General features: G+C 38.7%; 2 protein-coding genes, 1 non-coding gene and 2 pseudogenes across 3 annotated transcripts; 1 reads left to right on the top strand and 4 right to left on the bottom strand.

Moving 5' to 3' along the window:
• Positions 1-36,686: 36,686 nt before the first annotated feature.
• On the bottom strand, positions 36,687-47,491 carry LOC147933191 (uncharacterized; annotated as a pseudogene).
• LOC147933192 (small nucleolar RNA R71) lies at positions 41,406-41,512 on the bottom strand. The gene has a single exon (XR_015576860.1). It is a non-coding gene; the product is annotated as a small nucleolar RNA R71 (small nucleolar RNA).
• A 7,125-nt stretch (positions 47,492-54,616) lies between the features above and the next one.
• LOC104729712 (heat shock 70 kDa protein BIP2-like) lies at positions 54,617-58,075 on the bottom strand. Its single transcript, XM_010448705.3, has 6 exons — positions 57,607-58,075; positions 57,004-57,271; positions 56,701-56,915; positions 56,371-56,613; positions 55,448-56,165; positions 54,617-55,360 (listed from the first exon to the last, which is right to left on the bottom strand). Exons 1-6 carry the CDS (start codon positions 57,659-57,661, stop codon positions 54,853-54,855), a joined length of 2,007 nt encoding a protein of 668 aa, XP_010447007.1. The 5' UTR covers positions 57,662-58,075; the 3' UTR covers positions 54,617-54,852.
• Positions 58,076-67,502: 9,427 nt separating this feature from the next.
• Positions 67,503-69,108, bottom strand: LOC109126952 (E3 ubiquitin-protein ligase SINA-like 7). Its single transcript, XM_019230939.2, has 2 exons — positions 68,789-69,108; positions 67,503-68,333 (listed from the first exon to the last, which is right to left on the bottom strand). The coding sequence occupies exons 1-2, from the start codon at positions 68,927-68,929 to the stop codon at positions 67,653-67,655; spliced, it is 822 nt and encodes a 273-aa protein (XP_019086484.1). The 5' UTR covers positions 68,930-69,108; the 3' UTR covers positions 67,503-67,652.
• Positions 69,109-70,229: 1,121 nt separating this feature from the next.
• LOC147933190 (CBL-interacting serine/threonine-protein kinase 9-like) lies at positions 70,230-72,001 on the top strand (annotated as a pseudogene).
• Positions 72,002-72,089: the final 88 nt, after the last annotated feature.

Genomic DNA, 72,089 nt, shown 5'->3' with positions numbered 1-72,089 from the left:
AAAACTTAGTAGGGTAAGTAATTAAGAAATAATATATTTTTAATATATCAAAATTTAGTAAGTATCAATCTAGTAAGTAAGGGTAAGTAAGTATTATTTTAGTATATTTTAAATAGAACAAAATTTAGTAATTTATACATCCAGTAATAATAAATTTATTCCTCCTGTAATATATATTTTAAATATGTCAAAATATCACATTTGTTTTTATACTTGGTAACCAAGTTTGTTTGTTATTTGATAAATCTCATAATTATATGATAGAATTTTATACCAATTAACACCATAATTATAGGACATGCAATCAAATAATTTGCTTTAAAAATCCAGTTTAAAATTTGATATAATCTAATATAACATGAAGATTTATATTACAGTTTACATTTTTCATTTTGTTTTTCAAAAAGATAGAGAAATAATAGAAAACATTAAATTAATGTATAATATCTTCTCAATATTACCGTAATTTATAGCAGAATAATAAAAAAGAAAAAAATTGGACGTTATAGTGGCTCTAACTTGAGACATTACAACATTTTTTATCTTGAAAAGAAAAGACAAACAGTTCATCTTAAAAGTATCACAAACAAATCTAACTTAGCTTTTCAAAATTATAGAAAACCGATGAGAATTTTTTTTTCCATGTAAAAATAAAGTATTAAAAGAAATCAACTTCCATATATTTGGTCGAATGAAACCTTAACTAAAACTCAAAACAGAGATGGTTGTAAAAAGAAGAAACACACATAGCATTTTTTAGTTTTATATTGGACAAAAACAAATCAGAAAAAATTTAGGACTATATAGATTAAGAAAAAGAAGAGAAAACAATCATCATAATTCAGAACAAACAAAAATATGAAGTAATCGGATGTGTATAGTATTATATTTATAGGGAATATTGTGTTATCTAAATTCAGTTCTGGAAATTAAATAGTTTGTTATTCTTTACTAAAATTCTGAAATAATAAAATTCAGAAAATATTAAATTGATTATGGTTTTTGAAAAGGAAAACAGATATATGCCGATATTCTCTCCATTTAAACATTAAATGCTCACGATTTTATACTTTTTTGATCAGGATCATATATTTTTTATATTTGACGGCCAAGATCAAAGTGAAGCAATGGTCAAGATTAAAGAAGAACATCCGAAATATTATAACCGGGTTATTTTGATCCGCGTATTTATCCGTTTTTGAGTGGGAAAAAATTTCATTTTTACCTTTAAATTTTTTTTGTCATAACTCCAATGGCATTTAGATGTAATCATATACATAAAAGTAAAGTTTTGGTCTCTCCTTATTGGTTAATTTTCATTTAATATTTTCTAAACTTTTTTTTTTTTAATTGTTTAATTGCTTTAAACAATATTTAAGACTCAATTAATACAAAACATTTAACTCACACATTAAAATAAAATTATAACTGAAAATAAAATAAATTATGCATTAATCATATTCCATCACTCAATTTTATTCAAACACAATAAATTATAATTGTAACTTCCATCAATTCTTATCATATAAATAAGCATTCTCTCATTCTCTCATATTGACATTCTTTTACTTTCTCATTTTCATATTCTCTCATTTTCTTCCACTTTTCTCATTCTCTTCCACAATACCTCAAATCATTTTTTATTTTCTTTTTTTGTTTTCGATTTCTTCTTTTTGTTGTATGGGTTACAAAAAACAAAATGAAGTATCTATATATACATTTTTGGAGACATTTAGCAAATAAATCCTAAAGTTGGAACCTATTTACAATCATGCCATTGATATTAAATAATTAATTTAATAAACATATTAATTTTAATTATTTTTGACTTTTTTTATAGAAACTAACTGTTTTAAAAGGTAACAAACATAATTGCAAATGTATAGATTTTATTTCTTTATTTTTATAAGAATGTGAATGAAGAGGTTCACCTCTAAGTATTGTTTTTTACTTGATAACAATTTGAAAAATTGATTTGAGAAAAAGTGACTTCTAGCCTCACATACTATATTTTGCTTTCATGGGTTTTGTATGATGAGTTTTTGCGGGTTAAAAATCTTTGAACATGTTGCGTAATCCGTCTAGCATGGCGGGTTTGGACTACAAAACCAAAACTAAAACTATTAGTTTATTTCATAATTCATATACTATAGATTTGTAGTCATAGTTTAGAAAATTAACTTATAAATTATTTAGTATATGAACTACAAAATATTACACATACTACAACGTACTCTTAATATTCCAAAAAAAAAAAAATTGTATACACATAAAAATATACACTAATATACCATATAAGCATATACCTCTATTTAATTATAGAAAACAAAACTAAGTGTTTTAAAGTTTTATATTCTATCTAGTAACAAATTTAATGTAATTAGGTTCTAAACTGTATAAAACGTAAAAAGAAGAAAAAACATTCTAAACAAAATTATAAATTACTTAGATAAAAGTTAATTAATTAGAAATTTGAAAACTAAATAAATTTAAAATTATTATTTAAAATACAATAATTTTTAATTTAGTCCCGCGGTGTACCGCAGGTGAAAACCTAGTCATTGTAAAATTTAATGCTAAATTTTAATTTTAGAGACTACATGAGATAAATTTATATTGTTCTTTTTTTTAAAGATTCATCTCCATTATCTAATTTAGATTATCATCTTATAAATAAATCATTCTCTCCTCCTCTCCCACCAATATCACATGTTGTTATATCTTATATGTGTTGTAAAAGTTTGATTCTACATGTTAATTTAGAAAGTATTATATATATTTATCATTGTTTTCAATTCTTATTTTATTTATATAAAAATAAAATATTTATTTTATATTTCTTACCTTTCTAATCTATTCTTATTTATTTTTTAAATTTCCATAGTTAAATTTAAATTCATATATGTTGGTTTTAACAAAAAAATCAAGTTTATTTGAGAATTAGATGTTCTTATTCCTTTTAAACGATCAATGTGTAACATATTATACTTTGAATCAAATTATAGATCCACCAACACTCATTTTTAATTACTTCATCTGTCTCACATAGATTGATGTTTCAATAGTTTCACATATATTAAGAAAAAGTTAAGCTTTTTATTTTTAAACTAATTTATAATTATTTTATGGTAGAAAGAGAAAACATAACCCACTAAATATTATGCCACTTGGAATAAAATATAAAGTAAAAAGATCATTTTAGTTTTTAATATAGAAAATCAATCTTTTAGAGACAAGAAATATTCTCTAAAACATTAATCTATGTGAGACAGAGGGAGTATATGGGTTTTAGTTTTAGGAGATGGAAAATTATAAAAATTTGTTTGTAACTCCCATAATAATATCATAGTAGTGTTCTCAATTAATTTAATTTAATATAATAGAACATGTTAAAATATATTAATATGCACTGAATTGCACTTTTGTAACTCTCAAATAGTTATCTTTGATACATCGATTTCAGTATTATCTACTAAAAGAAAGACACATATCTCACTATAACTTAGTAATCATCATGGTCTCATATTTCAAATGTTTCACTCTCTTCTTATTGGTCCATTTGAAATTTAATTTTTTAAAATTTAAAATTTATTTTTAATTAAACAACACATTTAATTATATTCATTAATACATTAAATTCATTCTTTACTACTAAATTGTAAGTACAATTACATAAATTGTGAATTGACTTTTTATCCTCCATTCATTTTCATTTAAACCCGCTATTAATTATAATTGTAACTCTACTAATTTAATTATTTTAGAAATGTAACTTCCATCACTTTTTATCTTATAAATAATCATTCTCACATCCTCCTCCACCATATCCCAAATCCCAAATATTTTCTTTGTTTTTTTAATAATGTTTTTGCATAGGTTGAAAACCCAAATAAGAGTTTGATTATATTTTTTGTTTACTATATATTTTACATTGTTTTAAATTTTATTGTTTCTTTGTTTTATGTACTTCTTCTTTTCTTCTTTGTTTTTAATATCATTTTGATTTAAAATACATATGTATTCTAGTATGTATAATAAAATTTGGATGACCATAATAATATTTTGTTTATAACCATCTTATAATAAGGAAATCAAGCTAAAGAAAACATCTTAATTCTTTACTTTAAATGTTTGATTAGTTCTTACAAATTCATGTATATTTATTTTATTCTTAAAATTTGAAATGTTCTCATGAAGGAAATTTTTGTAATATAATTATCAAATCAATTTTTTTTACCTCTCACTTACATGATGTAAGTTACATCCAACAAAATTGTAATGCACTTATTTTAGAATAATAATCATTATATTCAGTTTATGATTCAACATATAATGATATAAAAATCCCTATTTTTTTATTTAATTCAAATATGTACTTTAAATATTTTTCTATATATAAAAACAAATTGATATATATATATTTTTTTTGGAGATTTGGATTTGCTTGTGAGTGTCTCTTCTTCTTCTTCTTCTTCTTCTTCTTCTTCTTCTTCTTCTTCTTAGAGGATGTAATTCTTCTTCTTCTTAGAGGATGTAACTGAAATTGTTTGGTTTGCTTCCTTTGTTTCTTTTGTTGGTTTCTCAATAGTTATGTTTCTTGGAGATTTTGCTTCCTTTGTTGCTTTTGTTGGTCTCTCAATAGTTAAACAAAGCCTTCGTTTCTCAGAAGTAGATTGTAATTTTCCGACAGTGGAAACTTTTATTTGAGTACTTAAACATCATATGATTCATTTTGTTTATATCCTAGAATCCTCAATCTTTACATTATCGAAGCTTTGATTTTTTCACCTTTATAATGGTGTTCTTGTACTGTTTGCAGTCTTTAAATGATGTTGAAACTATCACATTTGATGCTTAACGTAAGCTCCACTAGTAAATGTTGTTTGTGAAAAGAATTGTTTCATCAAACTTTTGACTAAATCTTCTCTTCACACTCTTCTTTCTGCTGTCTGTTTTCATTTGATCTGAGTTCATGGAGAATGCAATGGCTGGCTCTACTTCATTGTCGACTCTAGAGGGAGAAGTAAACAGGTTGATGCAGCAAGGAGCAGATGATTACGGTCTTGAAGTTTCTGTTGGACTGCCTCAGCCTGCTGGTCATGCCATTCCTACCAAGAAGAGAAAGTGGAGGAGGATGATTTATCCAGGAGACTCGCTGAGCTGAAAGCAAGAAAATAATTTAACGAACCTAACAACAACAAAAATGTTATGATTACTTTTATCAACATGTTGATACTATTAATCCCTGAACGTGATGGGAATGTTTGTGTATATTGCTCACTCTGGAATTCGCTTTTGTTTATAGAAGACCTTGAGTGTGCTTTTAGCCTTTTACAATGATGTTAGAGCATAGCATGTTTTGTTTCTACATTACTCTTTATTTAATTCTGACCACCTCTATATATCAAATATACTACTTCACACATCAGGTTTTCCTGCATTTCTGCTTTTGTTGCAAGAACAGGAGTTACTTCATCGGATATTGAGCACTTGATGGTTTAGCACAAGAAAATTCATTAACTACTTGATGTTTCAGATTGACTGAAGAACCCACAAGTGTTGATTACCTTTGATGATCTTTCTGGTAGTACTGTCACCAATATTTCCAGGTCCATAATTGTTTTTGTATATAAATAATTTAATAAACAATTGTTTATAAATAATCATTTTAATTTCATATGAATAATTTAATATAAATAATTTAAATAATTGTTTTGTCATTTTAGATTATTAAAATTTGATAATTAATAAAAAATAATTTAGTGATTGATATTTTAATGATTTAATTTGTTTAAATCATTAAAATTGTTGATATAAAGAGAAAAATTAGATTATTAAAATTATTTTTAATGTAAAATAAATAATTTAAATAATTGTTTTTTCATTTTACATTAATAGAATTTGATAATTTTAATAATTAAAATTTTTTTTTAATTAATATTTTAATGATTGAGCAATTTTTTTGGGATTCTCTAGTGGAATAATGATTTTATTTAAAGTTCTAAGTAGGTTGCTTTGATTAATTTAGTATTAATTATATTATTAATTCAATTTTGAGCAACTTAATATTGTTGCTGGAGTGGAGATGGTTTTACTCTCTTATTTCAGATATTGATTTTGTCCAAGTTTTTAACGGAGTTCTCAAGTGGCCCCGCCCATTCTTTTATTTTGGTCATATATATATATATTCTTATACTCGATGTACTAAATTGTAATACAAGATTACATCTTTTGTATCTACCGGCTACGAAAGCGGTGGATGATCGGCTTTTGTCTAGCATCGATCGTCTTTTCTAGCGATGATGGCTAGTTTTGTTTTTTACTCTGGTGTTTGTCCAGTTTCTATCACGGTGACTTATGTGTCGTTGATTTTTTTTAGCTTTCAGATCTTTCGATCTGTGTTGGTGGTGGCATGCGGTGTACGGGAACAATCTAAGCAATTTGCAATTTTAGATGAAGATATAAAGCAATTTCCTCAGCTTATTACAACTGCCTTTTAGCCGTCCCTTGTTTACGACAAGTTGTTTCTGAGCTTCGATTGGTTAAGGCAACAGTTTGGATTAATCAGATTTCTCTTTCTCTGACCTGTTTGGCAAACAGTAGAGTTTAACTGATTCTGTATTTTACCCTTATGCTGTTTTGCACTTACCAGTAAAAACAGAAGAATCTATCTATCCTTGATTTCATCTTGGCGATAGCTTCATCCATCGGAAGAATCGGTGGCTCCGATGGCGAAGGATGACGATGGAAACCTTTCAGTTGCTCATCTTACACGTGTTATTGATACGTGTTTTTGAGTGGACTTTTTTTGACTCAATCTTCTTCTTAAGCGGCGCAATAGTAAATTCAAATTGCGCTTTTTTTGTTTTCGTATTTTGTTGGGCTCTGCCTTTGCTTCTGTTTTGTAATGTTTCATATTAATAAAATCTTTTATGAGAAAAAAAGGATTAGAGGAATAGAAATTCAGGAATGTTTAATCGAGGTTTGTTCCATATAAATTATTAACTGTTGGGAGATTGCTCTTGTGAGATAATTGAAAGCTTTTTTTTTTGTGTTTTTTTTTGTTTTTTTTAATTAAAACTGAACAACCAAATAGGACATGGAACGGTCTCGTTCTATCCAAGATCCTCCATCTCATCAACAAGATGTGGGGATGGATAATCCAAGGTGATCTTAAGAACGGGCAAGTCTCGTTCTTAGGCTAACAATGTAATAAAACTCAAAGAAGCAACATCATTGTATATATTAACAAAAAAACAGTGACATACATAAACAAGAAACAAAAATCAAAAGAACATACAAAAGAGACTTAGACATCTTTTAATGCTCCCATACAAGACCTAATCATAGAACCGTTCTTCATTTAGCTTTTCGATATACAAAGCTCCATCGCTAACACTTGACCACGCAAAAAACTGTTAGAAACAAACATGCAATCTTTATCTTGAGGGGTTTGAAAACAAACTCTTTGAATCCTCTTCATCTCCGCCGTTTCGTAGTGACTACAAATGTGTCCTTGAAAAGAGTAGAAGATTCGATATGAGAACTACTCCACTTCTGGAGCCAATGGTGCAATACAATTTACAGCTGTTAGGAGCGCAAAAATCGAATTGAGAAAATATGCGAATTATATTTAAATTAACGAAATCAGAAACGAATTACAACAGCATAATATAAAGCAGTAAATAAATCACGGAGGCAAAATATGATATCTCTTTCCTTAATTCAATAAATCGGCCGTAAGTGCTTTCGGACAATCACGATTTATGAATCCCAGGATACAACCGATCACGAACTATTACAGTAGCACACCAGTAATAGAACTCAAGCGAACAGATCTACGTTATACTCTCGAGACTACTAAACTAAGAACTTACTTGGACTAAGCAAGGGAGAGGGAGAGAGAAATCTTCATAGGAAGGAGTGTTTATGTTTTTGTGTGTGAAAAATAATGAGAGGTTATGCCTCTATATATAGTGGAAGGAGGGAGCTCTCAAGAAAATATTCAGTGAATATTCTTGGAGTGCTGTCCAAGTTTGCTTGGAGTTCACACCAAGTGTTTCCAAAAATTAAATGGGCCTACAGCAGTCTCAAGAGCCAAAAAGCTCAAAAACCCAAAAGCCCAAGAGACCACAGCCCGCGTCCGAGACCAGCCCGGCTGGGCCCGGCCCGCATCCGGCCCGTCCCGCATCCGTGCTCGGCCCGGTTCAGTTCGGGGCGCGTGTGGGAACCTTCCCTCTTCCTTCTACACACTTTTGAAACTAGAAGAGTGTGAAACTATATATATATGAGTGAAAAATCAGTCATATTTCCGATGTGAGATATTTCCCGAAGCATCCCAAGTAGCTCACTTCACACTCTTATTTCTCATTAAGTTCAACTCCGTTTTGGACGTATGAGTATACCATCTTGTAGTACTCGTTACCAGCTTTCCATTGCACTATTGACCAGACAATTCCGATCAGCCATTTGGCCGGAAAGTCGCCGGAAAATCATTGTCCCAAAACCTGCAAATTTTACAGAAAATTGCAGTTCCAACAATCCCCCACATGAATAGAAATAAGTCTAAACATATGACAACATAACTAACCCAATAGACTGACACTACTAGCTAGACTAGACAGACCTTCGAGAGTATATGCGAAAACTAACTGTATCTGAGTTGGTGGCATTTTTTCAACCTTGAACCGACTCATTGTTTTACCTGTCGAGTTTACTCGGCCAGTTGGTGAACATGACGTCTTGAACCATCCGGATTTGTATGTAAACTTAGACAGTAGGCATAACACAGCTTCGTTTTCTTGTAGAACGAGGTTCTCTATTGTGTTCATTGTGGCCTTGAACATGCCTGGTTAATCATGAACTTGGAGAGTATAGCCTCATGTATTCTCCTAGAAACGGCCCCATTTCACACTCACAAGGTGATTTCATAAGCTGCTTGTATTTAAAGAAATATCGTGTAATTATTTCAAATATTTTACAAAGCTACATTTCAAATCATTAAAAGCATATGCTTAACCTCTAACATACAGGAAGCACTTTACATCACTCTAGGAACTGGGAAAAGACAAAAGTCTTCTAGTGCTTGTAGCAGATTCAGCTTGATTTAGTTGTCCCTTTGAACCTAGGTCATGGGGTCTCCAATATGAGTAGGTGGGGTTACCATCAAACATCCTCTTAAGTTGTAGGCTTTAAACCCATTCCTCTTGATGATTTTATAACTTGATCTCGTGCCAAACCTTTTGTAAATGGATCCGCTAGGTTTTCTTTCGTATTGATGTAATCAATCCTAACTACACCAGTTGAGATAAGTTGTCTAACAGTTTTATGTCTCCGTCTGATGTGACGAGATTTGCCATTGTAATGGGTATTCCTTGCCCTGCCCAAAGCCGATTCGCTATCACAGTGTACACGTATTGCGGGCACAGGATTCCCCCACATTGGGATGTCTTCCAAGAAATTACGAAGTGATTCAGCTTCCCACATAGCTATCTCCAAAGCTATGAATTCAGATTCCATAGTTGATTTAGCTGCCAGAGTTTGTTTGGAAGACTTCCAGGACACTGCTGCACCTCCAAGTGTAAAAACATATCCACTTGTGGATTTTGAGTTTCTCGAGTCTGCGATCCAGTTGGCATCACGGTAACTTTCCAAAACTCCGGGTTCTCTACCATAGTGCAAGCCATGATCTTTGGTATAACGTAGATAGTCCAAAACTCTAGCTATAGCCATCCAATGCTTATGTCCTGGATTACTTGTGTAGCGACTAAGTACATTTACAGAGTGCGCTAAATCCGGTCTTGTACAGTTTGTCAAGAACATTAGACTGCCAATTACTCTTGCATACTCCACCTGTTGCACAGGTTCACCAGAATTTTTGGTCAAGTGAATTTGAGGATCCTCTGGAGTTTTTGCAGTCCCATTTGAGTAATGCTTGAATCGATCAAGCACTTTTTCAGCATAGTGGGTTTGAGACAAGATAAGTCCCTCATCAGTTCTGATGATTTTTATCCCCAAAATTACATCTGCTAAACCCAAGTCTTTCATGTCAAAATTTCTTTTGAGCATGTTTTTTCGTTTGAGTTATGATGTCTTTGTTGCTTCCAATGATGAGCATATCATCTACATATAAGCATAACAAAATGTACCCTGATGGAGTAGTTTTGTAGTATATGCATTTGTCACATTCATTAATGCGAAAACCATTAGACATCATCATACTGTCAAACTTCTCATGCCACTACTTAGGAGCCTGTTTGAGTCCATATAATGACTTCACAAGTTTACACACTTTGTGTTCTTGTCCTGGAATAAAAAATCCCTCAGGTTGTTTCATGTAGATTTCCTCTTCTAAATCTCCATGAAGAAAAGCAGTTTTTACATCCATTTGATGGATTTCAAGATTTCTCAAGGCTGCAATACCTATGAGCATCCTGATCGAAGATAGTCTTGTTACCGGTGAATAGGTATCAAAGAAATCTAAGCCTTCTTTTTGCCGAAATCCTTGAACTACAAGCCTAGCCTTGTACCGCTCAATATCGCCATTTGGTTTTCGTTTTATCGTAAAAATCCATTTACATCCCAAAGGCTTAAATCCTTGTGGTAGATTTGCCATCTCGTAAGTATGATGTTGCATGATAGAGTCTATTTCAGTTTTGACTGCTTCCTTCCAATAAGGTGCATCAGGTGTAGACATAGCTTCTGCGTATGTTCTTGGTAGATTTTCAGCTAGAAATGCAATCATCAGAAAATCATCACCAAACGATTTACTTTTGCGAGCTCGTTTGCTTCTACTAGGTTCTATTTCTGTTTCTACAGAAGTAGTACTCAAAGTATTGCCAGCTTCCAAAGTCGCTGCATCTCGTTGTTCACGAGTCCGTTTTTGAGTTTTCTTACAGGGAAAAATGTCTTCAAAAAATGAAGCATTTCTCAACTCCATAACTGTATTCACATGGATATCTGGAATATCTGATTTATGAACCAGAAATCGATATGCACTACTGTTATGTGCATATCCGATGAAGATACAGTCTACGGTCTTAGGCCCAATTGTGACCTTTTTAGGAGGTGGTACAGCCACTTTTGCTAGACACCCCCACACTTTGAGGTATTTGTACGAAGGTACTGTACCTTTCCAAAGCTCATATGGTGACTTACCAGTAACCTTATGCGGTATCCTGTTGAGGATGTAATTAGTGGTAAGCAAAGTTTCCCCCCACATGTTCTGGGCTAACCCAGATAACTGCAACAACGTATTCATCATCTCTTTCAGAGTTTGATTCTTTCGTTCCGCTACTCCGTTAGATTCTGGCGAGTAGGGAGCGGTTGTCTGATGTATAATGCCTTTTTCTCTGCAAAATGAATTGAATGGCTTATTATATTCTCCTCCTCTATCACTTTGAACTACTTTTATAGTTTTCTGAAGCTGATTTTCTACTTCGAGGGTGAACTCTTTGAATTTTTCCAGTGCTTCATCTTTGCTATGCAAGAGATATACATAGCAAAATCTTGTGCAATCATCAATGAAGGTAACAAAGTATTTCTTACCACCTCTAGTTTGCACATACTTTAAATCACATAAGTCTGTGTGAATTAAACCTAGAGGTTCGGTTGTTCTTTCAACGCGTGGTGAGGGAGTTTTAGTGAGTTTGGCCTGTACGCACACTTCACATTTTTCTTGGTTAGTTTTGAATTTCGGAATCAAATTCAAGTTTTGCATTTTTCGCATTGTTTTGTAATTGACATGTCCTAAACGTTCATGCCAAGTAGTAAACGACTCAACCAAGTAAGCAATAGGGGTTTCTTTCATTTCAGCAACAGAAGCAGAAGCTACAATTTTCGGATGGACTGTCGTTACAGACATTTTGATCAGTCCACCCTTAACAAAACCCTTTCCCAAATACATCCCATTTTTCTTAAGAACTAACTTATCAGCCTCAAAATTAATGGAAAAACCATGCTTGTTTAGCACTGTTCCAGAGATGAGATTCTTCCGCATGTCAGGTATGTGCTTCACGTTCTGCAAGGTGAGCTCACGATCAGAAGTTAGCTTTAGAACCACTTTGCCTTTACCTTCAATCTTGGACACCGCCGTGTTGCCCATGAAAAGCTGCTCATTTGACTTGTTCTGCACATAGGTGGTGAACATGGTCCTATCAGAGCATATGTGTGTGGTAGCACCAGTGTCGTAGTACCACTCCACTGGGTTGTCTTCCACCATGTTACATTCAGTAACCACCACAACCATGTCTTCTTCACTTAGGTTTGCTTGCAACTTGAGATCTTTTGCTTTGCTTTTGCAAACATCAGCCTTGTGTCCAATCTTACCACAATGATGACACTTCCCTTTGAACTTCCTCTCAAGGTTGCTCTTCTTGAAGTTTGGTCCAGATGACACCTTCAACGGTTTATGAGGAATATAGATCCCTTTACCCTTGCCTTTAAACTTGGCCTTATGCTCAGCTACATGAGCATCATGCCCCTGGCTTTGAGCATCCGAATGAGCTCCATGATTGTTGTCCTCAACTCTCAACCGACGGATGAGATCATCAAGAGACATTGCCTTACGCTTGAAGTTAAGGTAATGCTTGAAATTCGACCAGCCTGGTGGTAGCTTCTCGATCAAGCAATTCGTTTTGAAGACATTGCAGATCGACATCCCTTCCAAATCGATCTCCTGAAAGATGCGTTGAAGAGCTTCCACTTGTTCCATAATTGGTTTGGAATCCACCATCTTGAAGTTCAGGAACTTCGTAGTTGAGAATTTCTGCATCCCAGACTCATCAGTCTTGTACTTGGTCTCCAAAGCTAGCCACAATGCTTTTGAAGTCTTGTACATACTGTAGAGGTCATACAGATCATTGACCAAACAATTCAGAATCTGACCTTTGCAACAGTAGTCTGCTTGAGCCCAACTATCGATACTTCCAACCACATACACGTCAGTGTCACCTTGTGGAAGTGTTGGTGGATCCTCTGTGAGGTACCTTTCCATGTTCATGCTGGCCAAGTAGTAGCGCATCTTGTTTTGCCACGTTTTGAACCCAGCTTTACCATCGAACTTATCTGGCATCATCCCTTGGGAAGCCGAAGGTGGTATCCCCATGTGGGTTGATCCATTACCGAACAGATTTCGGCGCACGTTTTTCATACCTGAATCGGTAAGCTTCGTCTTTTCAAGTTCTTTAGCAAGGCGTAAAGCCAACTCCGCAGGAGTTTCAACAGGGGTTGCAGGAACCCTATCACCGTCAACGTTGTTGGTGTTGTCTCCAGACATTTTTCTGTTTCACAATAAACAGATCTGATTAATATATTAATCAAACAATTCAAGTAATTAAATTACACTGAATTAGTTTTGCAAACTCGCTTAACAAGCGTTCGCAGAAACTTGTTTCACAAACTCACTCAATTAAGAGCGTTCGTGGAAACCAGAGAGAGTAGAGAAGAAATAATTAAAGTTAAAGCGTTCTTCAAAAACTTTCCGCGTAAGCACCGAAAGATGAAAGCAGAAACAGTTTTTCGGAAGATTTTGAAATCATTTTTAAAATAAATAAAAAATTCGAAAAATTCTCAATCCGTTTAAAGCGATAAGCAGAAAGCGGATTTATTGAATTAAGACTGTTAGGAGCGCAAAAATCGAATTGAGAAAATATGCGAATTATATTTAAATTAACGAAATCAGAAACGAATTACAACAGCATAATATAAAGCAGTAAAAAATCACGGAGGCAAGATATGATATCTCTTTCCTTAATTCAGTAAATCGGCCGTAAGTCCTTTCGGACAATCACGATTTATGAATCCCAGGATACAACCGATCACGAACTATTACAGTAGCACACCAGTAATAGAACTCAAGCGAACAGATCTACGTTATACTCTCGAGACTACTAAACTAAGAACTTACTTGGACTAAGCAAGGGAGAGGGAGAGAGAGATCTTCAGAGGAAGGAGTGTTTATGTTTTTGTGTGTGAAAAATAATGAGAGATTATGCCTCTATATATAGTGGAAGGAGGGAGCTGTCAAGAAAATATTCAGTGAATATTCTCGGAGTGCTGTCCAAGTTTGCTTGGAGTTCACACTAAGTGTTTCCAAAAAATTAAATGGGCCTACAGCAGTCTCAAGAGCCAAAAAACCCAAAAACCCAAAAGCCCAAGAGACCACAGCCCGCGTCCGAGACCAGCCCGGCCGGGCCCGGCCCGCGTCCGGCCCGTCCCGCATCCGTGCTCGGCCCGGTTCGGTTTGGTGCGCTTGTGGGAACCTTCCCTCTTCCTTCTACACACTTTTGAAACTAGAAGAGTGTGAAACTATATATATGAGTGAAAAATCAGTCATATTTCCGATGTGGGATATTTTCCAAACCATCCCAAGTAGCTCACTTCACACTCTTATTTCTCATTCAAATCAACTTCGTTTTGGACGTATGAGTATACCATCTTGTAGTACTCGTTACCAGCTTTCCATTGCACTATCGACCAGACAATTTCGATCAGCCATTTGGCCGGAATTTGGCCGGAAATTCGCCGGAAAATCATTGTCCCAAAACCTGCAAATTTTACAGAAAATTGCAGTTCCAACAACAGCCACATAAACACCCTTTGGCTCTCTAAAACATTGCAGCACAAAGAAAACTTTCTTTTCAATCGTCATAAGAACGAAAATCTTACCGTGTATGGGCATCCGCACATGTCTCGGAGCACCAAAACTGAAGAAACAACCGGGTTTTAACGGGTAGGATATCATATAGGCCATCATTGTATGAGCCAGTGTAATTGCATTCGCTGAATTCAGGGCAAGAACATAGAGAGAATCTGCAATACTTCTTCTCATTGTTTGATACTCTCCTCCCATAAGGAACATGCTTGGTGCAACCTAACTTTGCGTTTGGGCATGGGACAGTGACTGTCACTGATCTAAGAACACCAACTTCTTCTTTGGCTGAGGCATTTAGTTTCAGAGGTTCGTTTCAGAATCATGCCAAGAACATTGATGATCAGATTTTGGTGACGAGAGATTATTCCAGCAACAGTAGTAGTATTGCTGAGGGATTCAGTGAATCTGGTTCGAGTAGGTCTGGTAGATATGGAGATTTTCAGAACTCTCCCATGAGTCGTTATGAAGAATCGCCTAAAAAGGGAGGAGCTAAAGGTTGGTTAAAGAAGTTAGGTGTCTTAACTCATATCCTCGACAAAATTGAAGAGTGCACTGATGGTGAGTCAATGGGATCATCGGTACGGAGGCAACTAACTCGAGTTCAGTCTTTTAAAAAGCAGTTCAAGGAGCTTTCGTCTCTTTGTATCGGACAAGAGTTCTCTGCGCATGACTGTTGGTGCGGGAATTGGCACCTCCAACATACCGGTATAAACCAACAAGGAAACCGATTATTTAAACCGGGAGTTCGGCCTCGAGATGGATTTAGCCTTCGAATGAAGGCCCAACAGTGTCGAGAAGCCCAACTCGGGAACAAGGAACCGACCTCCCAGATCGCTTGGCGGTCGACCTAGCAAGGAATAATAAACTTTTCTAATCTATATCCAATTCATTAGGAAAGTGGCTATATTCTGTGATCTAAGACAGAGTATAAACAAAGGGATTCTCCCTCATTGTAAATCATCCAGCAATTAATACAATAGCCCTAATTCTTCATTGTTCTTGAGCAAAAACCCTAGCTTGTTCTTCAAGAGATTAAAACCCCCTTTCAATTTCTACTTTTGATCTGATTCTTTGAGAGAGTTCTTAAGTGAATTTGTTTCCCCCATCAAACAAATTCATTGTGTGAAACCCAGTTTCTACAATTGGCGCCGTCTGTGGGGACGCCAAGTTCTCAAGTTACTTCTCTCTTAGATTCATTTGAAACTTGTCAAGCAAGCAAAACCATGTCTCCAACATCCGACAACGGTGTCACCAACACGACAGCACGACCACCTGGTCACTGGAGCCACCGGATCGCAGGACGTCACGACGGATCCACCCACCGACTCGCCTGCCTATGTCCGACGTAACCTCAGCACGTCGGAAAACCCATCAGACGACTCGACGACACCTCCCATCGAAGTGGAGGATCTAGAAGCGCCCAATCACGGGACCCAGGGGACCGTTGGAGAGCTACCCGTTGATGGATTTGTCGTTAGATAGACTTCATCCACGCAAACCATGCAACCTCCCTAGCTCGTCTTTATGGACGATCTCAGGCTCGTATTTGGGACGATGTCCAAGGATCTCGTCCAGGCGATCTCCGACACAAACCGGCGGATGGATGCGATAGAACACCGAGCGCCCCCTCCACTACAGCAAAATACCATGCCGCAGCAAGCTGCTTGAAGAAACGGCCCTCTAAGCCGACAGCTATTAACGATCCACCGCCCTCGGCCTACCGATCTCATGATCCGTACGTACCCTCGGTGCTAGCTTCGGGGTGCAACCCCACATCGGACAGTCCTCCCAGGGCGATCCGATTGCTGATCCCTATCCTGGATTGGAGGAAATTCATTCCAAAATTCGGGATATGGGGTCACTCCTCCACCGTGCCGTGAGCTCGGCTCCAGAGAATGATAAGATGTTCGAGGCCATGCAGCAGAGCCCGCTCACCAGACAAATCCTGGAGATGTACGTTCCGGTCGTCAAACTCAAACTTCCGACCTACAAAGGGAACAAGGATCTGGTACAGTACATGACCTCGTTCATGGCTACCATATCTAAAGCAAGATTTACTGAGGAACAGAAGGATACAGGTTACTGCCAGCTGTTCGTTGAGGGTTTAACAGTAAACGCGTTAACCTGGTTCTCTCAGCTCCCGGCGAACTCGATCGATAATTTCGTTCAACTTTCAACATCCTTCCTTCAGAACTACCGGGTCTTCATAGAGCGTGGTATTTCTAACGCTGAGTTGTGGCAGACGACTCAGGAACCCGGCGAACCTTTGCGACAATACCTGACCAAGTTTAAGGAGAAGAACGTCTCGGTCACCGAAGATGTCGCAATCGCCACTTTCAAAAAGGGACTTATTCCCTGATCACCCTTGCAAGTGGACCTCAATATCCAGGAAGCCAAGGACTTGGATGATGAGCTCCACCGAGGATCTGGTTTTGCATACGTCGAAGAAGACGAGGAAAAGCGAATCGCAAAGGCCACTTCTACACATCCGGTTCCGGCAAAAGAAAAAAGTTGGGACGGCTACCAGGAGGCCCGTAAGCATCACGACCCGAGGGATCCTAAGAGTGGCGTAGTCAATGCGATCTACGAAGATGAAGGACAGGACAACACACCTCCAGATGCACAAGCGGAACTGTATAGCGACTTCCATATGTTCCTAGGCCATTCCACAGCCGAGTGTAAACATCTGTCCAATTATTTATTCGAGAAGTATTTATCCAGCAAGATCAAAGCCGTCTATCAGCCTAAAGCCTTCTGCGGTGTTTGTGGAGGAAGAGGTCACGTAGGAAGATCTGGACGATCTAACTCTGGGCGAGGTTAGAAGGGCAACAATCTTCCAAGTAATGCGCCGAACGAGCAGCAGCACCCACCTCCTGTCGTGCAACAGAATAATCCAACACCAGTGGAAGGACTCCTAGGACCGCCGAAACGCCAAAAAGGACAACAAGCTGAGAACGCAAACTCTCCACCTCGAGGCCGCATCTTTATGATCATCGGTCAAACCAAAGAATGTAAGGATTCCGTCCGGGCCTTGAAGAAGCGAGTGCGCCAAATCTGTAGCGTTCAAGCGATTTTCGAGGAAGAACCGCTCAGTGCCGACCCCATCACATTCACAACCGAGGAAGCTAAAGGAATCCATCATCCTCATAATGACCCCCTGGTTGTAGAAGTCACAATGGGCGAATTCGACGTGGAGCGGGTTCTAGTCGACACCGGAAGCACGGTCAACGTCTTTTTCTGGCAGACGTTGGAGAAAATGGGCGTGACACCAGAGCAAATCAAACCGGAGTCCAGAACACTGACCGGATACGACAGAGTAGCCAAGATGTCAATGGGCGATGTTGTGACAACCTATCCCGTGGACCCCACTAGCCTCACTGCTAGCCCACTAGCCTCACTGCTAGCCGCCCAAACGGACCCCAAGCTGGCCCTGCAGGGCATCGATCCTAACCCCTCACTGGGCAAATGGAACTATTCATCCAAATCCACAGTATGTTATTGGTGCACCAGGCGTTCCTCGAACCCTGGTCCCCACCCTTTAACAACCTTCCCACAGGACAAGCTGTCACCAATTGATCTGCAGGTGACACCAATAGGTTATTGGCCTCCTTTAATGTTATTGATCTCATTCCGTCCGTTTTTATCCGTACCGCAAGACGTCCGGCGCTCGCATCAATATGGATCACTATGGGATAAATGAGGCCAAGTACTACATATCCGAGTATGAACCCGAGCCTTTACCCGAGGAGACTGATCGAGTTGATGATAGAGCTATGGTTCGAGAATCAGAAATCAAAGAACCACCCGAGGCAGAACCCGATGACTCACCCTATGATGGTGATCGGATGATACATCGAGTGGATGTTCAGATGACAGATCAACCTCAACTGCCTGTAGCAAAAGAAGGGAAATTGGAGGAAAGGTTAAATGTTGCTCTTGACATCCAATTGGAGGCGCTTGCAGAGCGTATGGCCAAGCGAAAAGCTCCACCTTCTAAACTTTTGCCACCTCACGAAATTCAAGAGGAAATCACCAAGGAGGCAGCTCGGCTGGAGATTGAGGCTAAGGAAGCTGTCAAGGAGATTGGGTATGAAATTCTCAGGAGTGGAGTGTGCTTAGATCCTGAGCTGCGAATCGAGGAGAAATTGGAGGATCCTGGCTCTTTTACTTTGCCATGCTCGATAGGACTTCGGATTTTCAAAAATTGCTAGTGTGATCTGGGAGCTTCAGTCAGCATCATGCCACTGTCAGTTGCCAACAAAATGGGTTTCAGCAGTTTTAAACCGAGTAGTCTGTATTTGGTTCTAACTGATAGAACAATCAGACATCTGATTGGTATCCTAGAAAATTTGCCTCTCAAGATTGGAAGAGTGGAAGTTCCTACTGATTTTATGATCCTTGATATGGATAAGGAGTCGGACGATCCATTGATCCTAGGGAGACCATTCTTGGCAACAGTAGGAGCAGTGATTGAGGTGAAACAAGGAAATATCAGAATTGAGTATGGAGAGCATTTCAAGATGGAGTTTGATGTCAAGAAAGGAATTAAAAGGCCAACCATTGATGGTCAAGCCTTTTCGACTAAGACAAAGCAGAGGAAAGTCAAGCATCTTGAAGAAGTCAACACTACATTTGCTGTTAAACCTGGACAAAACTTAGAAAATCCATTGCATCAGCCTGCTACAGTGGAAATGATTCCAATGCCTTTATCTCCTAAACCCCATGTTTAAAGAGCATGAGGAGTCAAGCTTAGTGACTTAAAACAATCTCACTTGGGAGGAAGTCCCAAAGGTATCCTTTATTTTGTTTTAAGTTTTATTTATTTAGTTTATCTTATTTTCAATTTTTGCATATTTACATTTATAAAAAAAACAAAAAAAATAATAAAATAAAATAAAAGTGAAAAAGGAAATTTTGGGGAACCCGAGGCTCAACCCGAATCCGTACCCGACGCGCGTGATCGTGTTCCTACTCGGATGGCGAGTGGAGTCCAATTTGACAAACTCAAGCCCACTCTCGGTGAAGCGGTTGCTAACCCTATTCTATTTAAAGGGACTAGAACCCCTCTCCCTCAGCAGCACAAACCGATAAGTCTCTCAACCCTAAAAGCTTTTTGTTCTCCTACTTTCTATTTTCTCTCAAGGGAATCGAGACTCTTTGATTTTTATTTTTAGGGAACTAAGCCTATTGATCTCGGCTTAGTCTCTGGTTTACTTTCAAGAATTCGACAATGGCACCCAAGATGAAAACATACCAAATGAAGGGAAGCAGATCAACCTACGCCGCTGCTAGAAGCAGAGGTGATGCCGTAGAACCTCGAGAATTCCAAGGAAGAGGAGACGTTCCGCATCCCCAACCGCTGGCTGGACGTTTCGCTTCTCCAACCCGATGCTCAACCCAATCCGGTGCTCGAGCAACCGATCATGTAGACCTCCGAGTTCACTCACCAAGCCCGGTGGCAAGTGTTGTTTCCCGATCTCTTCGACGTAGGGACCTGTCTACGTCCGAGAGAACTGTTATCAACCCTATGGAGGTCGATTCTGATGCTGGTGGAGGAGAACCAGAGGAGATCCAAACCTCGAGGCTAAAGAGCAGAGCTGCGGTTGCAAGAGGGAAGAGACCAGCCTATGAGAAGGCTGAGAAGGTGGCTGAGAGAACAGCTGAGGAAGAGGATCGAGACACAGAGGAGGAGAACCGTGAGCGAGAGGAGGAGCAGAGAGAACGCACACGCCAGGCTTCGCGGAGGCTGAAGTAGAGAGAGGTGGAGACTCCAGCCAAGCTTTTCAAGGTCCTCCGCAAGATGAGTTTTGTTGGTACCCACTACCCTCACCGTGAAACAATGAAGCAGTTGGGAATCGAAAGAGATGTGGTGTTCCTGTTCGACATGTGTCATCTGGGCCAGATGATGCGAACCAATCTCGAGGCTTATGAGGAGGATACGGTTCACTTCCTTGCAACGCTACGGTTACACTACTTCGAAGACCACCCGACCCTACTACCCGATGGGGGGATCGGGTTCATCACATTCTCAGTGCAAAACAAAGAGTACCGACTTACATTCAAGGAGATGGAGAAGTTGTATGGTTTCAAGGTTGGGAGTAGAGAGAACATGGAGGTGAGTAAGGAGGAGATGAAGTCCCTATGGCTGACAATAGGAGACAAGCTACCCTACAAGTCTACAAGCTCGAAGTCTGCTAAAATAAGGAGCCCTGTTTTGAGATATTTTCACAAGTCCCTCGCCTGCACTCTTTTTGATAGAAAAGAGACTGGGAATGTGAATGATCATGAGCTCCAGCTGCTAGACATTGCCTTGTGTGGAGTTTTTGACAATGCTAGGGATGGTACACCGCTAGTAGGAAATGTTGCGGACACTAGTATGGTCATTGTGCTGCTCGATCAGTTCCTTTACCGAAAGTCTTGAGCGATGAAAACTGAGAGAAGAGAGGGAGCTGGAGAGATCTCCATAGGAGGATTGGCCACACCAATTTTTGTGGCATGCGATGTGCCTTTGAAAGGAGTGCTACATGACCCGAGATGGCTGGACATCGAGTACCTGACACTGGCGAGATTCTTGGCCTATGAGAGGCCAAATGACATGTTGCTCTTCAAATTCGTGCATCCAGCTGCTAAAGCTACTCAGATGATCTTGCCCAACGTAGTGTGCACCAAGGTCCGGCTGGGGGATAACATCGACTTTACACCGACTCTAGAGGAGCTGTACAACCCGGAGGAGGAATCCGAAGCTGAAGAAAGAGAGCCGACTGGGCGAGAACAGGAGGAAAATTCAGAAGATTATGACTTTGAGGAATATGGCTGCAATCAAAAGCAACCTGTTGGGGTGAGAGAAGCTCACAAGAGGATCGGATGGCTGAAGAGGATTAACAAGTTTTTTGTTAGGAAGGTGAAGGATCTTACCGGCTCAGTGAAGGTGATGGGAGGTCAGATAAAGGATCTGCAAGACAAGGAAAGCTAGGCCTCAGCCCCCACTTTGGCATGTGCACCTACATGGATGGGGAGAAGCGGACCAATAGGAGGAGAACTGACACCTCCAGAGCCTCACAGAGGATCGTCTTACGAGCCCTAACCAGAGGAGAATGTCACAAGACCCGACAGATCGTGGAGAAGCTACTCAAATGCCTATCCGACGCCTAACCCGATGGGGTACACGATGCCTTACCCGATGCTCCCATCTAGCACACATTCGGGTGAGTACTCGGGTTCATTCTCACCGACCTATCAGATGCCGTATCCGATGCCGTATTCGATGCACCCTGCGAGTGGCTTAACATATGATCACTCCGGACCTCTCCCGCCATACCTGTCGTACTATCTGATACCCTACCCGATGAGCTACGCGATGCCGTACCCGATTAATCCCTTGGATGCTGGTCCGAGCAAGTCGTCCGTGCATATCACCGAGCTCTCTGATGAGCGAATCCCGGCACCTGCAGAAGCCGGTGACGACCCTGGCTACACGTTGGCGAGTATGGAGGCTGCTAAAACCTTCTTCTTCACCAACCCATGAGGTACCACATTCATCCAACCTTTGTAAATAACATTGCATTTAGTTTCATTTCATTTTGTGTGATTCTTGGTTTCTTTTTAAGACTTTTATTTACACAGAGACTGTGTAATTTAAGTTTAGGGGAGGGTACTAGAATGTATATAACATTGTATTTTATTTTCTTATTTTCTTATTTCAAATTTTTGCATGCTAGTTTTATTTATTTGAGTCTGCATCTATGTGCATTGAAAAAACCCAAAAGAATTTGAATTTTTTTTTAAAAAAAAAAAAAAAAAAAAGTGTTTATGTAGTTGCATTTATATATTAGGATTGAGTCTAGTTTGCTTCATACAGGATTGTTGCATATGCATTTTAGGGGACAATGATTAAAACTACCCTGTTGAAAGTCAAACCTTAGGATTGATGCTATAGCCCTTAATCCCAGTTCATTGTTGCTAGATCAATCTTTGAAAAAAATGAAAAATCTTTGTTTAGAACCTTGTGTCTTTTGAATGCTTCCTCTACTTGCTTAAACATTGAATCATCTCTATATTATTGGACTTAACTTGAACTTAAATTGTCTTTCTTATGGAATTTGAATATTTGCTCATGATAACTCTAAGCTCGGTTTAGTACTCCATTTTTACCAATCTTTTTGTTTAACCCGATTTGTTTTACCTACCCATGAACCCAAACCTTTCTTTCAAACTTTGTTGTGAATTGTTGAGTGAGGCCTTTTAATTATGCTATAGGTTGTGAAACTTTGAGAGTATTGAGAACGACAAAGAACTGGCTCTTGATTTAGCTAAATTAGAATCATTGGGACTAGCTAATAGAATTGATTTTGAAAGATAAGAGGTTAGCATGTTTATTTGGGTTGGGTTGAGAAATTAAAAAAAAAAAAGTCTCTAAGGTTAGAATCAATTAGCGCTAAGTCTCTAAGTAAAAAAAAAAAAGAGAAAAAGATCTTGCTATAGTCTCCTAGAAAAAGAAAAAAAAAAAATATATATATATATATATATATATATATAGGAATATTACTAGGAGCTTAGCAAAGAAAAAAAAACAGAGCTAGATGTTTAAAGTTTAGACCTTAGGGATAATAAAAAAAAAAGAGTTAAAATCAAGGTTGTGGGTAGTTTTATTCTAGGGATTTTGATTAAAAAAGAGATGAATGAGAAAAGGGTAGATTATCAAGAGTTAAGCTTTGTATGCCCAAATTATTCTCAATCTTAGATAGTTTTCACAATTGTCTAGCATTCCTTCTTTTGAGAGAAAACCACCCAAAGAATTTGTTTGAAACATTCTTACCAAAAAGCCTTACCCTTGAAATCGATTGAGCTTGATTCACCTTCTATTTGCAAGAATTCGCCAAACACTTAGATGAATGTGAAAGAGATGTTCTTTTGAATTGCAAGTCTTTACTATTAGTTGAAAGTTGAACTAGATTGATGCATGGTAATAAGCATAGAAAAATATTTGTAAGTATGTTGATTAATCTTAGCACCATTAAACTATCTTTAAGGACTATAGCTTGAAACCTTCGCTTAGCATTAAAAGGTTATGAGTCCCCATTTTTAAACCGTACCCTCCTACTGTCTTGCTAGAGGACTAGCAAGATTTAAGTTTGGGGGTCTGATAACTCTCTAATTTACATGTTTTTAGCACCATTTTTTGTCCATATTTTGCATTGTTTATACCCTTACCTTAGCATTTTTAGATCATTAATTGTAGGATTTTGCATTTAGGCCATTTAGGGTGTTGCATTCTTGCATTTGCATACTTTGAATGAAAACAGGTGCTTTAGAGCCTAAAATGGGGAGAAACAAGGGCAAATCCGAGCATGTACCCGAAGGAGCTATCAAGCTGGAAGAACAGTCTGAACCCCAGCACGATCGAGGAGGATCCGAGAGAAGGAAGAACAACCCAAAGACTTACCCGAGGAGGAACCCGACCTCATCCTCGTGCAACCCATCGAGTAGACCCTCGGGCAGGACTGGGAAGCTAGGTCAAAGGGCTTTCCATATATAAACCCCCCCCCCCTCTTCTTCCTCTCGCCCTAGCACGCCGCAGACCCTCAAACCAGAGAGCGAGAGCTTCTGAGAGATCTAGAGCAACTCAAACATTTTTCCACTTTTGTTAGGATTTATTTTACATCTTTTTGCTATTCTTTTAGATTTCTACTTTGTACTCTTTATTCTCTACTCTATCTTTTAATACAATGCAATTTTCGTTTATCTATGCTTTCATTTTTTCTGCTATGAATTTTGAGTAGTGAAGTAAAGTTTCTAGGGATGGGATAGATGATTCTGTGTTCTTGATCGGTTAGGATGTTTTAGATTGATTGTTTATGTTTTATAAATTCCCTTCTAGATTGGTGTTCTTAATGCTATCAATAAACCGAGAGGGTGAAATTAGATCTAAGGTGTTTTACCACCGAGAGGTGTAGATGAAATGCTTGAATCAATCGATGCTAGAGATTTATCTACTTAGCCTAAGAGATTAGATGAGTAAGAGGTTTATTGACAATAATGAATCGGTTCATATTGCCTGCTTGGTCATGTTTCTCCAACGAGAGTTGGGTAGGGGAGTGATCTAGGTTGATTGTTTCTATCACGAGAGTGTTTTAACAACGTTTTAGAGATTCATTGTCTAGGGAATATTTGTTTGAGGCATTTAAGACATTTGTATCGGTCAGGAACACTTAGGAGTCGATTACCCCATCCTTAGAAGCTTTTGTATTTGAATTGTCTGCATTTTCATTCCTTACTCGATCCATTACCCAAACAGGTACACGATCACCTGCTTCGAGTATACCTTCGAGCTGTTCATACTCATCTTGCTTACTCGATCCCCCCACCCGATCCTGTACTCGAATTCTTGCATCGAGTGCTTAGGTCGTGTGGTTCCTTGTTTATATTGTTTTCTTTTATTGTTTTAGGATTGATAGACAAAACCCCCCATTATTGCTTGGCTTGACTTGCTTGCTTCTGATTGCATCCTATCTACTAGCATAACAACCATTTGGATTGATAACCCTTTGTACTACAACTGCATAGGGAATTGATACCCTGGGTGAAAATCCTGTTATCACAGGTCCCTACGTCGCGGAGATTGGCGAACAGCACTCGTCACCAGACTTGGTGAGCGAGCTCGGAGGTCTGCACGATCAGTTGCTCGAGCATCGGATCAGGTGACTAATCGGGTTGAGCATCGGGTTGGGGATGCGAAACGTCCAACCAACGGTTGGGAATTTGGAATGTCTTCTCTTTCTTGGGATTCATGAGGTTCGACGGTATCACCTCTGGTTCTAGCAGCGGCGGAGGTTGATCTGCTTCCCTTCTTTTGGTAGGTTTTCATCTTTGGTGCCATTGTCGAATTCTTGAAAGTAAAAACAGAGACTAAGCCAAGATCAATAGCGTTTAGTGACGTAAAACCGGCTAATTAAGTTGGTTAAACTTATCTATAGTTTCCTATCGTCGAGAACAGATTAAACAGAGAAAAATTATTATACTAATCGGCCCACTTAGCCGGGAAAATATCAGTTTCCACATACCCAACTTTGTTGAATTTGGACTCCACTCGCCACCCGAGTAGGAACACGATCAGGCGCGTCGGATACGGATTCGGGTAGAGCCTCGGGTTCCCCAAAATTTCCTTTTTCACTTTTTTTTTTAATTTTATTATTATTATTTTTTTATATAAATGTAAATGTGCAAAAATCGAAAATAAGATAAAATAAAGAAATAAAACTTAAAACAAAATAAAGGATACCTTTGGGACTTCCTCCCTAGTGAGCTTGTTTTATGTCACTAAGCTTGACTCTTCATGCTCTTTAAGCATGGGATTTAGGAGGGAGAGGTTCTGGAATCCTCTCCACTGGAACAGACTTGCTCAACCAATCTCCTTGGTCTTGTCCTGGTTCCACAGCAAAGGTAGTGTTGACTTCTTCAAGATGCTTGACTCTTCTTTGCTTTGTCTTTGTGGAGAAAACTTGACCATCAATGGTTGGCCTTTTAATACCTTTCTTAACGCCAAACTCCATCTTGAAATGCTCCTCATGCTCAATTCTGATCTTGCCTAGTTTCACGTCAATTACCGCTCCTACTGTGTCCAAGAATGGTCTCCCTAGGATCAGTGGATCATCCGGCTCCTTATCCACATCAAGGATCATAAAATCAGTAGGAACTTCCACTCTTCCAATCCCGAGGTCAAATCTTCCAGGATACCAATCAGATGTCTGATTGTTCTATCAGCTAGAACCAAATACAGACTACTCGGTTTAAAACTGCTGAAACCCATCTTGTTGGCAACTGACAGTGGCATGATGCTGACTGAAGCTCCTAGATCGCACAAGCAATTTTTGAAAATCCGAAGTCCTATCGAGCATGGCAAAGTAAAAGATCCAGGGTCCTCCAATTTCTCCTCGATTCGCAGCTCAGGATCTAAGCACACTCCACTCCTGAGAATTTCATACCCAATCTCCTTGACAGCTTGCTTAACCTCAATCTCCAGCCGAGCTGCCTCCTTGGTGATTTCCTCTTGAAGTTCGTGAGGTGGCAAGAGTTTAGGAGGGGGAGCTTTTCGCTTGGCCATACGCTCTGCAAGCGCCTCCAATTGGATGTCAAGAGCTGCATTGAACTTTTCCTCCAGTTCCCCTTCTTTTGCTACAGGCATTTGAGGTTGATCTGTCATCTGAACATCCACTTGATGTATCATCCGATCACCATCATCGGGTGAGTCATTGGGTTCTGCCTCGGGTGGTTCTTCAATTTGTGATTCTCGAACCATTGCTCGATCATTAACTCGATCAGTCTCCTCGGGTGAAGGCTTGGGTTCATACTCGGATATGAAGTACTGGGACTCATTCATCCCATAATGATCTTTATCCTCCCCATCTTGAACATCACTGTCCTCAGTGAGGTAGTCCTCATACTCATCATCAAGGAAAATGGCTTGGGCAGTGGCATAATCCTTTGGGTTCTGAACAGCTTTACCTGGAAGCTGGTTGATCTCTGGAGGTGGTTGGTTGTTGTGGTGGCCCTCTAGGTACCTCAGCTTAGTGTTGAGCAAATCATACTTGGCAGTCAAGTCATTATATCCAGAATCGATCTTGTTGCTCGTCTCCGCAAACCGTTTTGTGGTGTCCATAGCATTTGATGCCTGATTTTGAATCATCTGCTGAATTTGGCCGCGTAGGTCAGCTTCTTGGGATTGGTTCTGCAGGTCTTATTGTTGGAATCCAGGTGGTGCAATGGGTTGGTGGTAATTTCCAGAGTACTGCTGCTTAGGAGCATAGCAAACAAGTCAGATTCCGAACCAATGTAGATAAGAGAACTTGATCTAGCAAGTGTTGAAATCCTAAACGTAGCAAATTAAATTTAACCAAATGGCAACGGCGCCAAATTGATAACAAGATTTTCACCCAGGTATCAGTTCCCTATGCAGTTGTAGTGCGAAGGGTTATCAATCCAAATGGTTGTTATGCTAACAGATAGGATGCAATCATAAGCAAGCAAGTCAAGCCACGAAATAGTGGGGGTTTTATCTAACAATCCTAAAATAATAAAAGAAAGAATATAAACAAGAAACCACACGACCTAAGCACTCGATGCAAGCATTCGAGTACAGGATCGGGTGGGGTGATCGAGTAAGCAAGGAAAGTATGAACAGCTCGAAGGTATACTCGAAGCAGGTGATCGTGTACCTATTCGGGTAAGGGGTCGAGTAAGAGAAAAAAATACAAACAATTAAAATGCGAAAGCTTCTAAGGATGGGGTAATCGACTCCTAAGTGTTCCTGACCAATACAGATGTCTTACATGCCTCAAGCAAATATTCCCTAGACAATGAATCTCTAAAACCTTGTTAAAACACTCTCGTGATAGAAACAATCAACCTTGATCACTCCCCTAACCAACTCTCGTTGGAGAAACATGACCAAGAAGGCAATACGAACCGATTCATTATTGTCAATAAACCCCTTACTCATCTAATCTCTTAGGCTAAGCGAGTAAATCTCTAGCATTGATTGATTCAAGCATTTCATCTACACCTCTCGGTGGTAAAACACCTTATATCTAATCTCATCCTCTCGGTTTGTTGATAGCATTAAGAACACCAATCTAGAAGGGAATTTCTAAAACATAAACAGTCAAACTAAGACATCCTAACCGATCAAGAACACAAAATCATCTATCCCATCCCTAGAAACTTTACTTCACTACTCGGAATTCATTGCAGAAAACATGAAAGAATAGGTAGACGAAAATTGCATTGTATTAAAAGATAGAGTAGAGAATAAAGAGTACAAAGTAGAAATCTAATAGAATAGCAAAAAGATGTAAAATAAATCCTAACAAAAATGGAAAAATGTTTGAGTCGCTCTAGATCTCTCTCAGAAGCTCTCGCTCTCTGGTTTGAGGGTCTGCGGTGTGCTAGGGCGAGAGGAAGAAGAGGGGGGTTTATATATGGAAACCCCTTTGACCTAGCTTCCCAGTCCTGCCCGAGGGTCTACTCTATTGGGTGCACGAGGATGAGGTCGGAGTTCTTCCTGCTCTTGGATCTTCTTTGATCGGGTTGGAGTTCGGACTGTTCTTCCTGCTCGATAGCTCCTTCGGGTACATGCTCGGATTTATCCTTGTTTCTCCCCATTTTAGGCTCTAAAGCACCTCTTTTCATCCAAAGTATGCAAATGCAAGAATGCAACACCCTAAATGGCCTAAATGCGAATTCCTACAGTTAATGACCTAAAAATGCTAAGGTAAGGGTATAAAAAATACAAAATATGGCCAAAAAAGGATTCTTAAAATATGGTCTGGAGATGCATCGCTTATACAGTTCATAACCGATGAGGGAAAACCTCGCGCTTTGCGCTTTGAGCTTACGCGCTTGCCATCGATCTTTGGGGGTGATTCCATTTACAATGTATTCACGTATTGGGACCCGCCAGTCTGTTTTTGGTTCTGCTTCATGCTCATCCCTAGAGATATGTGCATCCAGGAGCTCGTCATCTTGGTCGGGTGCTTGCTCGAGTTCTTCCTCGTCAGGGCTGATGCCGCCCTCGACTTGGTGGATGCTCTGAGCTGTGACGGGGATGGAGATATTGGGATCGTTTATACCTTCGACAGGTATGATTCGTTTGACCGAAGGGTCAGAAGTGGAGGCAAGCGTGGCGAGGGCGTCAGCAGCTGAATTTTCTTTCCGAAGAATTTTGGTGAGCTCGAACGAAGAGAATTGTTCATTGGTAAGAGAGATGAGTCGGATCCCGATCCCGCACCCTTGTCTGGACGACACTCCGTCCGTGTACAACGACCACTTCTTGGTGGGGCTCTCAGTGGATTTGTTGCTTGCAGCGAGCTCGATTACAAAGTCAGCGAGGACTTGTGCCTTGGCGCAGGTCCTGGGTCGATACTCGATGTCGTACTCGCTGAGTTCTATGGCCCATTTGGCTAATCTGCTGGACTGGCTAGGACTATGGAGGATCGAACAAATTGGTTGAGATGTCATTACCACAATCGTGTTGGACTGAAAATAAGGCTGTAGCTTGCGGGCCGACATCACGACCGCTAGGGCTAAATTTTCATGGTGGGATATCGTGTTTCGGTGTTGACCAGGGTTTTGCTGACGTAATAGACGGGTTTCTGCTCTCCTTCGTTCTCGCGCACCAGTACCCCGCTCACTGTGAAGTCCGAGACAGCGATGTAAAGGAATAGATGCTCTCCGTCCGCTGGCTTCGAGAGGATGGGAGGCTCGGTAAGGTACGTTTTTAATTCCTTAAATGCTTCTTCGCATTTATCGTCCGACTCAAACATCCGGTTGCCTTTCAGCATCTGGTAAAACGGGAGACAGTGGTCTGTGGACCGGGCGATGAAACGGTTCATGGCGGCTATCCATCCTGTTAGCCTCTGCACCTCCCGGGTGGTCTTTGAGGAGGGCATCTCGAGGAACGTAGCAATCTGTTTGGGATTGGCCTCGATACCACGTTCTGTGACTAAGTACCCCAGGAATTCGCCGGACGCGACGCCAAATGTACATTTGGTCGGATTAAGTTTCATCCCATATTGGTTCAATATCTTGAAACACTCTTTGAGCTGGGCCACATGGTCCTGCTCGTGCGTCGACTTGACGACAGTTTTTGAGTCCGAAATTGTAACAATAATTGCCTCGGTCAGTTATGAAGGGAGTTTTCTCTTGGTCGGCGTGATCCATCAGGATATGGTTGTACTCCAAGAAGACGTCCATAAAGGACAGGGTCTCGTGTCCGGTGGTTGCTTCGACCAGTCGGTCGATGTGAGGGAGAGGGTAATTGTCTTTCGGACAGGCCTTGTTGAGATCTTTGAAATCAATGAAGATCCGCCACTTCCCGTTTTTTTTTTTGACTACAACGCGGTTGGCCAGCCATTCGGCGTATTGGACCTCTTGGATAGAACCTATTGTCAACAGTCGGTCCACCTCATCGTTTACTGCTTTGGCCCTTTTGGGGCCGAGCTTGCGACGTTTTTGCTTCACTGGCTTGTAGGTGGGGTCGACGTTGAGCTGATGCGAGGTAATGCTAATGTCGATACCCTTCATGTCCGACGAGGACCAGGCGAAGGTGTCGCAGTTTTGTCCCAAAAATTGGATTAGTTTATTTCGGGTATTGGCGTTCAGATCAGCCCCGATCCTGACGCATCGATCAGGTTGACCTTCTGCGATTGGAAATTGGTCGACCTTGGTCATTAAGGGTCCGCAGGCGACAAGGTCCTTATGGTCCATGAGCTGGCGAGCTTCGAGTTTGCCACCATTCATTAATTGCTATTGGGCGGACTTCTTGATCAAGTCTTAGCCACCTCTGTAACACTGTCTTTAGCCACCTCTGTAACACTGTCCCTGAGACGGGAACTTAACGCATTGGTGGTATGTTGACGTGACTGCTCTCATCCCATACAACCACGGCCTGCCAAGGATGGCGTTGAAGGGTGTGGGACAGTCAACGACCACAAAGTCGACTAGACGCCGTACCCCTCGGGCTTCCACTATTAGCTGGACGGTGCCCTTGGCTAAAGTCGTATCGCCGGCGAATCCGGTGAGCGGGGTTTTGGCCCCTTTTAATTCGGAATCGGGATAACCCATTCGTTTGAAAGCATCATAGAACAGGAGGTCGACTGAGCTTCATGTATCTATCATTATTCGGGAAAGCTCGCACCCTCCGACGTCTAGTCTCATGAATAGAGCGTCATCATGCGGCTTGTCCAAGTCGGTGGTCTCGCTTTCCTAGAAAGTGATTTTGTAATCGGGGTCAGAACGAGCCTTTCTTTCCCGGTGGTAGCTCTTAACCCTGCGCTGGTATGCTTTGATCGAATTGACAGAGTTACAGCACAAAGAAGATCCTCATGTGATGTAATCGACCCTGTGGACCGGGTCCGGGTTTCGGAAACATCGGGAAATGTGTGGACGGCAGCTCGCAAGCTTGCGAGGTGCCGAAGGTGGTCTAAAAATGGACTTTGGAGAGGTGCAGCAAAGGGTGAGCCCTTTGAACACCAAGTCGATACATTTCTTTGGGGCTGGAGGGGGAGAAGACCCCTCTGCCTCGTCGGTTCATTCGCGCTTTGCAGCGACGTCTTTTGTGTTCGCGTTTCCCTCGCTGGCTTTCTTTCCCTCTTTTTTGAGGTCAATTTCGCCAAGCTGCCCTGCTTCATGCTTTCTCGGAAGGAGGCGTCCCACCTTTCTGCAATCTTCGGCAGAGTGACCTCGCACCTTGTGGTACTTGCAGAATTTCTCGTCGTCGAAGTTTTGACTCTTGGTCCTGGGTATGGAATCGACTGCAAAAGCGTGAAGACTGGATTTGTGTGGTTCCCTCCGGAAGGTCTTTTTGGGAGGGTTGAAGGGTGCCTTTGCCGATTTATGGCCTTGGTTGACTCAAAGCGAGTGATGTACTCGCGGAGCGGCTCGTCCTTCCCCTGGACCAGAAGCCAGAGGTCTGACTCGTTCACCTTAGCTAGGAAGAAGACCGAATACTGTTTTAAAAACGCTGAGGCGAGTTGGTCGAAGGTATAGATGGAATTAGATTCCAAAGAAGCAAACCATTCTAGTGCTGGTCCGACTAGGCTCTCAGCAAAATAGCGGCAGTAACCGGCCTCGCACTCGTCATCGGTGATGTGCCCCGGGATCTGAGGCGCCCGCGTACTTGGGTAAACATAGCTTACCCACGCCTCGAAGGCAAACTTTCGTGATTCGGTCGGTGAACGGGGTACGCCTTATTTCTGCGATCACGCGATCGATATCCGGGGCTGCGCTCGTGGTCAGATGGACCTTGGAATGGATTTGAGCCATTTTGGCGCTAACCTTGTTCATGTAATCGGTGAGGAATTGGGCGCTTATCGCACCGTTCCTTGGCGGGCCGGGGAGGCCGAAACTGCCAGTCATCGTGAAACGTGGCACCCCGCTTGTGATTTTTTCAGTTGACGTTGGGTTTGTCTCAATAGAGGTATTCCCGGGAGCATTGGGATTTTCGACTCCAGGTACCGCCGAGCCAATGTACCCTGCCGACGTTGGGTCGGTAGGTCGCATACTCGTATTGTCGTTTAAACCTGATAAGCTCGGAGCTCAGGGATTTCCCGAGGGTGCGAACACGAGTAATGTTCTGACCCTGGGTGAGGTAACGTGGACTGGTTCGAAGTCGAGGCGCGTCCGAGGCAGTGCTCTCTCGACCGAATCGGTGAAGAACGTTTCTTGTGGGCACGTGGCGCCCCGATGGAGGTCGGGATTTGCGCGGGATGCGAGCTCCTGCTCGTGTCGCTCAATCATGCTCACGAGAGCTCGATTTGTTGTGTCATGACTCTGAGTCTTATCGATTAGAATGGCGAGCATCCCTCAATTTTTGGAGAGGTCAGCTCCGCCGGGAGTTTTTGAGGAGGAAAACGGCATTCGCAGATCCATACCCAGAATAATGGGGACCGAGGGCGTGACCCCAATGGGGACTCCTTGGCTTGAGTTGCCGGGATGCCAAACCGAGACGGGTCTCTGGCGGGTGAGATCTGAGCCACCCGAGGGACTCTGGTCCGGTGTCTGGGTGTCGCCAAGCAGTGAGTCTGTCCTCTGTCTAGTCGTACTCAGGACCTCACGATCGGACTTGAATCTGCTCACCCTGAGAAGGGGCTTCGTTAGGGACAGATCCCCGGTGTGTTACTGGCGATGCGGTGTCGCTGGTTGGGTCGCGACCGACGTGCGACGTCATGCTAACGTGTTTGTGAGTGGTTTCTGGCAGGGTTGTGTTGGTTGCGGATGGATCCATTTCGCCTAGATTTCTTCAGAGTAATCAACTTTTGAGAATAGAAAGACCTATCTCCCCACAGACGGCGCCAAATTGTTGATATCAGAAAAACCAACTAAAAGAATTCGAACCAGAAATAAGATCTGGGCAGACTTTCTGTTGAAATCAATAAGAACAATGAAGAACGACGAACTGGATTTGTATTAATTTAGTCTCTAAAGTGTTGTGAAAGTTACATGGGCTTTTCTCTTTACAAACTTCAAATATTTAAACTAAACAAACTCGAACTTCTCCTGAATCTCCTCCTACGATCTCGCCTACGTTCTCTCGACCTCATCTCCGGTTTGACTCAGCATCTTAATCGAATTCTCTTCCTAGGCGCGTGTTAGGCCCATTAACTGGTTTGCATCCACTCCTTAACGGGCTTTCCTTTGGGCCTTTAACTCATCAAAACCCAACACCAACAATAAGGTAAAAGAAGGCCTAAATTTAAATAACTACAGTTACATGTTTCCGAGCACGAGCTTTAAAAGAAGTTTGGCCTGAGCGGTGCTTATAAATTCCGGTGCCATCTGGTTCATGATATCGAGCATTACGGCTGTTGATTCTCTTGATTTCTGATTTGGGATCAACCCAATACCGAACCATACCTTCCCATACTTGAGGATCAATCCACCGTAGCTTTGCCTCATCACCTTTTCGTTTCCACTTTAACTTCCACCTTGACACTTGATCACACATCCTTTCCAATTATATGTTTGCTTCCAAGACAAAAAAGTATATTAGTCTAAGTCAACCACAAAAAAAAAGTATATGTAAAAATTGATAACAAAAAATGACTTACCGCAAAAGTTTCATACCAATGGTCAACCACTTCACTCGGCGTTTGTGTCCAATTGGCATGAGGCTCTTTGAAATCTCTTTCAATGATGCTTCGTGCAGTAGCAGCAACAGCAGGATCTTGATCAAACCTACAAACATACGGAGAAACAAAAAATATGAATCCTAATATGAAATTCAAAAATGAAATTAAAAACATTAGAATTCTAATATGAAATTTAAAACATTACCCGAGAGTTCCTTGAGATCGGCGCGGATCTAGCCTCGTTAAACCTGCACGCCCAGGACTATCAAGCAACTCTTCCAAAGTTAGATTGTTCAGTCGGGCAGAAGCTCCAGTAGAAGATGAACGAGCAGGTGGAGACATACCAATCTCATCAACGATGTGGCGGTTGATGAGAGGGCAGTGGTTGCGACATTGAAAAGCGGTTATTTTGGATCGCCGCTGTGTTATGAGAACCGGCAGAACCCCGACTACGGTTTGAACTGGTGGGTTTGGGTACACATTGATTAGTGAGAAACCTTGTGTAATCATTACCATGAAATATCTACAATAAAAATCAAAGTGAAATTAATCAGAAAAATCAAACATTTAAACAATTGAAATAGAACAATTAAATTTAAAACAATTAAAATTAAACAATTGAACTAAAATTAGGGTTTGTGAACTACCTTGACGGAGAAGCGGAGAAGACAGAGAAGGAGATCGGGAAATCGGAAAAGCCGGAGAAGATTGAAACAGAGCCGAAATAGAAAGCTCTCCGAAAAAAATCAAAAGAAATTTAATCAGATCTACGAAAATTACTAGCAATAATTGAAATACAAAAAAAAAAATTAGGGTTTGGGTTTAGAAAGACCTAAGAAATACCTTTACGGAGAAGAAGGAGAAGACGGAAAAGACGGAGAAGGAGATCTGGAAATCGGGAAATTGGGAAATTGAGAAGATGGAGAAGACGAAGTAGATTGAAACAGGATTGAAACAGGATTGAAACAGAGATCGGGAAGTAGATTGAAACAGGATTGAAACTGAGATCGGGAAGTATATTGAAACAGGAATGAAACAGAGATCGGGAAGTAGATTGAACAGAGATCGGGAAATTAGGGTTTGCCGGAGAAAGGGCTCGTGCGGCTAGGGTTTGAGAGAGAAGGTTTGAGAGTGTGGGTTTGAGCTTCGCTCAAACTGAATCTCGGTTGTATATATAAATATTTCACGAAATCGCAAATTGCTCGCAGATATTGCGGCGGACTAACTACGGTCCCTCGCAACCAGCCGACAAACTGACCAATAAAAATACTCAAAACTTTGCGAGGGACTAGCGAGGGCTAATCGCACATCCCTCGTAAACTTGTCGTAAATGGCCGACAAACTAACCAATTAAAATACACCAAGGTTGCAAGGGATGTGCGAGTACACATCACACATTCCTCACAAATTGCGAGGGATCTGCAAGGCCAAGTGACAAATCCCTCGCAAATCTATATATTATTTTTAATCAAATTCATAAACTATGGATGAAAATTTTCATAAACTCAAAAACATAAAAAGGTAAGTATGATGTAATCACATCTCCTCATTCAAATTTATTAAATCAAAAGCTCAAAAGAAATCCCTAAACATATACATCTTTTAAACCCTATACCCTAAACAAAATTTATCAACCCTATACCCTAAACAACATTTATCAACCCTATACCCTAAACAACATTTATCAATAACCAATCAAAAGTTTCTTGTCTCTTGATGTTGGTTAGTGATGCTCTCTAGTTTGAAAATGTTAATGATCATTAGTAACCATATTGACATGCTTATTAAAAAGAATATATACATTTGTGAGGGAACCGTGAGGATATTGCGAGGGATTAGCGAGTCCACATCGCAGATCCCTCGCAAGTCCCTCGCAAATCTATATACTATTTTTAATCAAATTTATAAACTATGGATGAAAATTTTCATAAACTCAAGAACATGCAAAGAGAAAAGGTAAGTAATAGTCATCACATCTCCTCATTCAAATTTACTCAATCAAAAGCTCAAAAGAAATCCCTAAACATATATATCTTATAAACCCTATACCCTAAACAACATTTATCAACCCTATACCCTAAACAACATTTATCAACCCTACACCCTAAACAACATTTATCAATAACCAATCAAAAGAGTTGTGTCTCTTGATGTTGGTTAGTGATGCTCTCCTTTAGTTTGAAAATGTTAATGATCATTAGTAACCATATTGACATGTTTATTAAAAAGAATATATACATTTGCGAGGGAACCGTGAGGAAGTTGTGAGGGATTAGCGAGTCCACATCGCACATCCCTCGCAAATTGCGAGGGATCTGCAAAAACCTGCAAGAATACCCTCGCAATTCTAACGCAATTCCCTCGCAAATTGTTAACTTATTTATTAAAAAAACTTCAAAAAGTACAATTGCTCAATCAGATTCATTTTTTGAACATCTAGAATTTACATTATCATCATTGGAATCTTCTCCATCATCGGACTCTTCGAATTCGTCTAATTCACCCTCTTCTTCAGAAACATCATCAACATCTTCAAATTACCTGTTTTGTGGATCAGTGTGGATAACATCTTCTGTTGACATGTTTGGAATGGAAATTTCACCGACTCCTTCTTGTTGCAACACAACTTGATCATCAACTAACCCGATTAAACGGCCTCGAGGATTAACTTTAATGACTGATAACCACATTTCACAACTTGGCCTTAAACGAGGATAGGGCAGAAAGCTCACTTGTTGTGCTTGTGATGCTAGGATAAAAGGATCAAATTTGGCATACGATCTGTTCGCATTCACATCGACAACTCCCCAATTATATACTCGCACGCCTCGGGCCGATGGATCGAACCAGTTACACTTGAAAAGTACGCATCTCAGATTCAGAAGGCCTGGATAATCAACTTCTAATATTTGTTGCAAAACGCCATAAAATCGCTATCACCAGCTTGTACATAGATTCCATAATTTGTTGTAGCTTTGCGACTTCCGTGAGTAAAGTACATCGGAGCAGTAGTGATCTTCGCTCTTGGTTCTTGAACAAGCTCATGCAACCACAGAGGCAATGGTTCATTTCCACATCCATTCTGAACCTATATAAACGAATAAGATAGTTAGACCATAAGTTTATTTAAATTAAAAATTATAATACATATAGTTTAAATTTATTTCATACATATACTTACATAGTATTTTAACCAATTAGCGAAATTCTGCTCTTTGTAAGCCTCATAGTCAGATTCTTCTAAATTAGGATATGCTTCACGAATCTGCATTTCAAAAAGTCTAAAAAAATAGAGATTTGTTAGTTCGTTATCTTATAAAATAAAATTAATTTTAGTTTTTAAAAAAGAATACCTCTCAAAAGGTTGAACATAATCTAGATTTCTCAAGATGTAATTGTGAGCTTCTCGACAAAAGCTATGATCTTTCCACCAAACTTCCTTTAACTTTCCAGCAAGTCTTCCTATCTGAGCAAAGATATCTGGAACATCATGAACGTTATATGTTGGTGCAACGCCTCCGTCATGATATTGTTGAGTACGTGTCTTTTTGGTTCTCACGGTGGGGCTAAAGTAGTATGATGTGAAGTGAGACGTTTCCTCTGTTAAACTCCCGGCGACTATCGACCCCTCAACTCTGGCAAGATTTTTGGCCTTTCCTTTAAGAGCTTTCATAAACCGCTCAAAAGGATACATCCAGCAAAATTGCACTGGCCCACCAAGATCAGCTTCATGTGGTAGATGGATTGGAAGATGTTCCATCACGTCAAAAAAAGTAGGGGGAAAGATTTTCTCCAAGTTACAAATTAACACTAGAATATTATCTCGTAACTGCTCTATACAATCACTGGTCAATGTTCTAGTGCATAAGTCCCGGAAAAAAACTCTGATACCTACAACCAATGAATAACAAATTCATGGGTGAACTAATTAAATAAGTAATATATATATATATATATCTCATTATATACTTATATACCTACAATTGCTTCATGAACGTGTGTTGGCAAGAGCTCAATAAATACAAATGGTAGTAGTTGTTGCATGAAGACATGACAATCGTGGCTCTTCATACCTGAAAATTTTTGGCCTTGCTCTACACATCTTGAAAATTTTGAGACAAATCAATCTGGAAACTTCACTTCAGATTTAACCCACTCGAACAACACCTTCTTAGCCTCTGCTGACAATCAAAATTGGGGTAATGGTAATTTCCCATCTCTTGTAATATGTAAATCGATCCTTGCGCATATTTCCGCCAAATCCAACCTAGATCTCCTGCTATCTTTTGTTTTACCCTGCACATTCAGAAGCGTAACGATGAAATTATCAAAAACGTTTTTCTCGATGTGCATCACGTCAAGGTTATGCCGCAATAGAAGATCTTTCCAATATGGAAGCTCCCAAAAAATACTCTGCTTGTAGCCAATTGTGAGTGCTTCCATATCCATCTAGCATGTTTGCTGGTGTGTGATAGTTACCCCCACGTTTACATGTTTCTTGAGTGCCATAGTAATACATCTGCTCAAACAAATCATTTCCATAGACATAAGTTGATGGAGGAACATGCACAACTTTATTCTTTCTAAACAACTTCTTTTTCTTCCGGTACGGATGATGCAAGGGAAGAAACTGACGATGACAATCAAACCAACAAGGTTTTCGCCCATACTTTAACTGAAATGCATCAGTACGATCCATACAATAAGGACATGATAATCTTCCGTGTGTTTTACACCCAGATAACATTCCGTACGCAGGGAAGTCACTAATCGTCCACATTAGCACTGTCCGCATATTGAAATTCTATTTTTGCGACGAATCAAACGTCTGAACACCTTCATACCACAATTGCTTCAGCTCTGATAACTCTCTAATTTACATATTTTAAGCATCCTTTTTTGTCCATATTTTGCATTATATTTACCCAAACCTTAGCATTTTTAGGTCATTAACTGTAGCAATTTGCATTTAGGCCATTTAGGGTGCTGCATTCTTGCATTTGTGCATTTTGGATGAAAACAGGTACTTTAGAGCCTAAAAAGAGCAAAAAGAAGGGTTAACAAGTTGCATCTATCACAAGGAAGTAACTGGTTACATTTATAGGGTTTACAGAGAAGCATCAAGAAGGAAAAAGGAGGCACCCGGCCATACCACCCGATAATTGCCACATAGCACCTGGTCGAGTTCATGACAAGACCTTCAAATATCGACTCAAATGAAGATTTTACGGTGGGATTCAGTTTCTGAGTTCTTCATCAAAGTTATAGTAAATCGAGTTTACTTTCCGTAGGCGGTGATTTGAAGCCAATCGAATGTGTGGTTCAAGAGTTATTCTTGTTTTAGTGAGCGTATATACATCCAGATCGAAGAATGGAACCATCCGTTCACCTATCTGATCATGTACCCGAAGTGGAGCTCGAGTTCCACCTCGTGCATAATGGTCGTATACCTGCTGACGTGGCTAGGTCAACCTGTTTCCTTATAAATACCCCCTCTTAACCCTATTTTCGACAGACAAGAGGCGAGAGCCGTTTCTACACTTTTCTTTGAACAAATTCTCTAGTTTTTGTTATTCTTTCAACTTGATTCTGTTTACATTTTGCTATTGCTTCGTTTTAATAAAACGTTTATCTCTTTCTAATCTTTGTGATTATGAAATTTTTATTTATTTCTGGGTTTATGTTCTTTGCCATGAGATCTGAGTAGTGAATCAAAGTTTCTAGGGATAGGATAGGCTAGTGAGTGTTCTTAATCTATTAGGATGTTTTAGATTGATTGTTCTTATGAAAATTCCCTTATGGATTAGTGTTCTTAGTGCTAGTTTCAGACCGAGAGGTTGAGATTAGATTCTAGGTATTTCTGCCCGAGAGGTGTTCGATGAAATGCTTGAATTAGCTAATGCTAGAGATTTATTCACTTAGCCTAAGAGATTAGATGTGTAAGAAGTTTATTGACAATAATGAATCGGATTTTAATGCCTGCTTAGTCATGTTTCTCCAACGAGAGTTGGGTAGGGGAGTGACTAAGGTTGATTGTTTCCATCACGAGAGTGTTTTTGCAAGGTTTAGATATTCATTGTCTAGGGAATAGATTGCTTGAGGCTTGTAAAACATTCTAGGTTGATTAGGAATACTAATGAACCAATTACCCCATCCTTAGGAGCTTTTTCATCTTGATTTATTACTGTTTTTATATCAACCCGACCACCAATCCGATCTGGTACTCGATCACCAGCATCGTGTGGTACTTAGAGTTGTTCTTTCTGTTTTCTTATCTTTGTTCACATTAGGTTGATATATAAAACCCCCATTATTACTTGGCTTGACTTGCTTGTTTCTGATTGCATCATACCTGCTAGCATAAAAACCATTTGGATTGATAACCTTTTGTACTACAACTGCATAGGGAATTGATACCCTGGATGAAAATCCTGTTCTCAATTTGGCGCCGTTGCCATTTGGTTGTTTCTTGTTACATTTAGGATTTCAACCCTTGCTAGATCAAGTTCTTTTTAATATATCTCGGTACTGAGTGTTCACTTGGCTGTTTTGGATCTCAGGTGAACCTACGCGACCCCTCACCCGAACCCCTACCCGAACCTGTCTACCCGAGCACCTGCTCGTGTGACTATTCTGATACTTGATTGGGTACTTGTATACACCAACCGTTTGCCAAGAGAACCAAGACATCAAAGGACAGTAACAGAGTAGAACAAGAAGAAGTGGGAATGGAAAACCCACATGATCAAACTGAACCTCAAAGGAGAAGGAAGATTGGTGATAGTGATGCTCCCACTACTCATACTCAGAGGTATGGGATAGTGCCTCCTGCTGTTCACAACGCAACCTTCACAATTAAGAGTAGTCTGATCTCAATGGTTCAGAGCAACAGATTTCATTGACTGCCTACTGAAGACCCCCTTGCACATCTTGATGAGTTTGACAGGTTCTGTAGCCTCACCAATATAAATGGAGTTAGTGAGGATGCCTTGAAGCTGAGATTGTTTCCTTTTTCTCTAGGAGATAAAGCCCATCAGTGGGAGAAGACTCTACCTCCTGCAAAAATCACCTCTTGGATTGATTGTAAGAAGGTCTTCCTTGCAAAGTTCTTCTCTAGTTCAAGGACTGCACGTTTGAGGAAAGAAATTTTAGGATTTCTCTAACAGAATGGCGAGTCTTTCAGTGAAGCATGGGAGCGCTTCAAAAGCTACCAAAGACAATGCCCACATCATGGATTCAACAATGCATCTTTGTTGAGTACTTTGTATAGAGGTGTTATTCCCAGTATCAGAATACTTCTAGACACAGCCTCCAATGGAAGTTTCATGAATAGAGATGTCGCTGAAGGTTGGAAATTAGTAGAAAATCTTGCTCAGTGTAATGGAAATTACAGTGAGGAATATGATCCCAGCTTAAAGGGAGGTGCTGATTCTGAGGAAGGGCATCGAAAGGAACTATAAGCTTTAAATGAGAAGCTTGACAAGCTGGATAAACTCCTTCTAACCCAACAGAAGCAAGTACATGTTGTTTGTGAAGATGAGCAGTTCATGGTCCCAAAATATCCTCCACAACAACCCAAGCAGGCTCCTGGTCAAGATCAGGAGATGAAGAGTATGCTTCAGCAAATCCTACAAGGTCAAGCTATAGGAGCTATGGAAATAAGTAAAAATCTCACAGAGATGAACAACAAGAGAGACTGCACATATTGTGCCCTTGATATCAAGATTGAAGCTTTAACCTGCATAATGCTTCACCTAGAGAGCAAAAGTGCATCTCCTTCTTCTGGACTATTCAATGGGACAGCAATTAACAATCTCACAGAGTTTGCCACTGTCCAAGCTATATCTCTCAAAGAACTACCTACAAAGCTCAATGTGGACAGTGACAACCAAGATGAGGAGCATTTTCTCCAAACAGAAGTGCAGAATGAGAAGATAACTGAGCTTGAGACACCACTCGACCATACACATGGTCGAGCACATGGTCGAGTGCTTGATCGAGTCATTGCTCAAGATCCTGAAAATCCAGTTCGGTTCATTTGTCCTCTCTATCAGCCACCTTTGCCATTTCCAAGATGGTTTAAAGAGCAAATGCTGAAAAAGTACAAGGCTTATATTGATAAGCAACCAATGATGGTCTTGAGTCATGAACCTTTGTTAGAACATGCTGAAATGAAGGATAAGCCACAAGTTAAAGAGCTTGAGCAGAAGAGGCCAACTATTGCGGGACATACCTTCTGGATTCAAGAAAAAAACCAGCTACTTGAGCCAGCAGTCTTTGAGAGTGTAAATGGGCCAGAAACTGAAATTTTCACAACATCTGAGGAAGCTCCAGGGGAAGCACGACCCCACAACACGACCTCATGGCCGGGTTCATGTTCGGGTCCATCGTCGGGTCACACTTTAGCTCTCCCACAATGCCCAGCTTCAATCTCCAAGCTTCCCCAACAGCTAGAGTCAAGAAATCTCGTATCTGATGGGTTTTCAGCTCTTCAAACTACTAACATTCTCAAGGATTCTGTGAGGGAGTTGACAACTACAGTGAAGAAGATCAGTGGGAAATTCAAGAAACTTCAAGGGAAAGTCAGTGGTTCTTCCTCAAAGAAAGCAAAGCAAGGGCTGCATATAACGATGAGGAATAACACTTTTAGCATTGATCCTGGAAAAAGAAGAAAAATGAAATCTCAGGGAATAGAGAGGACTTCATCTCCTCTCTATAAATCTTCCAAAGCATGAGAAGGTGAAAATTCAAGCTTAGTGACTTTAAACAAGGTCACTTGGGAGGAAGTCCCAAAGGTATCCTTCTAAATATGGCTTAAGTATTTTGTTGTTTTGATTTCTTTTCTTTAGTGTCTTTGAATTCTAGGAATAAAAGACATTAAGTTTTTAAGGGGATATTTGAATGCGCTAGAGCCTATCCGATGCCTAACCCGATGAGGTACTCGATACCCTACCTGATGCATGACTTGGATGCTGGTCCGAGCAACAGGTCCGCACACATTAACGAGCTCACTGATGAGCCAAATCCAGCAACCATTGGAGCTGAGAACAAGCCTGAGTGTACATTGGGAAGCATGGAAGTTGTTGTGACATCTTTCTTCACCAACCAAGGTACCACATGCATCCAACCTTTGTAAATAACATTGCATTAACGTTTGTTCCATTTTGTGATTCTTCGATTCTTTTTCAGACTTTTATTTGACATTGTGTTTTTGTGTAATTTAAGTTTGGGGGAGGGTCCTAGAATGTATTTAACATTGTGTTTTATTTTCTTATTTTCTTATTTCAAATTTTTGCATGCGAGTTTTATTCATTTGAGTCTACATCTATTTGTATAAAAAACCCAAAAAAGTTTGAAAAATAAAAAAAAGAGTGTTCATGTAGTTGCATTTACATATTAGGATTGAGTCTAGATTGCTTCATATAGGATTGTTGCATATGCATTTTAAGGGGCAATGATTAAAACCACCTTGTTTAAAGTCAAACCTTAGGATTGAAGTTATAGCCCTTAATCACAGTTCATTGTTGCTAGATCAATCTTTGGAAAAAAATAAAAAATATTTGTTTAAAACCTTGTGTCTTTTGAAAGCTTCCTCCACTTGCTTGAACATTGCATCATCTCTATATTATTGGACTTAACCTCAACTTAAATTATCTTGCTTATGGAATTTGAATACTTGCTCATGGCAACTCTAAACTCGGGTTAACACTCCATTTTTACCAATCTTTTCGTTTAACCCGATTTTTTTTTCCCTACCCTTAAACCCAAACCTTTCTTTCAAACCTTGTTGTGAATTGTTGAGTTAGGCCTTTTCATTATGCTATAGGCTGTGAAACCTTGAGAGTATTGAGAATGACAAAAAACTGGCTCTTGTTTTTGCTAAGTTTAGAATCATTTGGACTAGCTAATAGAATCGGTTTTGAAAAATAGGTGGTTAGCATGATTATTTGGGGTTGTGTTGAGGAATAAAAGATAAATTAAAAGAGAAAGTCCCTAAGGTTCGGTTTAATTAGCTCTAAGTCTCTAACTAAAAAAAATAGAAAAAGATCTTGCTATAGTCTCCTAGAAAAAGAAAAAGAAAAAAATAATATGGAAATATTATTAGGAGTTTAGCAAAGAAAGAAAAAAAAAAGCTAGATGTTTAAAGTTTAAACCTTAGGGATTGTAAAAAAAAAAGAGTTAAAATCAAGGTTGTGGGTAGTCTTACTCTAGGGTGTTGGACATAAAGAAAGTGAATGAGAAAATGGTAGATTATCAAGAGTTAAGCTTTGTATGCCCTAATTGTTCTCAATCTTAGATAGTTTTCACAACTGTGTAGCATTCCATCTTTTGAGAGAAATCACCTAAAGATATTGTTTGAAACCACCTTACCAAAAAGCCTTACCCTTGAAACCGATTGAGCTTAATTCACCTTCCATTTGCAAGAATTGTCCAAACACTTAAATGAATGTGAAATAGATGTTCTTTGGAATTGCAAGTCTTTACTTTTAGTTGGAGGTTTAACTAGATCGATGATGGTGATAAGCATAGAAAAATATTTGTAAGTATGTTGATTGATATTAGCACCGTTAAACTATATTTAAGGACTATAGCTCCTTCGCTTAGCACAAAAAGGTTATGAGTCCCCGTTTTTAAACCTCATCTTCCTACTTCCTTGCTAGAGGACTAGCAAGATTTAAGTTTGGGGATCTGATAACTCTCTAATTTACATGTTTTAAGCATCCTTTTTTGTCCATATTTTGCTTTATATTTATCCTAACCTTAGCATTTTTAGGTCATTAACTGTAGAAATTTGCATTTAGGCCATTTAGGGTGCTGCATTCTTGCATTTGTGCATTTTGGATGAAAATAGGTACTTTAGAGCCTAAAAAGAGCAAAAAGAAGGGTTAACAAGTTGCAGCTATCACGAGGAAGGGACTGGTTACATTTATAGGGTTTACACAGAAGCATCAAGAAGGAAAAAGGAAGCACCTGACCATACCACTCGATAATTGCCACATAGCACCTGGTCGAGTTCATGACGAGACCTTCAAATATCGACTCGAATGAAGATTTTATGGTGGGATTCAGCTTCTGAGTTCTTCATCAAAGTTATATGAAATCGAGTTCTCTTTCCAGAGATGGTGATATAAAGCCAATCGGATGTGCGGTTCAAGAGTTGTTCCTGTTTTAGTGAGCGTATATACATCCAGATCGAAGAATGGAACCACCCGATCACCTATCCGATCATGCATCCGAAGTGGAGCTCGAGTTCCACCTCGTGCAGAGTGGTTGTAAACCTGCTGACGTGGTGAGTTCAACCTGTTTCCTTATAAATACCCCCTCTTAACCCTATTTTCGACAGACAAGAAGCGAGAGCCGTTTCTACACTTTTCTTTGAATAAATTCTCTAGTTTTTGTTATTCTTTCAACTTGAATTCTGTTTACATTTTGCTATTGCTTCGTTTTAATAAAACGTTTATCTCTTTCTCATCTTTATGATTATGCAATTTTTATTTATTTATGGGTTTATGTTCTTTGCCATGAGATCTGAGTAGTGAATCAAAGTTTCTAGTGATGGGATAGGCTAGTGAGTGTTCTTAATCTATTAGGATATTTAGATTGATTGTTCTTATGAAAATTCCCTTCTGGATTAGTGTTCTTAGTGCTAGTTTCAGACCGAGAGGTTGAGATTAGATTCTAGGCATTTCTACCTGAGAGGTGTTCGATGAAATGCCTGAATTAGCTAATCCTAGAGATTTACTCACTTAGCCTAAGAGATTAGATGTGTTAGGAGTTTATTGACAATAATTAATCAGATTTTAATGCCTGCTTAGTCATGTTTCTCCAACGAGAGTTGGGTAGGAGAGTGACTAAAGTTGATTGTTTCTATCACGAGAGTGTTTTTGCAAGGTTTAGAGATTCATTGTCTAGGGAATAGATTGCTTGAGGCTTGTAAAACATTCTAGGTTGATTAGGAATACTTATGAACCAATTACCCCATCCTTAGGAGCTTTTGCATCTTGATTGTTTACTGTTTTTATATCAACCCGACCACCAACCCGATATGGTACTCGATCACCTGCATCGTGTGGTACTTCGAGTTGTTCTTGATTTTTGTTCTTTCTGTTTTCTTATCTTTGTTCACATTAGGTTGATAGATAAAACCCCCATTATTACGTGGCTTGACTTGCTTGTTTCTGATTGCATCCTATCTGCTAGCATAACAACCATTTGGATTGATAACCCTTTGTACTACAACTGCATAGGAAATTGATACCCTGGGTGAAAATCCTGTTATCAAGCTCATGAATCAGAGGTTGTAAGAAGATATCTAGAGCTCGCTTCGAATGCTTTGGACCTGGTACCAAAATACTCAAGAACAGAAATTCGCTTTGCATACACATATCTGGAGGAAGATTGTATGGCGTCAATATAACAGGCCATAAAGAATACTGCCTCCCTGACATACCTAATGGACTAAAACCATATGTACACAACAAGATAAACATTCCTACACTCTTGAGCAAAGTCAGGATATACCGATTGAAAATGTTTCCACGCCTTTGCATCAGATGGGTGTGTAATTTCTCCTTCTTCAGTAGAATGTTCTGCATGCCATCTCATTGCCACTGCAGTCCGTTTTGATTGGTATAGGCGTTTCAATCTATCAGCATCAGGCAAGTACCACATACGTTTATATGGCACTTGCGTCCTTCCTTGAGTAGGCTGATATCTCGGCTTCCCACAAAACCGACATTCATGCAACTTAGCATCATCTTTCCAAAAAAATCATGCAATAGTCAACGCACACATCAATCATTTCAGATGGTAATCCAAGACTCGCAACCAACTTCTGTATTTCATAGTAGTTCTCAGCTGATACATTATCAGCTGGCAAGTACTCTTTAATGAGTTCAGCTCAAGAATCCATGCAAATCTCACTTAAGTTATTATCAGCTTTAATTTTCATCATCCTAGATGCCAATGATCACTTAGAATGCCCTTCTCTACATCCATCGTAGATAGGCTGATTTGCAGCATCTAACATATCATAAAAGTGTTGTGCATCTACGTTAGGTTCTTCCATATTATTCTCAGGAAATACAGCAGTAGTTTCATGAAATGCATCATTAACCATATCATGAAATCTATTTTCCTCATTATACCCATAAAAACCAAATTGATCAGATTCTTGATGCCCATAATTACTAGGTTGATCAACAGCATAATTCATTCTACTACTTCCAACGTTACTGCTACAACTCTCTCCATGACATAACCATACATAGTAATTTGGCATAAATCCTCTATTATAAAGATGTTTCTTCACTAGATTAAATTCCAAATATTTAATATTGAAGCACCTAGGACATGGACAAAATAGTGTACCGTTTTCACGAGCAAAGTCTTGGTTTGTCGTCTAGTACATGATACCGCGCAACCCATCACAAAACTCTTTCGTCACATCACCGGTCTCCAGATCTCTGTGATTGTACATCCACTTTCGCCTTGTGTATATCTCATGCTGCCCACTTCCAAACATTATTATGGAATTTAAAAGTTTTTAGGGTTTTTTTTGTAGCCTTTTTTTCTTTCACAAGATCTTTTTTGGTAGTAAAATTGTTTTTGTTGCAAGTGTTTTGTGTTGTGGTTTTCATGGATCATGAACTTGCTATTTATAGGCTTACTAAAAATAACTGCTATGGATTTGCTAGGGAAATTTACAAGAGATTTGTGCGGGATATTTAAAAAAATTATTTTCTTGCAAGGGATTTGCGAGGCTGTTATTGTTTTGCTGACAAAACAGTTACACTCGGGGAAAACGTGGTTGCCGACATCTTCTTCCCTTGCAATTCCCTCGCAAAATTTGCGACGGCAAAAGCCCTCGCAAATTGGCGAGGGAGTTGCGAGTATTTTGCGAGGAACGTTCGCGGGGTCGTAAATCTGTATCAAATCCCTCGCAAATCTGTATCAAATCCCTCGCAAATTTACGAGGGTTTCGCCGTCGCAAATTTTGCGAGGGAATTGCAAGTACCCTCGTCTTCCTAGCAAATAACTCGCAATTCCGTCGTAGATTTCTGTCGCAAATCGACTGTTTTCTTGTAGTGAAGTTTGCCTAGACGTTTTGCTTATCGATCTTACTACATTTTGCTTTAGTACTTGAAGGTTTGTTTCTTCTTACTTTCCAAATACTGATTATGTTGGATATTGATAACAGGATTTTCACCTAGGGTATCAATTCCCTATGCAGTTGTAGTACAAAGGTTATCAATCCAAATGGTTGTTATGCTAGCAGATGAGATATGATCAGAACTATGCAAGTCAAGCCAAGCAAAGATGGGGTTTGATCTAAAAATCCTAAAATAATTAAAAGAGAATAAGTAAACAAGAACCACACGACCTAAGCACTCGATGCAAGCATGTACAGGATTGGGTGGAGTGATCGGGTAAACAAGAAGAATATGAACAGCTCGAAGGTGTACACGAAGCTGGTGATGAGTACCAGTTCGGGTATAGGGTCGAGTTATGAATAAAAACGTAAACAATCAAGATGCGAAAGCTCCTAAGGATGGGGTAATCGACTCCTAAGTGTTCCTGACCAGTATGGATGTCCTACATGCCTCAAGAAAATATTCCCTAGACAATGATTCTCTAAAATCTTGTTAAAACACTCTCGTAATAGAAACAATCAACCTTGATCACTCCCCTACCCAACTCTCGTTGGAGAAACATGACCAACCAGGCAATACAAACCGATTCATTATTGTCAATAAACTCCTTACACATCTAATCTCTTAGGCTAAGTGAGTAAATCTCTAGCATTGATTGATTCAAGCATTTCAACTACATCTCTCGATGGCAACACATCCTAGATCTAATCTCAACCTCTCGGTCTATTGATAGCATTAAGAACACCAATCTAGAAAGGAATTTATAAAACATAAACAACCAAGCTAAGACATCCTAACTGATCAAGAACACATAATTGTCTATCCCATCCCTAGAAACTTTGTTTCACTACTCAGATCTCATTGCAGAAAACATAAAAGCATAGATAAACGAAAATTGCATTGTATTGAAAAATAAGATAAAAGTAAAGAGTACAGAGTAGAAATCTAAAAGGATAGCAAAGAAATGTAAAATAAATCCTAACAAAGTGGAAAAAGAGTTTGAGTCGCTCAAGATCTCTCTCAGAAGCTCTCGCTCTCTGTATTGAGTGTCTGCGGCGTGATAGGGCGCGAGGAAGAAGAGGGGGGTTTTATATATGGAAATCCTTTTAACCTAGCTGCCCAGTCCTGCCCGAGGGTCTACTCGATGCGGTGCACGAGGATGTGGTCGGGTTACTCCTCGGATAGGTCTTCGGGTTGTTCTTCCTTTTTTGGATCCTCCTCGATCGGGTTGGGATTCAGACTGTTTTTCCTGCTCAATAGCTTCTTTGGGTACATGCTCCGATTTGACCTTATTTCTCTCTATTTTAGGCTCTAAAGCACCTGTTTTCATCCAAAATATGCAAATGCAAGAATGCAACACCCTAAATGGTCAAAATGTGAATTACTACAGTTAATGACCTAACAATGCTAACGTTAGGGTATAAATAATGCAAAATATGGATAAAAAAGGATGCTTAAAATATGTAAATTAGAGAGTTATCAGATATAATGTTGTTGTTTCAGTTCAAATTTGATTCTCAATCTCTGTTCAGAAGAGTTGATGGTCTTTGTCATTTCTATAGGAGGTGGGAACAGAAGAGTTGGTGTTCGTTGGCATTTCTATGGAAGTATGCGATTACTACTTCTATAATCCTTAGTCTTACCAAATTAGTTGTAATACTTCTACAGTTTTTACTTCTATAATCATAAACAATGTTGTAACATTTGACTTATTATTAAATATTATAATTGTTATGATCATTACATTTACGTCCAATTAAATCTAAAGATCATAATAAATATAGTTTGGTTAGTTACACATATTTAATAGAAAATATACATATAAGGATATCTGATTATAAGGTATCTGATTCAAAGAAATATAACGACAACTTGATTCAACACTAGAGATGGTTTCAACTGATATTCAGGTTTGTTATATATTTAAATTCTTAATCAATGACTAAATCTTTTAAACATGATCACATTATGTAAAATCATTTATAATATGATAAATTTATTTTATTTAATAGGGTAAGAAGATCCAGTAGTTTTTGTGGTGCTGTGTATGAAAGATTTGTGTCCAAATTTCATGTTGGTGATTGGATTGAGCTTGAAAACTTTAAAGTTGTAGATCAATATGGATTACTCTCATCTTTATTTTGTAACTGAGATAACACATTATAATATTGATATTTTTGAATTTGCTTACGCTTTAGAAAATTTTGAATTTACTTATTGAATTTTAATATCTATTTACTACAGTTTAATTGTTTATTTATAAGACTTAATTAATATTTTACATTGAGAATATTATGGTTCTTTAGAAAATAAACCCTTCTGTATATATGCAAGTACAAAAAGTTCTTGACAATCCAATAAAACATTATAATTTTTTTTCAAAAGATAAAACATTATATTTAAAGATGTCAATTATTACATATTAAATCAGAAAAGCAGCATATCCTAAAATATGAAAACTATTTTTCTTAAGATCTTATTACCGTGCTTACGCGCGGGTACCTCCCTAGTAATATAATAAAATTATACCACCAAAATTTTATGTGTAGTAGATTCTTCATAAAACAATAACAAATATATACATTTTCTTTTAAAAAATCATTTTTTATTTTATATCTTCAAAGGTGTGGGTTTTAAATATTTTTTTTGTTTTACTTATTTATAAGATTATGTCATTTGAAATATATCCAAGACACTGCCAACTATTTCTTTGGTTTTAATAAAAAAAAGAAAGGAAGAAAATAACGAAAGTTCTATTTATTTACATGAAAGACATATATTTAGAAGATAATTAAAAAACAAAAGTTGATTATTTACATGAAAGACATATATCTAGTAGTTTTTAACGTGCATTTGTAACTTTTTTTTTTTTAATTATCTCCTAGATATATGTCTTTCATGTAAATAAATAGCATTTCCATTATTTTCTTCCTTTCTTTTTCTTATCAAAAAAAAAATAGTTGGCAATGTCTTGGATATATTTCAAATGACATAATCTTATAAACAAGTAAAAAGAACAAAAATATTTAAAGCCCCCACCTTTGAAGATACAAAATAAAAAATAATTTTTAAAAAGAAAAGGTATATATTTGTTATTGTTTTATGAACTTCGGTGGTATAGTTTTATTATATTATTTTTGGTATATTTTTTGTATTAACAAAATTAGTTACTAGATATATGATGTTCATATATTTTACCTTGTTTTCCCTTAGTATTTTCACCTCTTTTGCATCATTTGCTATCTAGTTTAGCCATTATTGCATAGCTTTTAGGACTGTTCATGCATTAGAGTATAGTTGCATTGCATTTGCATATTTTCTTGCATAAACAGGTGATTTTGGAGCCTAAGGAGCATGGAAGCAATGCTGATGACAAGTGAAGCTATCAAGAGAAGAAAGCAATGGAGTTAGAGCTGAAGAATCAAGGTCCAGAGTTCCAATCGACCAGACACTCGACCATGTGCGGAAATGGATTCGACCGGATGGAAGAAGAGGAAGAGAGGTCAACTCGACCGGTCACTCGACCGAGCACCAGGTCGCGTTGACCGAGCCGTCTAGTTATTTTGTCTTTTAGCATTTTTAGGGCTTCCACTACTTTTTCTATATAAAGCCTTGTACCCTGCAGCCACCAAAGAGAGCCACCTTTGAGAAACTCTAAAAACCTAGTATTTACCCTTTTGGGAATTTATGCTTTTTACTTTTGACATTTCTTAGATCCGTTATCTACTTTTGGAGAAAAACAAGAGATTTCTTGATACTTGCTTGTTCAATAACTTTCAAAGTATTAAGAATTCGAGTTTGATTCCTTCTTCAATATTGTAGATCTTTGCTTTATCTTTCTAATGATGCAAGTTTCGTCATTTTCTGGGTTTATGATTTCATTGATCATGTTTAGCATTTGTGAGTAGTGGCTTAGGATCTTAAGGATGGTTTAGGCTGGATTGTGGTTGTGGATTGTTTAGCTTGGTCAAGCTTGATTGTTGTAGATCTCTTCTAGGCTAGATATGCTCTATGCTGACCTTATAACCGAGAGGGTAGGGTTTGATTTTAAGCTTCTTAGCATCACACCAATGTCTAGGTTGCTAGATAAGGCTAGATCTAGAGATTATCACTAAACATGCTAAGAGATTAGATGTTTTGTTTGATTTTTGACATAAATGATATGTTGCTTAATGCTTGCTTTTATATGATCTTTGCTATGTGAGAACTAGTTTAGAAATATAGAAGCTTGATTGTTTTTGCCATGAGAGTGGATTAACATGTTCTAGGAGATCATTGTCTAGAGATTAGCTCATGTTGTTTAAGATTTGTTGACCAAGTTAGATGACCATAATCCAAAGTCCAGCCCATGAATCCATCCTTAGGACCTTCCTTATCTATTGATTTACCTGTTTGAATCTTGTTATCCGCTTGTTGATTGATTTACTTTTGTCTTGCTCTGTTTTATTTGGTTTGCTCTGTTTCTCGCATTTGTCAACTCGATCGAGTATCTGATCCAGTGCTTGCTCGAGCTCACCCCAGAGTCTCTTGTTTATGCTCTGTGTTTGTCCTGTCTCATTTCCTGTTTCATTTTAGTTTCATTCCTGTTGCATTTACTTAGTTTTCTATCCAATCATGTTCATTACTTGTCTTGCATAAGTTCATTACTTGTCTTGCATTACTATAGTTTATGTTTCTGTTTCATTACATTGCTGCTTAAATCATCATGTTCTCTTTGCATTTAGTGTCTAGTCTTAGTAGCTTTTACTTTCTGCATTTTATATTCATCATTAGGTTGTTAGTGACAAACATCCTACATAATTGGCTTAACTTAGACAAATATTCACATCCTGATTGCTTGCATAACACTCACTTAGGATTGACATCTCTTATACTACAATAGCATAAGGGAAATTGAAACTCCTTGCATTCCACCTGTTCACCATATCATCATCATCTCATTCATCATCATCACCCACCATAAAAACCAAGTTTCAATATACCACAAATTTTGTTTGTCATATAATTTTTTCTTTTTTTTGGTATATAATTTCTTGTATTTTTTTGTCATATAATTGTTTGTTGTTATATTTTGTTTTCGTAAATTATACAAATCATTTATCTTTTTATTTATTTATCAAAATATATAAAAACAAAAAATATATCATTTTTAGGAAAAAAAAAAAGAAAAATAGTGGTCAACGGCGGTCAACACGGGTTAACACCAGTTAATACTAGTCAACGTCGGTCAACACTGGTCAACGCCGGATTCCAGCCAACCTCGAATGTTTATGGTGTTGTACACATAACTTATGTTTGTTTATAGATGTCGTTATGTGATGACAATAGTTCACGTAGTTAACAAGACATTATATTGTTAGTATGTGTGGCTATGTGTTGACGTATGCTTCAAGTAGCTGTCAATCATTTTTCCTATTTTGAAATCACGACAAAAATATTGTATAAACATGAGCATACATGATGGTTAATCACGATTACATAATGTGTTTAACTCTTATGCTTCCACTTGTATTACATGTCTTTGTTGCGTTGATATACGATTGAGATTATTCCGAAATAAACCTTTAAAGTGGAGCTTCGTCCTCTCTGCTCTCTGCAGCTATAAATACAAGCCTTTAGTCTATCATAAAAGATTTCCGAAAAGACTAACACTTTAGAAAAAAATATTGTAGGCGAAAAGAGAGAAATTGATATTCCGACCTTAAAAATTAAGCTTTCATCATTCATCTAAAAAACCGTTCATGAAGACTTCACCGCTGAAATGAACGGAGGTATTTTGCAAATTCTTCTGATGTGTTTATTAGGTGATCAGTTAAAATATTTAACTGACTTTTGATACTCTGTTATCTGAATGTGATTAATGTAGAATTAAGATTCTAGTGATTGCATAATTTTAACTGATCACATTATTAGAGAGCTTGGCACAAAAGAGTTTGGTTCGCTCACTCGACACCAAAACAATCCTTTTGTACTTGGCTTGCCATGCATAACCATCCATCTACAGGCGACCCGTATGTTAGGCTTGGAATAATGGCTCAGATATGACTTGTGTTTTCTGTTCCACTCCCACTGAGACTCGAGATCACTTATTTTTCTCATGTCGTTATGCATCTGAAGATTGGTCAGCCATTGCTAAGAGTCTTCTCTATAAAATTCGGTTCACCACTGATCGGTAACAATGCATCTGATTTTGGATGGGAAAAAAGTATTTGTTATGAAGAAGTCAAGGGAACATAAAGAGAACGTCCGGGGAGACTAAAGAAGGGACGCTACTTAATCACTCCCCTTTCCTAAAATAAAAAAAAAAAAAAACCAAAAACTTACAAAAAAAAGCAAAAACAAAAAACGACTTTTTTTCTTTCATACTCAAAACTTGTCTCTAATGGTTTTAACAAATCAATGATAAAAAAAAAAAAAAAGACATCTAGAGTTCATCATGAGACTCATCTTCCTCCTCAGTTGTTGATTCTCCTCCTGCACCTGGTGCTCCGCCTGATCTCTGGTATACTGCCGTGATGATTGGGTTACACACTGCTTCTACCTCCTTGAGCTTCTCATCGTACTCTTCTTTCTCTGAGTTTTGGTTCTCGTCGAGCCACTCCAAGGCCTCTTTGGTAGCTGCTTCGATCTTCTCCTTCTCATCCCCTTCCAATTTGTCTGCAAGCTTGTCCTTGTCGTTCACTTGGTTTTTCATGTTGTACACGTAGGTCTCCAACGCATTCCTGGCGTCGATCCTCTCCTTCACCTTCTTGTCTTCCTCTGCAAACTCCTCTGCCTCCTTCACCATCCGGTCAATCTCTTCTTGGCTCAGACGACCCTTCTCGTTTGTGATTGTAATCTTCTCTGATTTACCACTCGCCTTGTCCTCTGCTTTCACGTTCAGGATACCATTGGCGTCCACTTCGAATGTGACCTCGATTTGAGGGGTTCCTCTGTCAAAAAGAAGAATGATGATTATTTTGAAGTTCAAATGAGACAGATTTTACAGTTACAAAAGGTTAAAAGAAGTGAGAGCAAACCTTGGGGCCGGTGGGATTCCGTTGAGGTCGAATTTCCCGAGCAGCCTGCAGTCCTTGGTGAGACTTCTTTCACCTTCAAAGACCTGAATTGAGACAGTTGTCTGCTGGTCTTGGTACGTTGTGAAAACTTGAGATTTCTTGGTTGGAATAACCGTGTTTCTCGGGATCAGCTTTGTCATCACTCCTCCTACAGTCTCAATACCCAAAGTGAGTGGTGCCACATCAAGAAGAAGAATATCTTTGGTCTCATCACCGCCTTCTCCACTCAAAATACCACCCTGAACAGCAGCACCATAAGCAACAGCCTCATCGGGGTTCACACCCTTGTTTGGCTCTTTACCTTCAAAAAAGTCCTTCAATAGTTGCTGAACCTTTGGGATCCTGGTGCTTCCACCAACAAGGACGATCTCATCGATCTGGCTCTTCTGTAGACCAGCATCATCCATGGCCTTCTTCACTGGTCCCATGGTCTTCCTGAACAAGTCATTGTTCAGCTCCTCGAAACGAGCTCTGGTGAGTGGCTCAGAGAAATCAACACCATCAAAGAGTGACTCAATCTCTACACGGACTTGGTGCTGGCTACTAAGAGCTCTCTTAGCCCTCTCACATTCCCTTCGGAGCTTACCAAGAGCCTTGTTGTCCTTGCTGATGTCCTTCTGGTGCTTCTTCTTGATCAACTTGATGAAGTACTCCATGATCCTGTGGTCAAAGTCCTCACCTGCGCAGATCATAACAACAAAAGGTTAGCACCAACATCACACTAAAAGTAATCCCTCAGTGTCTGATACTCTATCTATACTTTGACACATGTTTTTGATTGTGTTTTGTTTAGAATATTTGGGCGATTCCAATTGCACAACACTCCTCTGTTCATAAACAAAATGTAATTAAAAACGATTCATTCGTGGTCACAAGTATATTACCTCCCAAGTGAGTGTCACCGTTTGTGGAGAGAACCTCGAACACTCCATTATCAATGGTCAATACACTGACATCAAAGGTACCACCACCAAGATCAAAGACAAGGATGTTCTTCTCACCACCCTTTTTATCCAGACCATAGGCAATAGCAGCAGCAGTAGGCTCATTGATGATTCTAGCAACATTGAGCCCAGCAATAACACCAGCATCCTTGGTAGCTTGCCTTTGGGCATCGTTGAAGTAAGCTGCGCATATTCAACACCAATGAACAATCAATCACCAATCCAGATAAGTACATGTCTCCGATGAAGGCGAATTAACAACAAGCTAACCTGGAACGGTAACAACAGCGTCCTTGATTTTCTTTCCAAGGTATGCTTCGGCTGTCTCCTTCATCTTAGTCAGAATCATAGCACTGATCTCCTCAGGACTGAAAACCTTAGTCTCACCATCCTTGATCTTGACTTGAATGTATGGCTTACCGTCCTTGTTCACAATCTGGTAAGGTACAAGTTTCCTGTCCTTTTGGACCTCCTTGTCCTCAAATCTGCCATAAATAAATAAACAAAAAATCAATATCTCATGCAAGTGAAACATACATAAACCACGCAAGAGAAGGAGGACAATGTAATTACTTTCGGCCGATCAATCTCTTGACGTCGAAGATAGTCCTCTCTGGATTAACAGCCGCCTGATTCTTAGCAGCCTCACCAATGAGCCTCTCAGAGTCAGTGAAACCAACCCAGGAAGGTGTAATACGGTTTCCTTGGTCGTTGGCAATAATTTCAACGTGACCATTCTTGTAAACACCGACACAAGAGTAAGTGGTACCAAGATCAATCCCTATAACTGATCCCAACTTGGTGGCCTCTTCTTTTGCAGTTGAAAACGCAAATAAACATCCTGAAACGTAAAAAAGAAAACTCCAACCGCTCAATACACCAACAAAATCAAAACAGTAATCTCTCCCAATTCCAATTTCACAAAGATACTACTAACAAACCACAACCTAATCTCGTCATCCACGAAACGAATCTCTAAGGAAACATCTTTAAACTAACTCTGTCAACGAGATCTAACCTTAAGATCGCAAAATTGCAATTCAACATTGTAAAACAAGCACAATCAAATCCAGTAATACGATCACGGGACAATGCAGAGGAGATTTTTACGAATTACACAGACTAAAGAGATCTAAATCGAAGAACAAGACAATTAGAAGATCAGAAATCACTCACCTAAGAAGATGATCGCCAGCACAGCAGTGCCGTTTGCTCCGAACGAGCGAGCCATATCGAAAACTTTAAGCTTTTGATCTCACTCTCTCCTTGTTTCGATCGTATAAACTTCGTTTTGAACAGAGCTTTTCCTTTTACTCTGATTTATTTAAGCTCCGTAGAAGAAGTTGGGACTGCCTTTAAATATAAATAGGGTCCAGTAGTGGCCGAAGGTGATGGTGAAGTAGTCGCTTTTTATGGCAAGACGAAGAAATTATAACTCATGTCATCCGAGATTACGTGGACCAATCATCTTACGACGATCTATAATGTCAGCCAATCAGATTTGGTCTTGTGTTGGAGTAATCGTGGCCGTTGGTTACTTCGTTTCTTCTTCTTTATTCTAGACCAGGGAAAAAAGCTTAAAAATACCTCATCTATTTTTTATTTGGAAGTTTAATACTTCGTCTTTTTTGGTTGGAAGAAAAATACCTCATTTAATTAAAACGTGTGATTTAATACTCAAACTAATAAATTTTGTTAGTTTCATACTTACGATTTTTTGACAAAAATAAAATTCCGTTTTTACCCTTACTATATCAATTAATAATTAATTTTAAATGATTTGGTATTAATTTATAATTTTATTTGAATTAAAATTAATAAAAGAAATATTAAATAAACTTAATTTTAATTCAAATAAACCTATAAATTAAGAAAAATTCTTGGGTTTACAAAAGAGTGATTAGGGTTTAGATTTTACAATTAAACGAAATTATATATCGGTTTGGGTTTACAAAATAGTGGTTAGGGTTTAGATTTTATAATTAAACAAAATTATATGTCGGTTTGGGTATATAAATAGTGGTAGGGTTTAGATTTTACAATCAAACAAATTTATATGTCGGTTTGGGTTTATAAAAGAGTGGTTAGGGTTTAGATTTTAAAATTAAAAAAAATATATATATCGGTTTGGGTTTATAAAAGAGTGGTTAGGGTTTAGATTTTACAATTAAACAAAATTGTATTTTAATTTGGGTTTATAAAAAATGATTAGGGTTTAAATTACATAATTAAACAAAATTATATGTCGGTTTGGATTTATAAAAAAGTAATTTAGATTTACATATTATAATTAAAAACTATAATATAATGTTTAGAATTAATAACTTTAAAATTGAATGATATACAGATTTTGTTTCTTTAATTAATAATTTGTTTCCCTAATTAAGTGGGGATGAATCCAAGAATTGTCCATAAATTAATACCAAATCATTTAAAATTAATTATTAATTGATATAGTAAGGGTAAAAACGGAATTTTATTTTTGTCAAAAAATCGTAAGTATGAAACTAACAAAATTTATTAGTTTGAGTATTAAATCACACGTTTTAATTAAATGAGGTATTTTTCTTCCAACCAAAAAAGACGAGGTATTAAACTTCCAAATAAAAAATAGATGGAGTATTTTTAACTTCTAGACAATGGGCTTCTTTTTTTTTTTAATGGGCCCAGTCAGCCTCTTCTATTTAATTGTTTACGCAACAACAAAATTCACTAATTCACAATTGAGAAATAATTATTAATTGTATTTTGTATTGTACTGTTTTTTTCCCACTTATTATACTAGAAATACCCTAGACTAACACCCTTTTGGATTTTTTTTTCTAAAATTAGCATACAAGTTGAAATATTCCAAAACTAGCATTTTTTAATATTAAGTAATTAATAGAGAGAAATATTATTATTTAAAAAAACTCAAAAAAATCAAAACCCGAATTCTCTTTCATTTCTCTCCGGCGAAATTTGATGAATTTTTCGATCTGAGATCTTCATTTCTGATCTCACATTTTCCCGTGAAGCTTCAATCAGGTACTAAATTTCTCTTTCTTCTTCATCGATTTCAGAGTTTGAAACTGTTGGGTTCTTTTTCTTCTTCTTCGATCGATAGCTTCAATCATCGATTTCAGAGTTTGAAATTGTTGAGTTCTCTGACAATGGGCTTCTTCCTTTTTTATTTTAATGGGCCCAGTCAGCCTCTTCTATTTAATTTTTTCTTTTCCCAAATATTATTTTATTAATTGATCCAAACAAGTTTAAAAGCTTTTCAAAATTAAGGTCCAAAGGATTATATCAAAGGTTTTTTTGAAAGATAATTCTTGCGCTTCTAACGTGTCAATAATAAAACACGTGGTGTAACCATGTTGCAAGAGAAACGATAAAACTTCCCGTCATCCTTTGCTGTCGAAAACTCGATACCGGTGAACACTATTGATGCTGGAAAATGTGTGAAGCATCAATTTTTGGTTGTTTTTCATCGAAGACTGCATAAACAGAGAGAATGGATCCAAATACAGAGATTTCAACCCATCTAATTTTCCAAATCATCAAACAATGAGATCTGGCAAAATCAGAAAAAGAAAAGAAATTTGATTGATCCACAAAAGCTTGCTCGATCGAAACTCCATATACATGAAGAAAACGGCTACAGGCAATCCAAATATGCTGGAAATATGTCTTCTTTTCATTACCTTTTTGTCATAATCATATATGATGATTTGTTGTAAACCACATATTTTAAGAAATAAAACCGGCGTGAGAACACCTGAGAGAGAAACAGTAAACCACCCGATCTAGTCGGATTAGATACTGTAGAATCTCAGCGGAAACCACCGGAGACCATAAAAACCAAACTCGAGGAGCTAGTTGGAGATCGCCGAAACGGCCTACCATACATAGGTCCAGAGATATTATTGAAAGAGAAACTAAATAAGACTAAATAAATCGGCTAAAAACCAATTTACAGACAGAAGAAACGATAAAAACCGGCCAAAATCGCATGTGAGAGCCGAATCTGCCGGGCGAAAACCGACCAACTACTGCTGTAGAAATCGGAGGATGTTGGGCTGAAGCCAGTTAAACAAATTGGACGGCTTTACCGGAAAAATCTGGACGGCGGAGTATGGGACAGAAAAGCCAGATTAACTCTGACCGGCGAATACAACTAGAAGCTTTCTCTCTTCTCTGAAAGATTTTTAAGAGAGAGAAGAGAGAGAGAAAGCTATGCTTCTATTTAATTATTTACCAACAACAAAATTCACTAATTCACAATTGAGAGATAATTAATTGCATTACGTTATGAAAGAAGTGTGATTATCCATCACTATATGTGTCTTCCATTCAATGATACTTGTTCCTTGCATGCAATACATGTCTTTGTGATGAAACACGTAATCACCATTCACCACTTGTCAACAACACTCATATACGTGTCTTTAACAAATGTATGAGTCATTATGTTTTCCTTCCCACTATAAAAAGAGATTATGCACATGAGAAGAATTGTAAGAAGAGAAGAGAAGAGAAGTAATAATAAGAAGTGTTTTCTTGTTTTGCTCTCTCCCTCCACTCTCGTTCTCTTTTTCTCTTCTCTATATACATATATATATATATATATATTTACTTGCTAATATACATAACAATACACATACAGATATATTTATATACTATAGTATATATGTATACATATATATATATAATAATCTTATATACTTGTGTTATTATTTATTACACATTATGTATTGAACTTTTTTTTTCCACTCATTATATTAATTTATCATACTTTTTTATTTTTGGATGTAGGTTACTATAACAAAATTCGAGAGCTGCTTGTGCTTGTATACCAAAATAAGAAAAATAAAAAACAACAAATATGAGACCTATAAAGGCTATACAAGAAGAAAAAACAAAAATTGTTGGTAAAATTTGTAGATAAATAAAAATGAATATCATTAAAATACAGAAAGGATAAATTATTGGTTGGATTTTTAGATAATAATAATAAAGAAATGATTTCATTACAAGAACTGATCTGACTCTTAGTCTAAAGTGACATAGTTTTTAATATGTTTGTTTCTATGGAATTGCAACCCAAATTCAGATAGCATTTTTTTTTTTTAACAAACTTTTATATTCATTATGACCAAGGATTGGAATCATACAAGCAGTGCCTCCTTTGATGAGTAACACCTACATAAAAGATAGACATTACACACCTTACAAAGCATTACTAATGAAAAACTCCAAACCAAGTAACCAAGAGAGTAGGAGCCGGAGGGACAATCCGTTGCTTGAGTGTAAGAGGACCCAGGTGCAATCTGAGAATGGTTTTTACTTCAATTATTAATTGTGAGGCTGGTCTCGAGAAAGCTGAGTGTAGTCTTGTGTTACGTTCCTTCCAAACAAGATACACCGAGGTTTGATAGGCTAACCGAAGAATAAGAGCTATGTTTTTGTCCCTAGAAGGACTCTTCAACCAACATGATCTATGTTCAAAATCAGGCGGCGAGCTAACTTGAGCTTTGTCAACAAAGTACTTCCACACTTCCCCAGAATACGAACATTCAAGGAAAGATGTTGTCGAGTCTCATCTTGAGTGTTGTAGAGAAGACAAACTGAGGGAACTGTTAAACCCCATCATACTAGTCTAACCCTTGTTAGGAGCCTATGTCATGCATTTAGCCAAGTTATGAAGGAGTGCTTTGGAATCCTGTCTTTGATCCAAACTGACTCATACCAGTCGACTTTAGAACCCGGTGGGTACAGGTACGCCCAAGTTGCCGCTGTTGAGAAGGTATCAGAGGCGGGAGCTTCGCCTATCTTCCACAAAAACCGATCATCTGCAGAATCATCGAGAGCTGTCGTTGGCGGAGGAGAAGGGAGGCAAGCTTTAAGCAATTGAATGATGGGGCTGCGACTTCGACTATTTGAAATCCACCACTGACCTTGAATCACCGCATCCGCAACAACAGCAGACAGTGGCAAGCCTGAAACTCTAGGTCCCGAGGGCCCCGTTATTTCAAGGAGAGATCCCAGAGAAGTCCAACTATCAGTCCAGAAATTACAAGTTATCCCAGAACCAATTTCACACACGATAAATGGTCTAGCCAAAGGTCTGAGTTAACAAAGTCTCCTCCAAATCCAATTTCCCGAGGCAGAACTTTTTAAATCCCAAAAGCAGTGATTGCCTATCAAGTTTCTTCTTACCCAGGATACCCACAAAGAACCGCCATTAGCAAAGAGTAACCAAATTAGCTTGAGTCCGAGAATCTTATTCCAATGGACCAACCTTTTCAAACCCAAACCTCAACTTTCCTTTGGTGTACAAACTGAATCCCAACACACCTTCGCTCCCCTTGTCGAGTCAGGAGACCCCTTCCTAGGAACGCATTGCACATAGACTCTATATCCTCCAATAAGCAATTGGGAAGGATGTATATTGATGCCCAAAATGTGATGCTAGAGTATATAACGGACTGGATCATCTGCATTGCAGTCTGCCCGCGAATGAAAAGCGTTTAACAGTCCAAGAGGTGAACCTCGTCAAGATCTTATCTAGAAGGGGCTGATAGTCCTGCCTAGACATATTCTTGGAGAAGAGTGGAATGCCCAAATACTTAACTATTTAGCCAAATAATCACCTCCATCCAAATACAGAGCTGTCTTGGTTCGATTAATCCCAAACCAGATTCAACCTTAAACTCCTCAAGGATTTGCATAATACCCTCCAAAGAGGACTCCTGACCATCGAAAAAACTTAGGATGTCATCCGAAAAGCTCAAGTGAGTAATTATCGGAGCTGAGCAGAGAGGATGGAGACCAAAACGACCGTCCATAGCTCCTTTATCCAATTTCTTGGATAGAACATCCATTGCGAGCACAAAGAGCAGAGAGGAGATAGGGTCACCTTGACGAAGACCTTTCTTACCCGGGAAAAATCCAATGAGCTCACCATTAAAAGCTATAATGAAAGAAGGATTAGTGAAGCATTCCTTAAGCCAACCAATGAATTGCAGAGGAGGTTGATGGCAAGTAATACATTCACCAAAAACTGCCAATTTAGATTGTCATATGCTTTGGCAAGGTCAACCTACAGACAACCTCGAGTAGTATGACCAGAAGCATGAAATTTATTTACCAGCTTTGACGCAAGGAGAACATTCTCACAGAGACGTCTACCTTGGACAAAGCCCACCTGGTTTCCTTGCACTGCGTCTGAGATAAAAAGCTTCAACTTCTGTTTAAGAAGTCTCGCTATGACATTGTAAACAGTTGTGCAGCAAGAGATAGGTCGAGACAAAGGAATAGTATCTGCTCCCTGAACTTTAGGAATAAGAGTAATGGCAGTAGCGTTGAAACTCCTTGGAAAGTGACCAGACGTAAAGAACTCTTGGACAGCTGCGACAATTTTTTGACCTACAATATCTCATGCTTCCCGAAGAAACTCTATAGGGAAGCCGTCAGGGCCTATAGCTTTCGACTTAGGCATAGAGACAATTGTTCTTCTAATATCACCGACTGAGGGAAGATCCATGAGTTGGGCTGCTAGATCCGGCACACACCTGAACGAAATCAACTCTCCAATCTCATCCACTGATAGTGGATACACCTCAGCATTCTCAGCACCCAAGAGCCCTTGGTAATAAGAGACTAGAGATCCTTAATTTGGACCACATTGTAAATCAACTCATCATCTTGGCCCCGTAAAAACTTTATACAGTTTCTACCTTGGTTAGCAATAACGGACTTAAAGAAAAATTTCGTATTAGCATCCCCTTCCGCCAGCCAACGAACCCTGGACTTCTGTCTATAGAATGATTCCTGAGCACTTGCAAAGAAGTTCCATTGTTATCTTGCTACAAACTCTGCTCGAAATAATGAGTCCGACGGTGATCTCAGTAGCTCTGCCTGAATAGACTCAAGATGCTCCAAAGAGTCCTTACTTTTCTGCTGGATATTACTAAACCCCTCTCTATTCAACTGCTTGCAAGCAGCTTTAAGATTCCTCATCTTTTGAGCCACAGTATATAATGCAGAACCAACAGGAACCTCCATTGCCCAAGCTGACGCCATAGCCTCTTTGAATCTAGGGTGAGTGGATAAAAACGAGAAGTATTTGAAGGATTTTCTACCTCTCTCCAAGGGAGCAGAAAGATTCACTAAAGCACGAGAGTGATCAGAATCCCCCGGAGGATCAAAGACTGTGATAGCTTCAGGAAAGGATTCCCGCCAATGGTCATTGACTAGAACCCTGTCTAACTTCCTCAACACCGGATCATCCTCCTGATTGTACTTCCATGTATAATAAGCACCTCGACTAGGTAAATCAGACAAATCATTTTCTGACAAACAGAGACTGAATTCCGACATACCCGTAAGTGGCAAGGGATGATGAAGCACCGAATAATGTTCATTGGCTGTTAGGATTTGGTTGAAGTCCCCTAACACCAACAAAGGAGAGTCTCTTGCAGGAGAGTTCTGAACTATGGTAGTAATGTCATTCCATAGGTCCCTTCGTTGAATCAGAGTATTGTAACCATACACAGAAGCAACTGCAAAATTTTCCTTCGTCTCCGGAATATAAACACCGCATAACATTAACTGAGCTGACTTGTAATAACAGATGACAGAGATAGATGGGTCCCAAACCACCCATATTCTGCCATTGTCCGCAAAAGGGTAATTATAATCTCCTCTCCACCCTGGAAAGGAGGCCTGCAAAACTTGATCCGCATTCTCCTCCGAGACATGCGTCTCCAAAATACTACCCATAACTGGCTTATTTCTGGCCATCCAACCTCTAACAAACCTCTGTCTAGAGAAGCTGTTCAAACCTCTAATATTCCAACAAAAAACCTTCGTCATCCAAATAAACCCAAAAGTGAAGGTAGAGCTATGCTCTTTCAAGGATTAACAGCCACTAACCAAGGAACTACCTCGATTAGGCTGAGAACCTGACGCAGGAGAGGAAATCAAGTATTTCTCTGGACAAGACTTCATGTAATGAAGCTTCTCCTCACTCCTTTGTATACCAAACTGTTTCTTAGAGTCCATCTTAGCAAACTTTCAAACACTCATTGCTCCCGGAATTACATGCTGCTTTTCTCCTGCACCCTGAGCTTTCTTATCCTTTTTCTTTCATTTTGAACCAGCGTCGATCCCATTTTGAACCAGCGTCGATCCACTGATTCTCTACAATGAGACTCTCATCCTGCTCTTTCACCAACTGACTCTTAGATGCATATCTCTCTCTGATCCACTCATTAACGATCTCCTGAGTTGCATCCTACATGGAGCCATCACTCTTATGTTTAACACCTCTCTCGATTGGAGGATTACTTCTACTTCTCTCCTTTGCCTTCCCTGGAACAGGGGGTTCTTCCACTGGAAGCTTACGTGGCTCCAGAACCTCAGAAGAAGAATCCGCTGGAATAAGCTCCTCATTAGAATCACCAAGCTTCTCTTCTAAGTTACCACTCGACAAACCAGAATCAAGCATAACCTTTGTGTCAGCTATCGCAACTCCACCAGCTGAAAACCCTCCAGAAGTGCCTAAACCAGACTTCTTCATAAGCGGTTTAGGACACCTATTAAGTAGATGACCAAATCTATCACAGTTGCAGCATTTTGGAGGCAATCGTGGGTACGACACATTTACCTTGACTGAGTTCATAAGCTCATCCCTGACAATGATTGTCGTAGGAGGAGACTTATCCAAAGAAATTTCGACTTTCACCTTAGTATTGCCAAGATAATAAGGATCCAGTCTCGACTTTTCCGTGTGCAGTGGCTCACCGATAGCACTCGCAATCACGCTTATTCCTGAGATAGAGTACATCTGAGGCGGGACATTATGGAGCACTGCCCAAGTCGGCACCATTGTGAGTTCTAGTGCCTGGAGAGAAGCATGAACGGTCCAAGGATAAACGTTGAAAGTACAATTTCCAGCCTGCCAATAACCCAATTGTAATATCCACTCCCGAGTCTTCACACAGGGAATCAAAATGAGGCAAGACGTCTCCGAGACCTGGCGGATGGTAATGTTACCAAACTTTCCCCACACAGGATTGAGATCTGAGTAAATTTTTGCCGAAGGAGGAATTAACCCATGGAACTTAGCCATGATGTGACCCTTCCATTGAGTAGAATTGAGGCAGGAGGTTGGAAAACCGGGATCCCATCTTCAAAGGTAACCGGCGAGTTAATCTTCTTGAGGTTTCTTAGAGATGCCTTAAACCACTTTGCTTTAGTCGGAGCTGTGGAATGAGGTGAACTCATAGAGACCGAGGATGGATTGGAAGAGTCTTGGGAAGAGATTAGAACTGAAGTGGGATTTAGATCTAGGGATTGCGACGAAGGAAGGCAGGAGGGGTCTGGAAGATTTGGCTGATCCGACATCGTGAGAGGACTAGAGAAGGAGAAAAACAAGAAAGGAAAAGGAAGGAGAAAGGGGAAATTTTCGGCGAACGGTGTGAGACCGAACTCCGACGACGATTTACGAAAGAATGGCCAAAATCGCCAATAAGCTCTCAGACACACTTATCAAGGCCCCCTCACTTTTTTAATTGTATCGTTCATAATTCAGATAGCATTTGCTACCAAAGCATCTAAGAAACAGAACCAACGATGACAAGTGATGTTATTTTGGTAAAAAAATTATGAACTAGACAAAAAATAGAATAATATGAGCATGTTACTCTCTTATTTCAGATTTTAATGTTGTATAAGTTTTTAGTGGGTTCTCGAGTGGCCGGCCATTCTTTTATGTTGGTCATATATTTTCGTAATACTCTATTGGATGTTCTAAATGGTAATAGAGGATTACATCGATTTATGGAGGAGGAACAGAAATTTAGGAGTGCGTAATCGAGGTTTGTTCAATAGAAATTATTAATTGTTGGGAGATTGCTCTTGTGAGATAATTGAAAGCTTTTTTAATTAAAACTGAACAACCGAATTGGACATGGAACGGTCTCGGTCTATCCAAGATCCTCCATCTCATCAACAAGATGTGGGATGGATAATCCAAGGTGATCTTAAGAACGGCCAGGTCTCGTTCTTAGGCTAACAATGTAATAAAACTCAAAGAAGCAGCATCATTGTATATATTAACAAAAAAAAACAGTGACATACATAAACAAGAAACAAAAATCAAAAGAACATACAAAAGAGACTTAGACATCTTTTAATGATCCCATACAAGACCTAATCATAGAACCGTTCTTCATTTAGCTTTTCGATATACAAAGCTCCATCGCTAACACTTGACCACGCAAAAAACTGTTAGAAACAAACATGCAATCTTTATCTTGAGGGGTTTGAAAACAAACTCTTTGAATCCTCTTCATCTCCGGCGTTTCGTAGTGACTACAGATGCGTCCTTGAAAAGAGTAGGAGATTCGATATGAGAACTTCTCCACTTCTGGAGCCAATGGTGCAATACAATTTACAGCCACATAAACACCCTTTGGCTCTCTAAAACATTGCAGCACAAATAAAACTTTCTTTTCAATCGTCAAAAGAACGAAAATCTTATCGTTTATGGGCATCCGCACATGTCTCGGAGCACCAAAACTGAAGAAACAATCGAGTTTGAACGGGTGGGATATCATATAGTGACCAAATAGGCCATCATTGTATGAGCCAGTGTAATTGCATTCGGTGATTTCAGGGCAAGAACATAGAGAGAATCTGCAATACTTCTTCTCATGGTTTGATACTCTCCTCCCATAAGGAACATGCTTGGTGCAACCTAACTTTGCGTTTGGGCATGGGACAGTGACTGTCACTGATCTAAGAACACTCTCCATTGCTCTGCAACGTTTGTTACCAATGGGTAAAGCACATAAAGGACACTTATTATTGAGTCTTGGCCAGCAAATATGGCAAGCTACATGTCCCATATCACACTGAAATTCAAAAACCAAGGAGTTGCTATCAAATTCATATCAAACCCTATTTAACTAAAAGAAAGAATTTTTCAACTCTCCACATAACAAAACCAAATCAAAAATGTTATCAACCATTGATCGGAACATGACCAAAGACATACGAAATCTTACAAAAAAATTCTTAATTACCATCTATCAAATTACAAGAAGAATAAGAAAAAGATACTTTAGGTCAACTTATTAGATTGAATTTTTCTTTCAGCTATATATTTATATTAACTTGTCATCAATCTACAAGTAAAAAGGAAAAGAAATGAAGGCAAAAAAAAATTCATAAAACTAAAGATCAGATAAACAAACCCAAAGTAAAAGCTTACAAAATCAGGATCTCAACTTAACAACTAGGGCTACTAGAATGACCACAAAAATAGGTAATTATGTGGATACATAATGCAATATTCAAAAAGCGTAACCTGATAGACGGGAATAGCGAGTGGCTCGTAGCAAACGGGACAGTCAAGAACATCACGATCTAGCAACACCTCTGCTTGTCGTTGCCTCTTTTGCGACTGAATATTTCTCAAACCATTTCTATCTTCTGAGGAACACGTCATGTCGATTAAAAAGATTTGGTTATGCCCTAGAAAGAGGGATGTTTAGGTTTAAAAAGAAGAGATGGTTATGCCCTAAAGATCTTTGTTGTTGTTTAATCTTTTCCGTTTGAGATGCTTCAGATTAATTTTGGTTCATCCAAGGTTCTCATACCTCTTTGACTCTCCGTCTTCTCTTTCGGACTTGACTTTCGGACTTCACGAGTAGATTATTAGTTTTCATGGGCCCAGTATCGTGGACTGCTTATTGTGTAGTTGGGCTGCTTAGCCAATTAAGCCTTTTAGGCTGTTGGAACGGTGATGACATCTAGTGATTAATTTAAGAAATTACACAAGAAAGAAAACAATACAGTAGAGAGATTGATTAGTGGAAATTGATTTCATTGCAGATCATAGTTAATTACAAAAAACTAGGAGATACCCCGTGCTTTAAGCACGGGTCAACATTTTAAAAAAAATTATAATATACAATAAAAGTTATTGTTATATATTTTTTTAAAAGTTATTTTGTTTGAGATAATATATATTTTTTTAATTTTTCTGTAAATCTATTAGTCGAATTGAATACTAAGTATTTTGGAATATTATAGTATTTTATTTTTGACGTATATTACAGTTTTATATTGTTTGTTTGTTGTATTTGCATCATTATTTTGTGAAATATAAAGTAGTAATTTTAATATTATAATTGTGAGAAAATAAAAATTATTAATTTATCATCTATATAAATTTAGTTTACCAACCCGCCAATGTGGAAATTAAAACATATATTTTTCATAGATTGATTAATATATCTTCGTTTTTAAAAATTCAAATCACAACATATGCAGAAAAAATTCTGCACTTTATTAATCATAATTATTATATGAAAATTCTAAACAAATCTATATATATAAAGTAGACTTTGCTCATTCCTTGTGCGCCACCTCAGCATACCAATGTGTGTAATATGGCCTTAACAAATCGAGTTAGCCCATTTTCGTTCTCGATTATTTCCTTCTTCTGTGTTTCCAAGCCCAGTTCATATTTTCTCTCAGGGCCCAAATATCATTATCTGTTTGCTTTGTTCTCCAAATAAACCCTTTCTGCACGAATGTCTTCTCCACCGTCTTCTGCTGTGCGACCTCAACCTCCCCGTCTTCATGTTTCCTCCCTTCTATCGTTATCGTTTGGTTTACCTCTGAAACCGCCTAATCTGTCCTTCAATGCTTTCTCTTTCAATAGTAGTCCCACTACTTCTCATTCAATTTTGTGTTCCGCTTAATCATTCCTTTAATGTTTTCTCTATCAATAGTAGTCCCACTACTTGTCATTCAATTTCTGGTATTTCAATTCCTATATAACGCCATCTTCTCCAATTTCATTCTTTTTACAATTCCTCCAATATCTGAAATTTCTATTATCTATTATGGATTCTAATGTTCTTTCATTCGCTAATCTGAAGGCCGGACGCCTACACCAACAGATTATAGGGAGGATGCAAAGCATATAAAGTGTTCTGTATGCGCTCCAAAGATAGAATCATATATAGGCTCTAATTTCGAGGGCATATTTGTTTAACTTGCGGGCAGGTTTTGTCGGACAAAGGCTATGACGGAGCAGCAGCAGATATCTGGTCTTGTGGTGTAATTCTAGATGTGCTCATGGCTGGTTACTTGCCTTTTGATGAGCCTAATCTCATGACATTATACAAACGTGTAAGTTTTCTCTTCCTCTGCTTCTTCTTACTTACTTTTCCTCAGTACTTTCTTAATCTCATCTTTGGTGTACTTCAGATATGCAAGGCTGAGTTTAGCTGCCCACCATGGTTCTCTCCAGGTGCCAAGAGAGTCATTAAGCGTATTCTCGAACCCAGCCCTGTAACCGTAAGCACCTCTTACATGAATGCATAACTTGAGATGTGTCAACCATAAGATCAAATGGTCTCAAATGTGCAAGGGCTTAACAATACTTCTTTTTTTCTGTCTATATTGCAGAGAATAAGTATTGCAGAGTTACTAGAAGATGAATGGTTCAAGCAAGGATACAAGCCGCCATCATTTGATCAAGATGATGAGGACATCACCATAGATGATGTTGATGCTGCTTTCAGTAACTCCAAGGTTAAAAAAAACCATCCGCGCCATTTTCCCAATATTCTTTGTAGTTCATTTACAGTAAAGCAACTAATACTACTCTGTTGTGCATGTGTTGTTACTATAGGAATGTCTTGTGACAGAGAAGAAGGAGAAACCGGTATCCATGAACGCTTTCGAACTTATCTCTAGCTCAAGAGAGTTCAGTCTTGAAAACTTGTTTGAGAAGCAAGCCGTACGAACTCTTTTTTTACTTACTATTTGTTTCGATTGTCTAATATTATCATATGCATATATGGGGTAGTCTAACTAAAGCTGTTCTTTTATTGGTGTTGCAGCAACTTGTGAAGAGAGAGACGCGGTTTACATCTCAACGATCTGCGAGTGAGATAATGTCGAAAATGGAAGAAACAGCAAAGCCATTAGGCTTCAATGTCGTAAAGACAACTACAAGGTTTGTTTGTTTGTCTTCTTTATTTTGTCTGTGTCAAATTATGTCTTTGTAGCTCCAACATTATAAAACATTTGTTTGATAAAATCGCAGATAAAAATGAAAGGAGACAAAAGTGGTCGTAAAGGTCAGCTCTCCGTAGCTACAGAGGTAAGAAGAAAGATAGGTTTTGGTGATAACAACACTCCGGTTTGGTGAATACTGTTGTTTATCTAACTGTTTTGGTTTGGTCATCGATTTAATAAGTGTTTGAAGTTGCGCCATCGTTGCATGTGGTAGAGCTTAGGAAAACCGGCGGTGATACCCTTGAGTTTCACAAGGTAAATGTTTCAGTTCAATCTTTATCCGGTTCAGATCCGGTTAACACCTCGAGTAATTGGTTTATGTTTGAAATTATTTTTTGCAGTTCTACAAAAACTTCTCATCTAGATTAAAGGATGTAGTCTGGAATACTGATGCAGCCTCTGAAGAACATAAGCAATAAGATATAATAACAAATTGTTTATCAATTCAGATTTTTTTAAAAATTAAAGTCGAACTTGTATAATGAATAATTAGTAAAATTTGGAGTTGGCAAAACTAAAATATATTGCTAACAAAAAGAAGCCGAACTTATTAGAAGTGGGCTTATATGGAG

This window comes from Camelina sativa, chromosome 12 (assembly GCF_030686135.1).
Source record: "Camelina sativa cultivar CO46 ecotype springtype chromosome 12, ASM3068613v1".
Taxonomy (NCBI): Eukaryota; Viridiplantae; Streptophyta; class Magnoliopsida; order Brassicales; family Brassicaceae; genus Camelina; species Camelina sativa.
This window is presented reverse-complemented; position numbering and strand designations above follow the sequence as displayed.

Bases quoted from the DNA above. Each gene is read 5' to 3' on its own strand.
- LOC104729712 (XM_010448705.3), bottom strand. From the start codon at position 57,661: ATGGCTCGCTCGTTCGGAGCAAACGGCACTGCTGTGCTGGCGATCATC. The intron at 56,916-57,003 runs GTAATTACATTG...TATTTATGGCAG, and splicing joins AAGAGATTGATCGGCCGAAA to ATTTGAGGACAAGGAGGTCC. The intron at 56,614-56,700 runs GTTAGCTTGTTG...GAATATGCGCAG, and splicing joins CGCTGTTGTTACCGTTCCAG to CTTACTTCAACGATGCCCAA.
- LOC109126952 (XM_019230939.2), bottom strand. From the start codon at position 68,929: ATGACGTGTTCCTCAGAAGATAGAAATGGTTTGAGAAATATTCAGTCG. The intron at 68,334-68,788 runs GTTACGCTTTTT...TTTGAATTTCAG, and splicing joins TCGCTATTCCCGTCTATCAG to TGTGATATGGGACATGTAGC.